This window comes from Chinchilla lanigera, unplaced genomic scaffold (genome assembly GCF_000276665.1).
Source record: "Chinchilla lanigera isolate Chin_1 unplaced genomic scaffold, ChiLan1.0 scaffold00001, whole genome shotgun sequence".
Lineage (NCBI taxonomy): Eukaryota > Metazoa > Chordata > Mammalia > Rodentia > Chinchillidae > Chinchilla > Chinchilla lanigera.
Genome location: NW_004955402.1, coordinates 10,868,219 through 10,940,307, shown reverse-complemented (window position 1 = coordinate 10,940,307; position 72,089 = coordinate 10,868,219). Strand labels below are relative to the sequence as shown.

General features: G+C 43.8%; 2 long non-coding RNA genes across 2 annotated transcripts; both read right to left on the bottom strand.

The window, feature by feature from the left end:
• Positions 1–9,330: 9,330 nt before the first annotated feature.
• On the bottom strand, positions 9,331–12,977 carry LOC102029682. Its single transcript, XR_259049.2, has 3 exons — positions 12,830–12,977; positions 10,907–11,005; positions 9,331–10,203 (listed from the first exon to the last, which is right to left on the bottom strand). It is a non-coding gene; the product is annotated as an uncharacterized LOC102029682 (long non-coding RNA).
• A 35,398-nt stretch (positions 12,978–48,375) lies between these two features.
• Positions 48,376–56,496, bottom strand: LOC106146421. Its single transcript, XR_001230845.1, has 3 exons — positions 56,419–56,496; positions 50,519–50,637; positions 48,376–49,779 (listed from the first exon to the last, which is right to left on the bottom strand). It is a non-coding gene; the product is annotated as an uncharacterized LOC106146421 (long non-coding RNA).
• Positions 56,497–72,089: the final 15,593 nt, after the last annotated feature.

Genomic DNA, 72,089 nt, shown 5'->3' with positions numbered 1-72,089 from the left:
AAGTGGTCAAGTAGCTGGTTAAAGTTCAAATCCAGTTCTGCTTTAGAATACCTGACACATGGCAACATTTTAATAAATATTAACATTCATTGTTTGCCACGCTATTCACTTCAAAAAGATAGTAGCTCTTAATTAAATGTATGCAGATCCATGTAGACATTTCACATAAAACAGGAGAGAAATATATTGGTTTATTATAGAAACAGTGGAAGTTCCAATTCCATAAACACTGTTTGAACTCAACACAAAGTTAATCTATGCTTCTAAGCTATAGATTGCTATAGAAGAATACAAAAAAATAGAGTTCTGGTTGTCAAGTACACATTGATTATAGGCAGAAATAGAGGCACTTTGTGCAAATCTGTTCTATAAAGCTAATGTTTTAATGCGTTTTCACTTACTCTACAACCAGATGAGCTTTTCCACACAGCGTCTTAAAATTCTTTGCCCCAGTTAGTCTAAGATAGCCTTTAATCATAGCCAGAGATTAAAGTTTGTGTTCACAGTCGTTTTAAACCAAGATATTATTCTCTGGTTTTTCAATCATATTTTTATTTCTTTTGTGCATCTCATCAAAGCATTTCAATTAGAACAAGTCATTGGGAGAGCAGAAGCCAAAATAAATACTTGAGTCTAAATAACTTCAGGGATGGGACTGCAGTTTCAGTCAGGCCCAAGTTACAGGGACTTCTAATGATTCTGCGAGGTTCTGGTGTGTACAGTATTAGCTTCTATGCTGATTTTATTCTTCCTGACTTGTTTCTGATTTCTGATGTCATCCGTGATTTTCAAGCCTAGTCAATCTTGTCAAACATTTTCTGCTGGATGTCTCAGAGGTTGTAGCGATTAGGTGGTGTCCTTTTCCTTGGAGCTCGTGAACTCATGTCTGTTGGCCCAAGGCTGTGCCCAGAGGCCTGGCCATGTCTCTCATGTTGGCTGTGTGAGAACCAGAGGTGCCTCAGTTCCACTGCTTCCAAACTGCTTCTGGACTGGACCAGAAGAGGACGCTGCTAAATGGGAACAAAGCTGGGCTACAGTGTCACTTGCTCATGATTTTCTGGGCTGGTCAAGAGACACTATGGAGTCACAGATTTTAGAGGGAGACAGAGTTGATAGCAATCCCAACTTCCATCAGTAAGTCATGTGACTTTGAGTCCTTTGCTTAATCAATGTGGGCCTCAGTCTCCACAGTTATTAAGAGGAGATCACACCTGCCAGGCCAGTTCGTTGTAATGAGGAAAGGAAATATCACTGACAAAACACGTCGGGTGGCCTGTGGTGCATGGTAGGTGCCAAAGAAATAAAAACCATAAACAGAAGTCTGATGACTTCACATACTATATGCTTTCTTGGTGGTTGGGATTTCATTTTCTACAAGACAAAGGCCGCCTGCGGAGGAGGAATACCACAGCAACTCAATGTGCCTTGGGGACTTAACCTCGCACAAGACCCACAAGTCCCTGTGGAGGGCATTTGCCATGTGTTTCAGACTTGGTGCCTCATCCACCAAGCATGTTCCCTCCGGAAAAGCAGGAGACCGCCCAAGGTTTGGATAAGTTCAGGGAAGCATCTGAACTTCTTGGGAGCTGTCCCATCAAAACTGGAATTGTCTGGGTTTTGACCACTGGGGCCAATATTCTCTTCTGTCTGGGCTTTTTAAAAAGATCAGAACATGGGATTAGTATTCCCAGTTCTCTGTGTCATTAGAAGCTCTCCAGCATGAAAATTCCACAAACTTCAAGCAGAATTTTGTGCGTCCAAGAGACGAGTAACATGAGAAAATGAATGAGGAGATTGGCACTCACTGGGGGAAGTCACGGACTCCAAGGAGGAAAGTACAAGCTACCTTCATCAGAGGGGTTTTATAATATGTGAGTCTTCCCAGCGCTCCGTTCTGAATCCCCGCTTCATGACATAAACCAGAGTCAGAAAGACCTGGGCTTCAATTCTACTCCTAGCATTTATCACATTGGGTGACTGACATCAACCTCCAGAAGCCTCAACTTCCTCACCAGTCACATGGAAATGTTAGTAAGCACCATGTAGGACTGTTTGTTTGTTCATTCATTCATTGGACATTATCTTAAACCACTCGATCTGGCACACAGCAAATATTCCAAAATTTCTGTGGAATCCTCAAAATTTGTGTACCTAGATTTTAAGAATCTCACATTTACACCCCATTTTTTTACATTTTGCTCGGGAATGCCCCCCCACACTCACAAAGTTTCCTCCAGTGCTGAAGGTGAGCAGACTGTTACTGTTTTGCTTTCACAGAGTCTCTGACCCTGCGGGATTTGAATACTTTTCCCTAAATAGTATCTGTCTCGTAACCTTAAACAAGTGTGTTTTTTTGTTTTGTTTTCTTTTTTGAGTTGCATCCTTTTATTTCTCTCCCATTTTGAATTTTTAGTCCCCTTTTTCTTTCTGAGCCTTGGTACTCTGCTGACTTATCCAGGATTGAATCTTGTACTACTCTGAAAACAACTATGATTTGAGTAAATACCACACATTGTTTTCATTAATATGTCATCTTAAATTTAAAATCTCAAATCCAAATCAAAAGTTGGATCTCTTAACACTGTTCATTCTTTAGGAAATCTGAAGGCTATGAGTAATTTTTCTCATGGACACACACCACACATGCGCGCGCGCACACACACACACATACACTGCAGATTTTTAAGGGTTCTCACCGTTTTTTAACCACTCCATCATCATGTATGCAGCATATTTCCGTTGGTAGCATTGCTCCTCAAGAGCAGCAATTCTGGGTGGATGGGACGTGTATAGTTTGAGAAAGGCCCACTTCCCACCATGTAGTAGTAAGAATCAAGTTTATAGCTGCACCAAGAGAATGAGATTTCTTCTGTGTGCTCTGATAGCTTTCCCAAGAAAAGCTTGGCAAGGATTATCCTACTTTGCTGGGAACAAACCCCTTAAATTCTTTGGGCACTAAAAGATCTACCTTAGCCTGGTTTGTATTGCTATAACAAAATACCCAAGGCTGTGCAATGTACAAAGAAGGAGGGTTTATTTAGCTCACACTCTGGAGGCTGAAAAGCAGCCCCATCTTTCAGCCTGTAGTCAGGGCCTCTGTCTGCCGTATAACGTAGCAAATGGTGTCATGACAGGAGTGTGCATGGGAGAGGAGGGACAAGTAAGAGTGCAGGGAGGAGCCAGTTTTTCTCTTTTTTAACAACTTGGTCTCACAGGAGCAAATGCACTCTGGTGAGACCTGACCAACTCCTGAGACCCAGCATTAATCCATGCTGGATTAATCCAAGGCTGGAGCCCCTGTGACTGAATCACTTACTACTGGTCCCAACCTCTTATGTTTTCTGCCACTTCAATGCTACCACACTGGGAACCAACGCCCTGGTACACAAACCTCTGGGGAACAAACCATGTTCAAACCATCATGAGGTCCCCCTGGGAGTCCTTCTTGAGTGCTGCCCACACAGCCACCCTCTGAGCCCCCTGCCCTTGCCTCCCTGCAGCCATCACAAGCTCAGCATAGTGACCCATTGCTGGGTAACCAGTGTCTCCTTGTGGGTCCAGGAAGCCTTCTTCCCACCCCATCCTTGCACAGCAAGGGAGAAAAGTCTGCTGGACAAAAGTTTGGGTTTTCCTTATGAAAACATGATGACCTGCTAGGAGATTTTAGAGCAGGCCCAGATAAAAACAAACAAACAAATAAGAGAAAGCAAAGCAAACAAGACATTTTCCTTCATATTCCTAATATCAACAGTTCAAATGTCCCAACATCATGATAAGTCAAGGATGCTTGCAGTGGAAAACAAAATAAAGCAAAGCTGCTCGGGAACAATTCTGAGAATGCCTCGCTTCTGAGGCTTGCGTGCACTGTAACCTACGGAATGCATGAAATGAGTACGCCATCGTGGCCCCTACCCTTCCCTCTTTCCTTCTCCCGCGAGAGAATAAAACTGACATTGGAGGGGGAGGGGAGATTGAGCCCACTTGCCTGAAAAGAGTGTAAAGCAGCAAGAGAAAAGCGGGGGAAGAGATTAACTGACATAGCATGCCGGGGCCTAAGCTGACACCACTGTCCTGCCGGCTCTGTGTGTGGGAGGCGGAGCCTCCAAGCTGCAGAGCTGTGTTGGGTGGCCGCAGCTTTGCAAAGCCTGCCTTGGTCAGTGATGCGTCCTGCCAATAGACTTGATGAAGCTAATTATGCTCATTTGTCTTCCAGTTAGAGGAAAGGGGAGATTTCCGCCAAGAAGATGGTTCTGGACCGTGTAGACCTGCTCTCCGCTGTGCTGAGCACTTCGTTTCTGGAAGCTGTTTCCTTGCAGGCCAGAGTTATAGGCACAATTGCCCACAAGAGACACAGATGAATATAACACAATCACATACTGTCGAGTTATGAACTGTGGCTGGTACCATGCCATTTTCTGTGAGCAAACGTCATTACCAGAACGGCAAAAGGCCGGTCCCATCAAAATGTTGAATTTCTTTTTTAGCCTTCACACGTAGGAATAGTTGCCACTGACCTAGTTTCTTATGACAGCTAGATCCATTTTCGTGGCCTAGGTTTGGAGCGATGGCTGAAATTCCAAAGCAGAAATTCATGGCCAGGCCTTAGAGTGTCTGCAGGAACTTGGAAGAAGTTCAAGGATATTTAAATTTCTACCAGCAAACAGTCTTTTTTGTCCAGAGGAAAAAGAAATCACCCCCTGTCACAGAGTAGGAGAGGTAATAGGCAGAGTAGGAATAGATCCAAGAGGGGGATTTTAATAAGTTTGGTAGCATAGATTCTTTGGGTGGGGGGCAAAATACGATTAATTTGGTGATAGTGTTAATCTGAAATTTGACTACTGTTCAGTGAAATTGTGTATACTTAAAGAAGAGGTAATTTGTGACAGGTGACAGGGTTCAGAAGGCTTGTCCCCAGTGGCAGGAGTCAATTTGAAACAGGTGGATGGCCACAGTTACTCGCCTTATGGTAAAATAATGTTCTGTTACGTGTGCTGTTAGTATATCATATTTCACTAAGAGCCGGCTGTGTCTTACAGACTTCATCTAACTAATTCTTATGGCATCCCTGAAAAGCAGGCCACGCATGGAAAACTGCTTCACTCCTCCAGGCCTGGCAAAGTTCATGAATTCTTAATAGGAAAATACAAATGTAAATATAAAATAAATTTTAAAAAATTTTATACTGCAGAGGCAGGGAGAATTTTAAGAGACACTAGCAGAAGCTGGGAAGGGATGAGGTAATTAACAATGATGTGAAATTCAAACCTGCAGAAAAGGGATTTGGGGAGAAACTAACAAAGGCCCTTACTGTGGAAAAGCAGAAACCATAGGTGCTTTAATGGTGAGAGAGAGAGACAGACAGAGAGACAAACAGCAAGAGCAATGACTGCGTGACAGTTCTTATACAATTAGGTATTGTTCACACAGAAAGGTTACTGCCTTGTTAGATTGGCTGAATGTTCATCTAATTCCTGTTTTTAATGGAAACATCTTACTAATTACTCATCACAACAACCACTACCTCATAAACGGGTGCTTATGCAGTACCAGAACGGTCTACTAACAGTCACGTGGTCTTTTCAAAGTCTTTGATGCCTACTTTCTCTCATTCTTGTCTACCTACGAGGTCCTCAGTGCCAAGTGATTTTCAGAAGTCACAGAGTGGGGAAAGCTCGGGAAGTCAGGCAGGCCCAGCGCTGTCTATTGGGAAAACTCTGCTCACGCCCACTGTGTTAGCTGCGGCCTCTCGAGGCAGACAGGGAAACTGGTTGCATTTATAGGGGCTAAGAATGAAAATCCTTAAACCTAGTCTACACTCTAAACCCCTGAATTAAGCACAGGCATTGCTGGGAGCAAAGGGAGGAGACAAAGAAGGGCATTAAAAGAATCCATGTGCAATCTAATACCTGGTGTGACTCGTTTTCCTCTTCCATACTCCTGGAAGGGTATGGCATGCAGTGTTCTAATGGGGCATACGTCACTGGCGCCCAGTGCACTCCCTCTCTGGGTATTGTTTTACCATGGTTTTCTTGTGATTGCTCTTGTCCATACATAGGCAGTCCTTGTCTGACCAAGAGCATGGTGCTGATATTTGTCTCAGTCAGTCATTGGGCTTCCTCTCCTGAGATACAGTCCAAGCTGCCCAAGGCATTGACTTGGAAGGCAACTGGAGTGTGACCACTCAGCGTGACATCCACAGGTCCCCTTTCTACTAATGTCCTGTTCGGGTGTTTCCCATTGGAAAGAGCTCTCCTCCTGTGAGCTGTTCCACCAGGAGCTGGCGGGACTGTCCCCAACCTTAGTGGAAGCTCAAACTTCCAGCATCCATCCCGGCAGGCTTTAATTTCAGGCATGAATTCTCATGCTAACACTTCATAGCAGCAAGATTTGGGGGAAGTCAAATTAAACATTAATGAGCAACTTTCTAAGTTTTGATTTATCTAGTCTATGAAGAAACACACAGCTGACTAACAAGCAACCTGGCCAGAAAGCTTCATGTGCTTGCAGCAGCCTACTTCTAGGGCAAAGAGATAAATAAGTCCACCTCAGCTTGGGGGTTTCTTTTGTAACCTGTTAGAAAGCTCCTTTCCCTCCTCTACCTGTTCACCTGATCCACATGCTTCCTCTCCTTACCATCGCAGCATTTTAGGCTAATGGAAACGCTTTCACAGAGGATACTGTAATCTTCCCGTGAGCCTGCGAAGAAGGTAGGTTTCTATCTTATTCTTACTTTACAGAGATGGAAATTAGTACTTCGAGAATTTTTTTAAGTGACTTGCCTCAAATCTCCAGCTCCTAAGTAGAGCCAATTCTGAAACCCACGGATTCTGGCTCAAATCCTCCGTCCTTGTCCCATGGCCCACAGCACTGAGGTCACCGATGACCCCATCGATAATCCAAATGATGACTCCAAGTCTGGACAAGATCTTCAAAGAGTGATTCTGTTTGATCCTTCCATTGCATTGGCAAAGTGGGTTGGAAATCTGTAGGGTCGCCCCCCCAACCCCGTCATAAATAAAACAGCACTGGTCACAGAATGTCCCATTTCCTAAACACTGCCAGTTAAGTCTACGCCCTGCTCGTTCATATGGCTGTAGAGAAATTTGCCATTTGGAGGAAGGAATAGAAGAGCTGTCGCAGAAACTTAAAACAGCCTACAGCAGGAAACGAGCAAAGCCATCGTATATTATAATCCTGTTTCTGTCTCCAAGGAGCAAACTCAAAAACAGACGCCTGTGGCTTTAAGAGAAACAGTCATATTGGGAGACGTTACAGGTGCAGAGGAAAAGCGTGATTTCCACCCTCGGTTCAGGGTGTTCCCACGGGCGTGGGTCTGCTTCCAATGGCAGTGGCCTTGGCTTTGGAGTATGTGATATCTGGTATTATTATTGGGTAGAAATAATGCAGGCAGGAAAGCAGGGGCCCCTTCTAGGGAATCTTCGTGCCCTATAAAGCAACCATCACCTCATTGGGGTAGCAGGCACAGGGAGGAGGTGGCTCAGGGCCATTGCAAAGGCCCTGCTCTGCCCATTTCCTTCCTCAGTCCCCCTTTTCTTCCTCTCTGGCAAGTCTATTTGTTCCTAGATATTTTTTCTCTTCTTCCCGCATCTGAAGCAAGGGCTGGGCCAGGGGGCACTGGGTTAAGCCAGCCCTAACTTTTTCTAAGCCAGGCATCATCACTGTGAACTCTCCTTTTGTCCACCAGAGGCAAGAGGGAGATTTCTAGAGGGCACCTCACTGGTCCAGTGAATTCTAGCGGGGTGAACTGGCTCCCATGGTGAAAGCACAAGCTGAGTCAGCTCTTCTAGGGAGCCTCGTTGCTGCGGTATTTCGCTTGCATTCTCGATCTTGCCCAATCTTACCGAGACATCTGGCTGATTACCCAGAACCAGGGGCACAGGGAGCTCTCCTTGCATTGCCATTTTCAGTGTGGCCCGGTCTGTGCGCTGGTTTTCTTTGGTCATGCTTATTACTACCACGTTCTCTTCAAAATCAGCCATCGTCCCTTAAGTGCCAGTTCCATTTCCTCTGTCCATTTTTCACCTTCCTTGACATCATGTGGTGAGGATCCCGTTGGGAGGCCCCTGTCTGGGTTACCCTCCTTCCTCCTGGGGGCATTCTTTAACCTGCACAGCGCTTCCTCTTTCTTCTCTCCTTTGACCTTGGGTGTGACCCCAAATCTTACTCCTGGTCCTCTTGTCACCTCTCTCCTGACATCATCCTTTGGTAAACACCAACCCCTGCTTACATATCATGACTCCGCGAATGACACTTGAAACTGTGCCTCAAACCCTGCATTTTCTCATGGCAAGAAGACACGAGCCCATAGAGTACCATACAAAGATGTGAGAGCTGGACAGAGATACTAGATTCACAATTTAATGAACTGGCGGAGCCCTATAAACACGCCTGAGGTCATCTGATTTCACTGCGGTGGAGAGCTTACCAGTTTGCAGGAATCCACCTTCCCTTTCTTCTCTTCCACCTCTTCGTGTTTCCACTAGTCAACCTGAGCTGCTGTAAGCTCTCTTTCCTCCTGACCCTGCATCCAAAATTACTTGCCCTGCTTCCCAAACCCCATCTCCCCGTGATTTTGTCTATCAAACGCTACCCTTACTACAGCATACGTGAAATACTGGTTCTCCATCTCCCTAAAATGAAAGGAAACTGTGATCATCAAAGAGACGCTGGGATGGATGAGAGAGTGGGCCTCCAATGGCCCAGCACCCTAGGTGCGCAGTGGGACCTGCTCACGGACTTCAGGGGACAAAAACAACAGGCTTACGCTTTCTATCTACTGCCCACCTCTCCTTGCCAACATGTGGTAAAACCCAACATGGCAAAAACTTAGTGTTCTGTAGGAAGAAATTCAATGAAAACTTTAAACCATTTTTTCAAAAAAAGAGTCCTACTCCAAAACAAGTTCAAAGTATCCACTGGTAATTTGAGAGGCATAATAGCCAGTTTGACCCTGTTAAAATTCCTTGGACAATGACTTCTTTTAGACTTTATAGAAAATTTTTGGTTTAAAGGACAACTGTTTTTATTACCAAAATGAATAATCCATTCTTATAGCATTGACTCTATCTGCCTCCCAACATAAGTTGGGAATATTCTCAGAATTCCCCAAATTCTCTTTCATTGTGGTTAAATTTCAGTTAAAACTTAATGACAAATACAACTATGCCCCAAAATTTTTTATGCTTTTATGTTTTTTCCCTGTTATCAAGGTATCCTGAAGGAGAAAAAAAAAATGGAAACCTGGGAACTTGTGTTGGCAAATAACATGGCATGCAGTCTAATAATCAGCCCATAAATGAATATCTCCTTTTAATTTATTATTAATCATCAGGGGTGCTGGAAAAAGATGCTAGTGGCACAAGACATTCTATTTTCAGGCCTCCTAAAACTAAACGTTTGCTTCGTCTACCAGGCTGCTTTTACAGGTTGCAAGGAAAATCCATATTTATTGGGAATTTGCGTTCAGATCATCCCCAACTTATGAAGGTTAGACTTACTTTTTTTTACATAGATGATACACATGCAGAAGAAATCATTTTTAAATTCCAGCCTCTGCTCTTTTCCTGGCCTGGGTGTAAGCAGTATGTGACTCCTTCGTGGTGTGAGCCGCACAAACCGGAGGAAAAGCATCAGGTCCTCTGCCGTGTGTGGTCCAGGGGAACTTGCATGTGTGGAAGGTTTGTGACCTTAGATACAGTTTCCATTTCCAGTTCCAGGCTCTTGGTGGGTATATGGAGCCATAGCCCTGCTGTTAGTTAAGGAGCTTCTGTACTTGCATCTAATGTGTACACAGTGGTTTATAAAATTCAAGTTGCAATGGTGCAGGGTCTGGCTAGGACACAGCAGCCGTCCGTCACACATCCCTCCATGCAGAGGTGGGCACAGTGGGTGCTGGGACTCCCAGGCCATGATTCTGGGCTCCATGATGCCAAGCTTCCTCGTGATCCCTGGCCATAATCGTAGCTGGCAGACCTGTGAGAGCTCAGATTTGTTCTTGTTACAGAGTGCAATAATCCCACCATTATGTGACGTGATAACACATTTGCATGTAAATAATGGATGCTTATGACAATTTGATAAGGCATTAGCAAACCATCCCAAGGCTCATTCTTGTCTTGCAGGTATAAAATGTCCTTATTAAAAGTTATGGGAAGTATCTGGTCACTGGTATATCATTGGTACCTGCAAAATAGCAACACTGTGTTATTAACCCTGAAGGTTTTTATTCATTCCTCTGAAGCTCTGAAGATAGGTTTGTGTGAGGCTTTCTTTGGGGGGGTAGCAGAGTACTGGGGATTGAACATAGGGCCTTTGCACTAAGCTACACTCCTAGCCTTTTTTATATTTTTTATTTTGATATAGGGTCTCATTATGTCCTTAAATTGGCTTGAACTTTCAAACCTCCGACCTCAGCCACCCAGAGTACCAGAATTACAGACGTGTGCCACCACACCGGCTTGTATGAGGCCATATGCCACTGAAAATTGACCAGCCCATCTTCCTTTGACTTCAACTTGTCACTGTCTCTACCAATGACCTATCCCAGTCTTTCTGATTCTGGGAAACCCTGGTGGTGTCATGGTGAGAAACCACAGCTCGAACCTACTCCCGTAAAGCTACTTTCTTTGCTAAAGAGCAGGGGCCCTGTTGGCCTTGTTCCCCTCTCGTTCCCTAGGCCCAGACCCAGGCCAGGCCCGGCACATAGTAGGCACTCAGCATCAGCACACACCCTTCTGGCTCCTGCCCCGGCCATGTCTTTTCAGTCCTTAGATTTCCTCTGTTCCCTTAGATTCCACACTACTTGCCCATCCTCTCCCAGGTCATGTAAGGCGCTCCGCTGGGGACAGGGACTTGGCCAGCACCGGGTCTCCCTCCCACACAGTACCTCCTGGGAGTCGCCGGGAGGCCTTCTCCATTCGTCCTCAGAAAACACATCCTTTGCACGCAGGAAACAGTCACACCGCTTAGGTGGTCTCAGAATTTTCTGGAATGAAGAAGTTCTGCAAATGACCATGTCACTTCACAGAGTTCAGTAAACGTCCTGCGAGTGCTAACAACTATTTGTTACTGTCTTCAAATGCATGACATTGGAAGCTATGTTCACTGTTTTATTTTAAAGTGATGGCTTTCTAGGAGAAGTTTAACTGACTTTTCTATTTCTTATCTGTGCCCAACCACAAACAAAAGGAAACCAGCAGTCCCTTTATGAAGCTTTGGGTTGCCAGCACCGCCGTTGAGTCCTTTTGATTATGCAGGGCACGCCCACTGTTAATTATCCTGGTTGGTAGCCAGGCGGGAGGAAGGGGTGATAAGGAAGACTGACTGAAGCTTGGGAAATCCCCATTCCGGGACAGACAGGAAGTCACGGCCTGGCCTTTGACTGACCTTGAGTTTCTTCTCACCTTCCTGGGCCCCTCCTTTGACTCCCTTCCCCCACTTTCAGTCACTCTCAAACTCTCCTGAGGGGTCAGTGCCAGGAGGAGAGCCTCGGGAGAAGTGGGCAGCCGTTTTCCCCACAGTCGTGTGGGAATCATAGGATGTGAAGGGAGAAATGATATAGAGTTATATTATTTCACCCCATTAATCCATTTTTTCAAGTAACAAAAGTCTAGCCCAGAGTGGTTAAGGGATGAGTCAGGACTAGAATGGAATCCTGAAGGACCAGGAGTCCTCCAGACATCGCCCACACATGGGTCCCAGCGCGGCTCCGGCTTCTGCTGTGAGCCTGGCATCGGGTGGGGCATGATGGGAAGAGGTGAAGGGTGCTTCCGCATGCTTTGACTTGAGCTTCCTGACTTCTAACACAAGTTGTAAAAGTTCATCACCACTGGCCATGCCAAAAATGCAAATGAAAACAACACTGAGATGCCATTTTACCCCAGACAGAAGGGTGGTCATCATCAAGAAATCAAATAATAACAAATGCTGGTGAGGCTGTGGGGAAAAGGAACCTTCTGCACTGTTGGTGGGAGTGTAGACTAGTACAGCCATGATGGAAATCAGTGTGGAGATTCCTCAAAGAACTAAAAGTAGAAATTCTATATAACCCAGCTATTCCCCTGTTAGGTATCTTCTGAAAGAGAGAAACACACCATATTACAGTGATACATGCATACCCAGTTTATAGTAGCACAATTCATAAGAGCTAAATCTTGGGAGCCTATATGTCCATATACAGGTGAATGGATAAAGAAAATGTGGTATTTATACACAATGGAGTACTATTCTGCCATAAAGAAGGATACCTTTGAGTCATTTGTAGGAAAAATGGATCCACTTTGAAAACATAATGTTAAGTAAAATAAATCAGACACACAAGCTTAAATATCCTATGGTCTTTAACATATGAGAAATCCAAAGTATAAAGTAAAGAGCAGGGCCAGGGCTATAGCTCAGCAGCAGAGTCTGCCTGGCAAGCACAAGGTCCTGAGTTCGATTCCCAATACCAAAGAAATAAAATAAAATAAAAATAAAGAGCAAAATAAAAGATAAACAAAAGGAAACACGGAGATAGACCTTTTGCAAATGAGAAAGAGACCAGGAGACGGAGGAAAGGGCATCTGGAGGAATGGGACATAAAAAGAAGGAAGATGTGTTATGTACATGGACCAAACACCTGCCATGGAAGTAATCATTATGTATCACAAATACCTACTGTACTAATAAAAAAGAAAGCAGAAATAGGCAAAAAGGTGATACTTAGCTTAAATATTAATGTAGCTTTCTAGTCATACCAGAATTCCCCTTGACTTTAGCTCAGTGATGACCAAACCTCATCTGAGGTAATTTTTCTGAAGGATTTAATTACCTAATTAGCTTGGCTTTTTAGACTAGCCTTAGAGGTTCCCACTGACTCCGTGTTCTGATAAAGCTCCAACACTGTCAGATCACAGCAAAGATACGTGAAGTCAGGCTGCTTAAGGGTGCTACACTGAGAGGCACCCATAAATAAGTAGTTGAGGAGCCTAGAGGCCAGAACACGAAGGACAAAGAACGTTCCACAGTCTGGAACGTCGAGCACTGGCCTGGCGCTGCTGGGAGAAATGGAATCTCATCCAGGAAACCACGAAGATGGGACATTCTGGTGACAGTTCAGAATCTCGGCCACCTGCTGTGCCTAACTGATGTGTCAGAAGGGAACCATGTTTCTTCCCAGGGTCTCCAGGTTCCTTCAAAATTAGTTCTCTTTCTTGATTAGTAAATGCATTTCTACCAAGCACACCAGTTAGCAATCCCAGCCTTACTGGTCTTACTAACATTACTCTGAGCCATAGAGTCTCTTTAAATTGACATTCCTTATGAGTAATGTCTCAAGTAAATATCATGTGTGGCTGTATTTGGAGAGGACCTTAGTTAAAATGTCAGCTCTGTGTCCTTGACAGTAACACCATAAGTTTTCATAGTCTTGTTGTAAAATGAAAATAATAAGGTCTATTCTATAAAGCTTGTGCTTGCGTCTTAACTGACACATAGTAATCGTACATATCTGTGATGTATAATGCGATATTTTGATACACGTATGCAATTTGTGATGATCACTGAGGGTAATGGGCCTCAAATATCATTTCTTCATATTGAAAACATTCAACATCCTTTCTTCTATTTTTTTTAATTTATTTAAAAGAGTAAAAGAAGGATAACATAGTAATAGGGGGATTTACTGAATTACAGACAAAGTGGTAGGACATTATCAATGGCTGTTATTTTACCTATTGGTATCTTCAAGATAGTTTCTCAGGAAAACAAATAGACAAATAATAATGAGTTACAGACAACATGGTAGGAAATTATCAATGGTTGTTGTACTATATTTTGGTTTCTTCAAAGTGGTTTCTAGGGAAAACAAATAGAGCTATACATGAGTGATCAATTAAATAATCATTGACTATTCTCAGTGGTTGTTGTTGAAAACGCATAGTAATAAACATATACCCATTTATGAAATAGCATAGAAACAATAAAAACATTACAGAGTTATGGACAGATTGGTAGGAAATTATCATTGGCTGCTGTTAAACATGTTCGTATCTTCAAAGTGGTTTCTCAGGAAAACAAAGATATGCAAGAAAGATCTAACAAGTAGTTACAACCCAAGGGTTGTGAAAAATAGCAGATTACCTCCTCATCAGTGACTCTTTTCACTGAGGTGTAATGGCTGGAAGGAAGTCCAGGATTGAAAAGAAGGACCAAGAGACTAGCACCAGTGTCCAGCAACAGGCTGTTTACTTTTTCCTCTATAGTCATGATTACCAGGGGGTTCCTCCTTGAAGATAACAGTCTGGCCAGAGGGAGAAGGCAGAGTATGCCCTGGGCACCTTCATTCCTGTTGGATCAGCTGGTAAGAGGGGTCTGAGCTCTGGGGCCTCCACTTCAGAGGGCAGTCCAACCTCTAGTGGTCACCTTTATAGTCAGGGCATGGCCCAGGGGGCTTCTTAGGGCAGTCCCTCTTGAGGTGGTCTGGCTTTTGACAGTGGTAGCAGATGAATGTAGTCAATGAGTTCTTCTTGGGACCCCAAGAGTCAGACTTAGGGTCTGTTTCTCTTAGTGCTGCAACAAAGGCCAGTGTTTTTCCTCTGTCTCTTTGTTTTCTCTCCTTGGCGTCCTCCTCCTCATGGCTATAAAAAACTAAGGAAGCAATTCTTACTAACATCTCAAGTGAGCTATCTGGGGCAAAAGCCATTTTTTGTATCTTTTTTCTACTATTTGGGGCTGACTGAGTAATAAACTTATCTTTAAGAATAGTTTGTTCCTCTACTGACCTGGGATCCAGGGAAGTATGCTTTATCAATGCCTCTTGGCTAAGAAAGCAGAGGGGTATTCTCTCCAGCCTCCCACCACATTGGGATCCCACAACTACTTAGTGTCCTCTCCTCAACCATCAACACAGGCAGCAGGAACATGTGGATGAAGTCCTCAACCCACAAATCAGTCTCAGCACCATCAGGTGCAAAGTGTCCCAGGCAGGTAACCTAGACACATACCTTCTCCATGAAGGTGGTTCTTCAAAATCTGAATATTGGACACCTATTTAATCCATGAAGTCTCCAGAGCTCCACTCACTCCTCCATCACAGCCTGCACAGTTAGGAGAAGAATGGCCTCCAGGGGGTCTCCCCAGGTATTTTGCGCAAGGTTCTCCTGGTTTCCAGCTCCTGAACGGCTCCCACCTCCCCAGTCAGCTCGACCTCTGAGTCATTGGGCGTCAGTACTTTCGTGTTCACTGAGTCCTTGTTCATCAGCTGCTCCTCTGCTGACTCTGGGCATCTCTGGCTCTCAAGGGCAGGGCCAAGAGTGACCCATTGTGTGGCATGTTTTCCCAGAGGTTTCCCCATGTCGGGATGGTTCATGCATGTCTCTGGGCGGGTCTGTTGTGTCAATGCTTCTCTATGGCATGGCGTTTCTTGGGCAGCGGCCGGCCCGATGGCCGGCACATGTCTCCACTCCACTTCCTGGGTGCCTGCTGCCTGCCTTTCCAGGCACCTGCATGGCCGGGTGCCCTATCTTCTATTTTGAAATATATAATAAGCTACTGTTAACTACCCGCCACCGCAGAGTAGAATGCTAGAACTTAGTCCTACCAGTTGGTTATTATCATATCCCACTTTTGCTCTCTGTAACACCACAGACAGTATGTTCACTGTACAGAACAACTTCATCAGGCAGTGCGTGTCTTAAAACACATGGAAACATCTCCAGCAGATGCAGTGGCAATTAAACTTCTAAGTCATTTCCAAGTTTAAAACACAATTAGTCAACTACGATATTTGCACCTCACCTATATTTTTAACTATAGTTTATAACCATAAAAATTAAAATTTTTTCCTTTGAAAAATACCAACCTATGAAGGAGTTTTAAAAACTGGATCAGCTCCATAAGGCTTTAAGGTTATCAAATGAAGCAATGTACATATTTTTAGGTGACTAAGTGGAAATTCATGCATAAAATTTCAAATAATCTTGACCTTGTGACTTCTAAATTCTTGGAGCAATATTTTATGTTGTCCCTTTTCATTAAACTTTACAATTAAAAGTTAAAACATTAAAGTTTTATTATAATCATTATCAGAATTTTTCCCATGCATACCTGGAACACTATAACATCTCAGGACTGTGCTTAGATCCTACATGCATAGATCAAGTAAAACGTTGCAAAGGAATCACTTTTTCTTGACACATTTCCAGGAGGAACAGCTATGAAGAAAAAATTGTAACAAATGCTAAAAGAGAATGCATCTTCAGACTTTTCTGTACAGGAGTCTGAAATCCTTGAGTAATGGTCAAAAAAAGGGAGAACATCCAGACATGTTGTGGTTTAAAGATTCTATAAGAATGTCATAAATTTGTCATTTCTGTAGCACTTAAGTTTCATCTCCAACAGGATCAAGCAGATCTGTTACAAAGAGCCATGCAGCAATGCACAGATCTTGGAGCATGTGTGCTTAATGGAGACCATGATGGCCCCTTCATGGGTGGACTGGGGTGCTACCCAGTAAATCAATGGGGTTCACAGAGGAAGTACAGACCCCTTCTGGTTTCAACCTGTGGAGGTCAGGGTCTCCCCTGCAGTCCTGCAGAAAACCTGATACACCAAGGCATTTTCCACAGCTTGCTTCAATGTGGCTGCCGGCTTCCCCCGGAAGTCTCCACCAGCTGGGTCACAGGGCTCTGGCACAGCTGAGGAGCGTGGACATAGGGCTACACTGGGCCTGCTGATAGCCTGGCTTTTCTTGAGAAAGAAGGAAGGATACTCATCAACTTGCTGAGAAATCCCTTGCCAGAGTTGAAAAACAATGAGAGCTCTTTCTGCAGAACAGAGTATGTATCAGTTACAGAGTACATCATGACTGCATCTCAGTCCTCCAAATCAGCTGGTCAATTTTCAACTTCCTACTCTTAAAATGGACAAAAAAGGAACGGGAATGCGAGAGGAAGGCTGGCTCTAAAACTGCCAAAAAGGGTAAAGAAACTCCAAAATCACAGTGTAGTGTCCTTTGAAAACAGTAAGCATGTAACACTGTGTTAAGTGGCCTTCTGTACACCCATCGGCTAGGCTGTCTCACTGAAAATTCTGCTTGCAATAGGAGAAACTCAAGTATTGAGAGACAGACACGTCCAAGGTCCCATGATCTTGGGTGCACTGTACAAGGTGCTGGCCTGACATTTCCCATTATCTTTGCAATATGTAACTGGATTCTATAGGCTCCAGTAACTTGGGAGGTAAATGGGGTCACAGATAAGACACAGGACTTCCAATTAATGTACATTTGGGGTCAATGAAAGTAACTTAAATACAAGAATGGCCTGTGCTATATTTGGAGCATACTTATGCTAAAACTTGATTCAGTGTTTCTCTGAAATCCAAATCCAACTGGGTGGCATGCATTTTTTATCAGCTAAATTTGCCAATGCTCCCAGGTCCTGTGATCACTTATTGGTGACAAATCTTGGGTTTTTTCTTCCAGCCCATGGCAGGACATTGAGTATCACCTATATCCCATAAACACAGCATTCTCAGCTATTATGTAGCATCCTCCAATTTCCTCTTCCCTGCTTTGGCTTCTGCCTCTCTGTGGAGGCCATGACCTGGTGAATCTTCGGATACCTGGGAGGCCCCATGCATGTCCTTCTACAGTGCATCTCGACCAGCATCATTTTCCTCAGAAGCTGCTCAAGTTGCAGTGTGCCATTGGCAAACAGTGGTGGCTTTGGATTATCAAGGGCCCCTTTAGGTAGCAAGAGTTTTGGTGTTAGCGAGGAGAAAGATCTTTACCAAGGTGCTCTCTTGGTAGAACCAGTTTTGGGGAGCTAGCTGTCTCTTTTACCCTCTGCCCTTAAGCCCCCGGCAGGGACTTCTTTTCTCTACTTCCTGCCTCTTTTCCTTCTTTAAGTTAATTGTTTTAGGTGAATTGTTACAGCTATGGAAAGGTGACTAACACATGTATGTTTAAAGGGACGGAAAAAAACACATGAAAAAAGGGCAGATTCTCAAAGATCTGTGAGAAAAATGTATACATCAACTGTAGCAACGTATGCCTAATGTGAGTTTTAGAAGGAGAAAGAAAAAGAAAGAATATTTGAAAAGCAATGGCTGAAAGCTTACTAAATTGATGAAATGTATCTATCCACACATGGCTCAACAAGCTCCAAGTGAGATAAACTCAAAGATATCCATATCTATATACATCAAAATCAAATTGCTAAAAACTGAAGATGAGGGAAGAATCCTGAGAGCAGCAAGAGGAAAATAACTCAAGCACAAGAGCTTCTCACCAAGATGAACAGTTTATTTGTCATCAGAAACCACAGAGGTCAGAGGGAAGAAGGACGGAACGTTAAAGGTGCTGAGGACAGGCGGGTGGAATACACTGCTGCTCAAAAATTCCATACCTACCACAAATATCTTTCAAAAACCAGGGAAATGGTAGGGCAATCCACTTAAGCAAACTAGAATCTGTTACTACAAACATGCTCTGTGAGGAATACTAAAAAAGTCCTTAAGACTGAAATGAGCAGTACCAGATGCTAATCTGAATTGACACGAAGTAATGAAGAACATTAGTAAAGAAAATGAAAGAGTGAAGATAGCTACATGGTAACTATAAAATATGGTACAAATGTATTTTGAGAAAACTCTTTGCTGTCAGCAAATTAGACATTCCACAGGAAACAGACAAATTTCTAGAAAGATATCAACTACCCAAAGTGACTCGGAAAACATAAGATCTGAATGACCTAGAACACATAGAGAGATTGAATCAGCAGTTTCCAGACCCCTAACAAAGAAAGCCTCTCACTTCACTCCGGTGGTTCTTTCCTATTCTTGGAAGCGTCTTTGCAGAGCTGCACAGGCCAGATCCCAGCGGGAGAATGAGGGCACCCTCTGCACTTCCGAGTCTCTCTCTCTCTCCCTCTCCCTCGCTCCCTCTTGTCCTCTGCCCTCTCTCGTTCTCTCTAGCCACCTTCTCTGGTCCTCCACATGCTAATTCCAGCCTCTGGAACTCCTAACTATTCCTAGCTCCAGGAGCGCTCTGCACCCCGTGGGGGCCCCTCTCCCTGCACTGGGACGTAGGCACCCATGGGCCCCCCTGTTCATTGCCTTTCCTCAGAGACTGTTCTCCTGTGCTGTCCAAAATGTAAAACTGTTATTTCATTTGTTTTGTCCAGTTTTGTAGTTATTAAGATGGGAGGAAAGATTCGGTTCCTATTAGCCTGTAATGCTGGAAATGGAAGTATTTAGTAATATTATTTTATTATAAAATGAGAAAATACAGAATAAGATTTGCAGATTACTTAAGCATAAAAAAATAGAGCAAAATCCCAATTAATCATTTACAAAACACATGAAAGTTTGGTATATTTCCTCTCTGTCTCTCTCTTCTTCCTTTTTTTCTTTCTTCTTTTCTCTTTCTTTCTTCTTTCTTTTTTCTTCCTTTCTTCCTATACCAGGCATGGAACTGAAGACCTTCACACTGAGCTACATCCCCAGCCATTTACATTTTTTATTTTGAGATAAAGTCTTACTAAGTCACCAAGTTGCCCAGGTTGGGGTCACACTTGTGATCTTCCTGCCTCTGCTCCCCGCAGTGCTGGAATTACAGACAGCATATTTCTTTTAGGTACTGTTCCTATAATTAGCTTACTTTAGCTTTAAAAAAAAAGGATACATGAGTATGATATTTGAAGTAACTTTTCCTATAGTATTATTTTATAATTTCTGTCCTATTCTCTTCCTTAGTGTCCTTTAAAAGCCTGGACAATATCCTAACATATAGACATTTATACCACATTATGTACTAACCTCCTTCTGCAGATAGGCATTTAATCAATTCCCAATTTCTGCTATGATGAATAATGAATATTTTTAATACAAATATTTATTTAAATTTGAATGACCTACTTAGGTGGCATTGGAATTACTGGACATAAGTATTTTAAGGTATTCAAGTCATTTTGCCAAGCTTGTTTCTAAATGGCTGAATCAATTTCAAATCATTGATTTCTGGTTTTTTGTGATAGAGTCTCACTATCTAGCTCGGGCCAGCCTTGAACTTGCAACCATCCTCCTGCCTCAGCCTTCCAAGTGCTGGAATCACAAGTATGCAGCACCACACCTAGCTTCAGTTTAAAATCTTTTACTAGCCGTTTCCACATACATTTATAAAGTTCTCTGTCACTCATTGTGCCAGATTCTGAGTACGTACCATGAACAACACACTAACTGTAAGTTCTAGGAGCTGGTTGCTGACTCACAGTGGAGACAAATGTGTGAAGAGATCAGTACCGTGAAGCATTATGGGAGTTGTAGACCTGTGAACAAGATGCAGGGCGCTCGCTCATTGGGCAGCATGGAGGCTGACGCGCAGCGGTCGTTAATCAGCAGTTGTTGGAAGAAACAGGGCAAACAGTTAAAGGAAAGGCTCTTCAATCCACTTAATGACTTGTTCAAGGAAAGTTCCTTAGAAGAACCTGTGATGAGTACATCATTTATTCCTTCGTACATTTATTTAACAAGCGTGTTTTGGCAGTTTTCCAGGATTGATGCTAAGTGCTAAGAACACAGTTGCTACTGTTCCTGCAGAATTTGCTGCCTAGCAAGGAAGACAGATAATAAACAAGTCATTAAAATAATGGAGGACAGAGGACAGCACAAGAGCACACAGTAGAGTGAGTCACTTAGTGTAGAGGTCAGTGGGGACTTCCCACGGCGAGTGACAGCAGAGGCAGGACTTGAAAGATAAATAAAAGTTCGTTTAAAAGAAGGGGAAAGTGAAAAATGATTCCAGGCAGAGGCATTCATCTATATGCAAACGACGCTTGTCTGAGGTCTGAGGTCCCTTAAAGATGGTTTATCTGCTTAGGTCCGTCCACACAGTCCCCACTCCTCCGCGGTGTGGTTCAGGATGTTTGGCTTGCAAACCTTCTCCTTTATGAGAAACAGAAAGGTAAACCTCCCTGCAAGTCCAGCCCACATCCACGGAGAAGGAGTCCTCATCCACAGGGTTCTGATATGCTGCTTCCCAAGCGACCCCATCTGAGGAGCAGTGCTGCGTGCTTTCTACGGTCCAGGAAACTGAGCCTTCAACTGTGATACGCAGACCTCGAGGCAGACCCAAGTGGGGGCCAGGCTCTGCCCCTTTCTGCTGAAGGCCCTGGGGAAACCTTTCACAGCCGTAGGCTACCAGCCTGCATTTGACAAGTGGCATTCCAGCTCCGCCCAAGATGACTTACAGAGGAGTTGAGAGGACAGATGTGAAGTCTCTACCACAGAGGAGCGGTTTGCAGTTCTGAGTTCTTTCCCTTGTCCTGAAGTTTTCGTACCCAAGGCCCAAGAGCTGGGGCTGGGGATTTAGCTCAGCAGCACAGGGCCTGCCTGGTAAGTGCAAGGTCGTAAGTTCAAATCCCGGAACTGGAAGAAAAACAAAACAAAACAAACAAGGCCCGAAAGCATCAACTTGATGGACTGAGACTGTGTGACTTTTCTGGGCCCTCACTATCTGGTAGTTGTAGGGGGGTCATCTTGTTTTGTTTTGTCTTTGTCCTTGAGCTTGAACCCCAGGCCTTTCCACTACGCTACATTTTCAGCTCTTTTTATTTTTTATTTTGAGACAGGGTCTCAGTAAATCACTAAGTTTCCTGGGTTGGGCTTGAACTTGCAAGCCTCCTGCCTCAGCCTCTCAGAGTGCTGGAATTACTGGTCTGCACCAACACACCTCCCTTGTTACACCTTTTTGATGACGTGATCAATCCATTGTTCAACAAAATGCATTGAGCATCTACTATGTGCTAGGTGATGTCACTAGCCTGTCCCTAGCCAGTTCCAGCCCACCTGGGAACCGACTACTTCCAATGTCATGGACTCAGAAGTCAGGGCACTAAATGTGCTGTACACAAAGAAATAATAAGCATCCCTGAATGAGGCCCACAAGGCCTGCCCCGTCATGGAGATAGTCTGGCTTTGTGATCATCCTCCCAGAGCACTGTGCCCAGGCTGCTGGTGCCCGCTTACCGTCTCACTTACCACAGCACCCGGTGGACGCACAAGGCTCTGCTCCAGGCCCCGACGTGGGACCATGCAGAGAGGGCTCCAGAACACAGCAGAGGACACTGGCTCACCCGGGCCCATTGTCCGAGAGGAAAGCCCTGCAAGCACGGGGCATTGGGAACTGGCTTATCAGCCAGGGAGCTGTGGAATCCACATTCGCCCAGGCTGGCTTCCACACCGGAGCCACTCATCACAACCAGGGTGACGGCTCCCCCAGTGCCCGGCCGTCCCCTGTGAGTCATGCTGGCTTCCGCCTTTGTGGGGAGATTGTAGCTCACATCTCTACGACATGACATCATCTCCTGAAGGCCAGGGCTGATACTGCGTTTTTGCTGGCTTCGTCCTCGGGGCAGGACGTGGTGTTCTTGATATAGAACATCTGTCTTGGGAGGCACCGTTGGGAAAGAATGAAGGATTTTTCTAGGAGCCGGACTGGCTCACTGAGCAGAGGCCAGGAGGCATTTGGGGAAGTAGTGGGAAGATGCGATACATAAACAAGATGTGAGTGCATCCCTCAGGAGTGGCCGCTGTCTGTGGAATGAGCCACGGGCCTCCTTTCTCCTTGGGCACGGGAGGAAGATGGGCTCTAGAAGACCTTCGAGGTTACTTGCTTGACTCCAAGCGTAGACAGATAGATGCAGATGGAAACGTGCAATCGCACTCTTTTATTGCACTGTACGTGGATATTGTGTTCTTTACAAGCTGAAGCTTTGTGTCCACCCTGCATGGAGCAGGCCCGCTGGTAGCATTTTCCCAAGAGCATGTATGATTCTGTGTCTCTGCGTCACATTTTGATAATTCTCACAATGTTTCAAATTTTGGGTTATGGCATCTTTTATGGTGATCCGTGATCGGGGATCTTGGATGTTAGGGTTGTGATTGTTTTGGGGCATCACAAAGTGTGCCAGGAGAAATGACAGACATGGGAGGAAGCACAGGGGAAGGGGACATGGAGAGAAGTGGGGTGTGTTGTGTACAAGCGCCAGCTCGCCATGATGAATGCTGTCACTATGCACTATGAACATGGACTGATAAAAATAAAAATTTGAATGAAAGCAGTAAGGCGATGAACTTAATTGCTAAGTGCACATGTTCTGACTGCTCCGTCGACCGCTGCGTCCCCACCCCTCCGCCTCTCCTGAGCTCCCTCCTCCCTGAGAGACAAGAACATACAACTGTCTCTAAGTGCACAGATGAACCACACATCTCTCACTTCAAAGCAAAAGCTAGAAATGGCTACACTGCGTGAGGAAGGCCTGTTGGAAGCCAAGACAGCTCCAAAACTGGACCTTTTGTACCAGCTGGCCAAGTTGTGAATTCAAAAACAGAGTTCTGAAGGACATGAAAAGTGTTACTCTGGGAAACACATAGACGGTAAGAGGGACCAAGAATCTTACCGGTGATGTGAGGAGTTTTCGTGGTCTGGATAGAAAACCAAACCAGACAAAATCTTCCCTTAACAAAGGCCAATCCAAAGGGAGGCTCTCCTTCTCAGTTCTGTGAAGGCCAAGAGCAATGAGGAAGCCGCAGGAGGAAAACCTGAGGCTAGGTTCATGAGGTCTGAAGAAAGAAGCCGTCTCCAAACCAAAACTCCAAGGAGAAGCAGCAAGCGCTGGTACAGAAGCTGCAGCAAGTTATCCAGAAGACCCAGCTAAGAGCAAAGGGAAAGGCAGCCACACTGAACAACAGCTTCCACTGCGGGTGAAGCCGCCATGCCTTGGAAGAAGATGCCATTCAGGACTTTCACAGCTGGACAGCATCCAACATCTGGCTTCAAAGGAGAGGCTGGCTCTTGTTAGGGCAGCTGGTGACTTGAAGTTGGGGCCAGTGCTCCTCTACCATTGTGATAATTCTTGGACTAAATCTCCTCTGCTGGTGCTCTATAAGTGGCAGGGGTGGGCTAGATGATAGCACGACTGTTTATAACATGGTTTACTGCAATGTTACTGTTGCTACCTATTGCTCAGGAAAAAGATACCTTTCAGAAGATTATTACTGCTCACTGACAATGCACTTAGCTGCCCAAGCGCTCCGGCGCAGACGTACCGTGAGATTGATGCTGTTTTCATGTCTGTGCACACAATATCCATTCTATAGCCTGAGGATTGAGGAGTAATTTCAACTTTTAAGTCTTATTATCTAAGAAATACGTTTTGTAAGGTGGTAGTTGATATCAATAATGCACCCTCTGATAGATCACTTTAAGGACATTTATGATTCATGGGAGGAGGTCATAATATTAATCGTAACAGGAGTTCGGCAGAAGTTGATTCCAGTCCTCATGGGTGACTTTGAGGAGCTCAAGACTTCAGTGGAAGAGGCACTACGAGAGGGTGGAGATAACAAGAGGGCTGGAATTAGAAGTGGAGCCTGAAGACGGGCTCGATCCCTGCAACCTCGTGATCCAACGGGAGCTGCTTTCAGGGAAGAGCAAGTAAAGTGGTTTCTTGAAATGAAACTGACTCCTGCAGGAGATATTGAGAACATTGCTGAAACAACAACGAAGGATTCAGAATACTAGAGAACAGTTGATAATGCAGCTGTAGGACTGGAGAGGATTGCCTCCAATTTTGAAAGAAGTTTCGTTGTGGGAAAAATGCTACCAAGAAGAATTACATGCAAGAGAAATCTTTTATGAAGAAGAAGCAGCAATGTAGCAAACTTCACTGCTGTCCATCCACCACCCTGACAGTCACAGCCTCACCTTGAGGCAAGACGTCCCACCAGCAAAAGGACGTGACTTGCTAAAGGCTCAGATGACTGTTGGTGCACTTTGGCAATAAAGTGTTTTTAAAATTAAGATAGGGCTAGGGATGTAGCTCAGTGGCACAGTGCCTGCCTGGCAAGCACAAGGTCCTGAGTTCAGTTCCTGGTACCAAATAAATAAATAAATAAAACAAAGATATATGTGCCGGGTGTTATGGCACATGCCTGTATTCCCAGAACTTGGGAGGCTGAAGCAGGAAGATTGCCATAAATTTGAGGTCAGCTTGGGCTACATAATGAGTTCAAGACAAGCTTGAACTACCATAGCAAGACCTTATCTCAAAAAACAAAAAGTTAAGGTATATATGTTGTTTTTTAAACACATTGCTGTTGCATGCTTACAGACTATAGTGTAGTGTAAATACAACATTTATGTGTTGAAAAAAACAAAAATTAATGCAGCTCACTTCACTGTGATATTTATCCTATTTCAGTGGTCCAGAACTGAACCTGAACAATGTCTAAGGTATGCCTACAAGTGTACTGACATCTTCTACCCATCTGTCCACCTCTCACCTTGCTCTAGGTAATAGATGAGTAACCCTGGATATCTTTTTCCTTTGCAGGTTGCTGTTTGTGCAGAACCCTCCTTGTATAGACACTTCGTCCCACCAAACATCCCTTGTCCTGAAATCAGTTTATCTGCAATGTATTTTCCTCAAACGCAAATAGCAGCACAAAGAGCAAAAGCATTCTTTTGTTTTTCTCTATTTCTATGGAGATGGAGAGGTTATATAATCAACTTCTACTCTCTAAAAGAAAAAGAGTCCTGTTCCACCTCACCTGACTGATAAGTGTAATAGCACCTTGTAGGACATAAGGCAGAGGACAAGAGTTAGAACTCTAAGAGGAAATGGCTGCTAGAGAACTTAGGCTTTATTAGGAATTCTGTCTTAACCGCATGAGCTTTGAAAGATCAATAGCTGTTGGTGATCGCCCTCTGGAAAGAAAAATAAAGGGACAATATGAGGAAACAGCATAGGTCTTTCATGTCGCCCTGGACCTCCCGAGATAAGAGATAGAAGTGCAGGTAGATTTCCTCCCTGAAGTGCCTTTGATCGTTCTATTTTGGTGTCAATGTATGATGACAGCTAGGGAACGATTCTTTACAAGGTCAGCTGCAAGGCAGATATGGCTATTTTAGGACTCTGAAAAAACACATCTGCTGCCTCTAGTACATGAAAGTGTGAGTGTGTGTAAGTGAGTGTGTGTAAGTGAGTGAGTGTGTGTGTGTGTGTGATGTGTGTGGAGAGAAAGAGAGAGAGGGAGGGAGCAGGAGCGGTGGGAGAGAATGCTACTCTAGTTGTCTCAAGATGACCAGATCACACCTAATCAGTCATAAGAACTGGTTCAAAGCAATATCCTTTCTTCTTGCCTGAGTCCTTCTGCAGCTCCTCTCCCCAGTCCCCACATGAGTTATAATTACCCCTCTGTGCCCCTACTTCCTATAGCTGCACACCTTTCACCCCACCTAGAAGGAACCACCCCTACCCCATCCCCAACTGTGGCCAGGGATTGTGTCCAAGTCTCTTCGTAACCAAGCATCTAACCCTGCTCCTGGTACATAAGACAGAATGCAAACTGAATAAATTAATTTGTCAACATGCAAATTAGTTTTTTTATTTCTATTCATATGCAAATAAAATACTTTGTATTTAGGGATGTAGGGGTATGCATGTGAGAGACATTTGGCATTGAAAATCAATTCAAGAAGATATTATAATTCTGAGAGCCTGGCAAAAATGTTGTTTGATTTTGGTTTTATAGTCCAGGTGATTTGAATATGTTGCCATCTGAGTCAAAGTTATCAATTTTTCCTTTTATGGTTAGTGATTTTTGTGTTTCAAAATATCTGCTTGAACAAAACTTATAAGGATTTTCTCCCTTTTTTCCCCATAGACATTTAATAGTTTATGCTGGGGGTAGTGGTGCAATCCTGTAATCCCGGCACTCATGAGGCTGAGGCAGGAGGATTGCTGAGGGTTCAAGGCCAGCCTGAACTACACAGTGAGACTCTGTTTCAGAACAAAAACAAAAAAAGGGAGAGGGAAAAAAGAAAAGAAAAGAAGAAGTTTAATAATTTGTCATGTACATTTGGGCTTATGATCCATTTCAAAGTAAGTTTGTATTTGACATGAGGTAGGGACCTAGAATCATTTATATACTGTGATTTAAAATAGTCAGATGGACCCATTTGAAGCACACAGTTCAACGTAAATTCTGTGCATTTGAGTCGCCACCACAACCAAGATCTGCAGCATTGTCTGTTACTCCCAAAGTTTCTCATTTCCACTATAGTCAACCTCCCCAGCCCTGACTGCAGACAATGATTTGAGTTGGTTTTAATCTGGGTTTTCTTTAACTTTTCTAGATGCAATCAAGCACTGTGTAACTTGTGTCTAACTTCATCATTTGGTGTAACATTTACATTCATCCATAGTACTGCATCTATCAACAACTGTTTTCATTGAGCGCTAGTGTTCCACTGCACAGATACAACATGATTTGTTTACTCATGGACCTTTATGTTGGACCTGGGAGTTATTTCCAGTTTATGGCTATTATGAATTAGCTGCCATTAATGTTCGTGTATAAGTACTTGTATGAATGTGTTTTAATTTCTTTTGAATAAGTACTTTGTGTTAGGTTGCCAAGTCATATAAATGTGTGGTTAACATTAAAAGAAATAATCAAACTGTTTTCCAAAGTAGTTATGACATTTATGTGCTGACTAGCAATTTGTAAAAACTCTAGTTCCTCCTTGTCAACACTTGAAACTGTCTGATTATTTGTTTGTTTTTGAAGTGTTGAGGACTGAACCCAAGCCCTCACACATACTAAACAAAAGTTCTACCACTGGGTTACACCTCAACCTTTGTTTTTAATTTTAGCTATTCTAGTGGTTGTACAGTGGTATGTTATCATGGTGTACCTCTAATTATTAATGCTATTGGGTATCATTGTTGCTCTTTGGATTTTTATATAACTTATTTTGCAAAGTATTTGATACTTTTGCTCCTTGCAAAAATAGGATTGTGAGTCTTCTTATTAAATTATTATTTTTATATATTCTGGATATGTATCTTTGCCAGATACATGCACTGAAAATGTTTTTCCTTAGCATATGGCTTACCTTTTCATTTTCTTTATAGCATCTTCTGAAGAGAAAATGTTTTATTTTTTAAATCGAGTGTATCTTTTTTTGACAGTTTGTGATTTTGTATCCTAAGAAATCTTTGCCTAATTCAGAGTTGCTGTTTTCCTGTAGAAGCTTCCTAATTTTAGCTTTATGTTTAGATTTATAAGCCATTTTAGGTCATTTGGTATATTATATGAAGTGGAAAGTGGAGTATTTTTCCCATTATTTGATATTGAGTTGTCAAAAACTCTCTATATTCATTGAATTTTCTAGGTGGGTTTTTTCAAAAGTCAGTTGAGCATTTTTCCATAAATTTATTTGCTGTTTGTATCTCTTCATCTGAGAAGCATCTATTTGTTTCAGATGCCCATTTTTGGGTGGGTGTTTAAATTTGAGAGGTCTGATTTTTTAGTTCTTTATATATCCTAGATATTAGTTCTTTGTCTAAGGAGTGGCTAGTAAAAAAATTTTTCCCACTCCTGTGGGTTGTCTCTTCACTCTGTTGGTGGTTTCTTTCACTGTGCAAAGCTTTTTAACAATATGAGATCCCAGTTGTTGATTCTTTGTGATATCTTCCTCTGCAGTCAGAGTTTCATTCATAAAGATTTTGCCTATACCTAATTCTTTAAGAGTTCTATCTATTCTATCTTCCAGAAGATTTGCTGTTTCTGTTTTAATATTTATATCTTTGAACCATTTTGATTTTAGTTTAGTAGATGGTGAGAGATACAGGCCTAGATTTAATTTTTAGCATGTGAAAAGCCAGTTTCCCCAGCACCATTTATTAAAGAGGCTATCTTTTTTCCAGTGAAGGTGTTTAGCCCCTTTGTCAAAGATAAGGTAGCATGTGTTTGGAGTTGTTTCTGCATCTCCTATTCTGTTCCATTGATCCTAAAACCTGTATTTTTTGCCAATACCATGCTGTTTTTATCATGGTAGCTTTGTAGTATAACTTCGAATCAGCAATTGTGATGCCCTCTGCCTTGCCCTTGTTGCCCAGAATTACTTTTGCTATTCTAGATCTCTTCTGGTTCCACATGGATTTTAGTATTGCTTTTAGTAGTTCTCCGAAGTATGCTATTGGTACTTTGATCAGAATTGCATTAAATCTGTATAACATTTTTGAAAGTATGGACATTTTCACTGTTTTGGTTCTGCCTATGCAAGAACAAAGAATATCTTTCCATTTTCTGATATCCTCTTCAATTTCCTTTTTCAGAGTACCATAGTTTTCAATCTAAAGGTCTCTCACTTCCTCTTTAGATTGATTCCTAAGTATTTCTCCTTTTTATGCTATTGTAGAAAGAGTTGTTTCCCTCATTTCTCTCTCAGTGAGTTTGTTATTTGTGTACAGGAATGCTATTGATTTTTGAGGGTTGACTTTGGATCCTGTATGTGGAGGACCATGAAAACAGCTCCCTCTGAAAGACCATTTGCCTCCATTTTGATTCACCTTTGCCCTACTTCCATGTACTGACATGCACAGAGCTGGCTAGGAAATTACTCCACCCCTTTGACTGGCTTTAAGCAATGCAAATGGGTCCAGCCAAGTTACCGAGTCATGGGTGTGTAGCCTTTGAAGCAAAGCCAACAGGTCTATGGTGTCCCACCTATAGCTCCCTACTACTAAGTGTAAGCTAGGCTGAGAGACTCCATGCTGTATGCCAGGACTGAGCTTTGAGAAAGAGGCAGTGAGGTCCCAGGGCAATAAAAGCTAGACATTGGAGCTGAAGCAGCTAACCCAAAACACAAGATACCTCTTCAAACTTTATGCAGATTCCTCCAAACTTAGAGGCTGCCTGTTACCAGAATCCAGGTACTCTTTCTGCAGACCTCTCTCTGGATACTGCAGAGGTGCCGTTGTGCCTCCTACCTAGCCCAGCTCATAGCACTCACTTCCCACCATTCTCACAGTCATTCAACACCGAGTCACTCTCTTCTTCACAAATAAGACTCAAGTGGGGCCCTGGGTTGTGGCCTTTGTTCCAGTTCACCTTTATTTGGACCAGTCTTAGGACCCCCTTAGCTCCCCACAACTGCAGATGTATCTTTGTCTCTTTATTCTTGCCATGGGTTGTACTGGAAGTGGTAGATTAGAATTTACTTGAGATAATTCCTCAATGAGGTCCAGACGGGCTCTTATACTACTACCCTACCAAATTTGGTTACTAAATTTAGGAGTCTTTCAGTGGAGTTTTTGGGATCTTCTGTGAAGAGTATCATGTCGTCAGCAAATAATGATAATTTAACTTCTTTTCCTATCCTTATTCCTTTTATTTCTTTCTCTTGCCTAATTACTCTGGCTAGTGTTTCCAGAACTATATTGCATAAGAGCGGTGACAGTGCACATCATTGTCTTGTTCCTGATTTTAGAGTGAAAGAATTAAGTTTTTGTCCATTTAGTATAATGTTGGCTGTTGCTTTGTCATAGATGGCTTTTATCAGATTGAGGTAAAGACAATTTATTCCATTTTTCTGCAGGGATTTTATCATGAAGGGGTATTGAACTTTGTCAAATGCTTTGTTTTTGCATCTATTGAGATGATCTTGTGGTTTTTTGTCCTTGGCTCTGTTAATATGGTATATTACATTTACTGATTTTCATGTGTTGAACCATCCCCTGCATCCCTTGAATAAGTCCTGCTTGGTCATAGTACCTAATCTTTTTGATGATTTGCTGTATTCTATTTCCCAATATTGTACTGAAGATTTTTGCTACTATGTTCATTAAAGAGATTGGTCTGCAGTTCTGCTTTTTGGTTGGGTCCTTCTCTGGTTTTGGTATCAGGGTAGTGCTTGCTTCCAAGAATAAGCTTGGAAGAGCATGAGTTGTGTCCAGGTTTTGGTTATTACAAATAAAGTTACTTAAACATCCACATACAGATTTTTGTGTGGATGTATGTCTTTATTTTTCTGGAATAAATGGTCAGGAGTGCAATTGCTGGGTTGCATGTTTTATTTTCCAAACATTTTCCCAGAGTGGCTATACCATTTTACATTGCCACTAGTAATGTAATGCTTGAATGATTCCCATTCTCTGCCTTTGCCCAGAATTGAATGTTTCACTATTTTTAAAATCTCAACTACTGTATCCAGGTAGGTAGATAGTGATATCTCATTGTGGTTTCAATGTCCTCTTCCCTAGTAGCTAATGATTTTGAACTTACTAATGATGTTGAATATATTTTCCTGTGCTTATTTGCTACCTGTGTGTCCTCTTCCCTAGTAGCTAATGATTTTGAACTTACTAATGATGTTGAATATATTTTCCTGTGCTTATTTGCTACCTGTGTGTCCTCTTTGGTGAAATATATCTTCATATCTTTTGTTCATTTTCTAATTGTACTGTCTGATGTGTAAATACTGTTTGATAATTATTTATATTTTCTGGATACTTGTACTTTGTCAGATATGTGGTTTGTAAATATTTTATGCCAGCCCATACCTTGTATTTTATCCCCTGAGAAAGATCTTTAGAGAACAAAAGTTTAATTTTGATGAGACCCAACTTAGCGATTTTTTTCTTGAGTAGATTATGTTTTTAATGTCAAGTTTAAAAATTCTTTGCCTAGACTTAGATCTCAAGGTTTTCTTCTATGTTATTTCCGAGGTCTACTGGTTTATATTTTGACTTATGTCTGTGATCTATTTTGCATTAATTTCTGTATAAGTTAGAGCTTTATTTATGTTGTTCATGGATATCATTATTTATTTATTAAAAAATCTTTCCTCTAATACATTATTTTTTCATTTTTGTCAAAAATCAGTTGGGCACATTTATGAGGGGGTATTTGGGGGTTCTGTTTCATTCCATTGATCTGTGCATCCATCCCTTCACCAATACCAGTCTTGATTGCTATAACTATATAATGTCTTGAAATAGGATAGACTAAATTCTCCCACTTTCTGCTCTTATTTATTTATTTTGTTTTTTTGAGACAGGGTCTTGCTATACAGTTTGGGCAGGGCTTGAACTCCCTGTGTAGGTCAGCCTGGCCTCGAATTCACAATGATCCTCCTCCCTCAACCTCCCACATGCTGGGCTTCCAGGCACGTGCCACCATGCCCGGCTATGCTTCCTTTTGAAAACTGGTTTAGCTCTTTTTAAATCTTTTGCCATTCCACACTAATTTTCAAGTGCTCTTGTCTATATTTATGAAAAGTTTCTGGTGTTTCGAGAGGAGGTGCATTAATCAGTTTTAGGAGAATTGGTATCTTTATCATGCTTACTCTCCTAACCCATAAACAAGGCCTTGCCACTTATTTCTTTTATCAGCATTGTGTACTTTTCAACATATAGGTCCTTTACATGTTTCTCCTGGGTTCACATCTAAGTATTTCATTTTAGGAACAATCATGAATTATGTTGTATTTTTAATTTTACTATCTGTATGGTCATGCTCACTGATAGCACATCACAATACAATTGATTATTGTGTATTTGTTATTATGTATCTTATAACTTTGAGCATACTTATTAGGTTTAAGAGGGTTTTTTGTCAATTTCTTAGGATGTTCTACTAGATGACCATGTCATTGCAAACAGGAAATATGTTGCTTATTTATTTTCATTATATATCACATAATTCTTCTTGCTTTATGGCACTGAGTACAACTTCCAAAATATATGTGGAATAATTACGGTGAGTGGATATCCTTGCCTTGCTCCTAATCCTAGGACACCAGTACTCGGTCTTTCACCATAAGTATAATGTTAACTATAATGTGTGTGTGTGTGTGTGTGTGTGTGTGTGTGTGTGTGTGGTGTGAGCTCTTCATCAGGTTAAAGAAAATGTTTCTATTTCTGCCTTGATAGTTTTTTGATAAATAAATGTTGAATTTTTTCGAGTGCTTTATCTACATGGATTGATATGATTATGCTATTTTCTTTAGCCTGTTAACGTATAATCAGTATAATCTAAACTTACTCTGATGGCTACTGACTTTCTAATGTTGAATCTCTCGTGCAGCTCTGGCACAAGCCCCACATAGTTATAACTTATAATTATATGATCATGTACATAACATTTTATATATTACTGAATGCTATTCACTGAAGATTTTTGTATCTGTATACAAAATATACATTGAATGAGGAGTATGGGTCTACAGTTTTATTTTTTCTCCTTGCTTCCTTTTTTTGGTGTGGTCTTTGGTTTTTTTTTTTAATATCCAGGGAAATAATAACTTCATAGAATGAATTGAAGAGTTTTTCCTCTACATCTATTTTTTAGAAAAAGATTGTGTAGAATACATATTCATTTTATTTTAAATATTTAGTGAAATTTTCCTGTGAAATCATCCCAATCTTGTGATACCTGTTAGGAAATTATAAATTATGAATTCAATTTTTAGTAGCTATAGATATATTCAAATTGTGCATTTCATACTGGGTGAGTGTGGTGGTTTGTGCTTTTTGGAAAGTAGCTCATTTTATCGAAGTTATCAAATTTGTGTATGTGGAATTGCTTGTATTATTTTTTTATTAGCCTTTTGCCATCTACAAAGTCTATAGAAATATGTTCTGTTTCACACTTGATATTGGTAATTCTTGAGACGGGAGCTTAGATTATTTATATGAGATCTTTCCTCTTTTCTAATGTATGTGTCTGGCTATAAAGTTCATTCATCATTGCTTTAACTATATCCCATAGATTTGATCGTATTGCATTTCTATTTTCCTTCAGTTTAATATATGTATTTGTGTTTTTTGATTTCCTCTTTAACATGTGTTATCTAAGAGTGTGTTGTTTAATTACCAAGTGTTGAAGGTTTCACTGAAAATGTTTCTGTTACTGATTTCCAGCTTGATTCTACTGTGGTCAGATAATACGCTCTTACTGATTTAAGCTCTTTTATATTTGTTGCATTTTGCTTTCTACCCCAAATGTGGTTTATCTTGATGTCATTATGTAGGGACTTGAAAAGATTGTGTATTCTGATACTGATTCTGTCAATTAGACCCTGTTAGTTGATGGTGTCTTTTAAAAATATCTCTGCTGACTTTTGGCCTAGTTATTCTGTTAATTGTTGAGAAAGGTATTGAAGTCTCCATCTGTAATTGTAGATTTTCCTATTTCTCCTTTATGGTCTATTGAGTTTTGTTTCATATCTTTCATGGTTTTACTGTTTGGTGAATACAGATATAAGATGTGTGCCTTCTTGGTAGATTGTTCCTTTTATCATTATATAATGACCCATTTTATCCCGGATAATTTTCTTTGTTCTGAAGTCTACTTTGTCTGGTACTAATACTAACATTATTTTCCTTTGTAATGTGTATGATATATCTTATCCCTTATTTTACTTTCAGCCTGTCTGTATCATTTTTAAGTGAGTTTCTTGTAGACAGCATAAAGGTGGTCATATTTTAAAATTCGTTACACAGCAATGAATGCCTACCTCATGCAATTGACATACCATTGTCTCTACTTTCCAACCCAGGTTGAAGCTACATGCTGCACAGCAAGTATATGACTGTGGAGCACATTCTCAGTGCAGCAACTTCACGACAGCACACCTATCAAGCCATCTGGATTCCTCCCTTGAAAACAGATACCTTTCCAGGGCTGTTCTGAGGACCACTTAAAACATCTTAGATGTAACCTATTCATCATAACACTGATGACTGTTCCAAGCAGAGACATACCCAGACTTTAAGGAGATTCTCATTGTTATACTTTGAGGTGTTGTAGTGAGGGGTAGAAAGGTGAATGTAGTCTCTCAGTCTAGGTCATTATTCTTGCTTTATGTATAGGTGTGTAGTCTAACTGCCTTTAGGGTGTCTTTATGTATATTATCCTGATAAAAAGTGTTCCGTGTGGATTTGCTCCCTTTCTTCTTAAGGTTCTCTTTGCTGTCTTCCTTCTAGCAGCCCCTGCATCTCCTTTCACTCCCAAAGTCCTTGTCTGCTTTTTATCCCTGGATGCTGTGCCTTCCCACAGCTCCTTCTTGTCTTGAAAATCTTCAGGCATTCAGCTTGCATTATGAGTCACAGCTGTTTTCCTCCCACCCCATTTTAGGATATAAAGACTTAACAGTCCTGAGGGTGGAAAAATATAAAATGACATGAGTCATTTTTATTCTGGATTAAAGCATATTGTTACTTTTCTGATCTTCCTTTCCAAATTTCCCTTCTCTGTTTCTCTTATATACGTGTGTGCATATGTATGCATCTATATATAGAATACACACACACACACACACACACACATAGATATTGCATGAATAGTGTTGGAAACTATTCCTTTAAATATTCCTGTCTTCTGCCTGAATTTTGATTCTGGTATTCAACTCTTTTCTATAGATTTAGCTTTGGGAAAGCCCATTACCATCGTAACCTTGACTCTTCCCCACTCCTATTTTGCTTCTTTTGTTGCATACAGTGGGAATAATAGCCATTCAGATTCACTTCACTGTGTGCTGTACTTTCTTTTATTGTGTGTTCTTTGGTGAGTTTTTTTAACCATGCTAGACTTGTGTTGGTATGTGACAGAAATGTGCACAGTGATCAAGTAACAATTCAGTTTCCCATATCCTGCAATAAGATTTAATTTTCAAGAAGGGAATGAGGCATGAGGTGTAGGAAATGATCAGATGGCTCCACTCAGATTCATTGCAAAAGAGAGGATAATTTTAAGAGCCCTGGTGAGAGACCTGAAAGACACCGCAGCTGGACACAGTGTGTGAATTTGTAGTCTAGGGTTTGAAATCATACCCTGCCCTGAAAATGTTCCCTTTTTCATTCCATTCACAGAAGTAAGCTGCAAATTACTGGACAAATTCTTAGAATTCCATCCATGTTGAAGCTGCTTCCTGAAATAAAATTATCCGGAGACCACAGAAGTAGGAGAGGTAGGGATAGCATCTGAGAGAGCTGGGAGAGACTCTTACTCAAAGCAACATCTAACTTCTTGGCTCTGTTGCCTTGGTCTCAGTCTCCTTCTCTGAATTTTGAACCACAGGATTTTAGACTTTTTCCTCCTCTGGACTTCTAGTCTCTCATGACTTGAACCCCCTGGCCATCCCCCAGATGTGGGCCCTCCTTGGAGTGAACTTGACAAAGTATATTGAACCCATCTCAATTTCTGTCACACCACTCACTGCCTCTATGAAGAAAGTGTCCTGAACTTATATCTGACACATCTCCCAGGAATATTGTAAGGCTAAAATGTGCTAAAGGGGCAGCTTAAGTGGTAGAGGTAGTTAGTGGGTGTTGAAGTTGTAGTTACTAGGAGGGAATAACCTATCTTGAAAGAAAGGCTTGGGCAGAGGTAGAAATTGCATTTCCTGGCTCACAATACAGGAGACTAAAGGTCCCAGGAAACCCAGCTCTAAAACCATCACAAACCTGTGTCTATAACTCCTTAGCAGTCATTCAAATGTTTTTGCTTATTCAGCAGCAAAGCACATTTACTGGGGATTAGGAGAAGTCATAAAACATTGCACTCTATTCAAAGTCTTCTTCAGATAAACTCTCTAAAGCTTTGAAGTATCCACTTGCTAAGGATTTGCATTACCTCTTATCCCCTTGGCAAAGTGCCTGTGTGTGTGTACATATGTATACACATGCTATTTATTTTTAGGGTCTTGGAAGAGCTGGATATTTACCCATACCACAGAGACACATAGGAAATATTTTTTATTTGGAAACCCATTAAATCAGGATATTCAGTCATTTCAGTTATGGTTTCATCATTTTTCAAAAGCGTGATGTGGTGGGAAGCACCGAGGTCTGGGATTCAGAGACCTGACCTCAAATGGTGGCTTTGTCACCAACTAGTATATCATCAGGGGCGAGCCACTCCCTGGTAAGGGGAAGAGAGCCTCTCCTGGGCACTAACTGGCTTGGCTTTTGCCTGAGGACTTGATCAAATGCAGTACTTCCCCAGATCCCAGTGGGACCTGGGGCCACCTTTGGAGAACAGCAGAGCATTCACAGAGGACACCTGGCTTCTTCTTCCAACATGATCCGTGGATCCTGAGCCAACCTTGCTTTTTTGCACTGTAGAGAATCGTGTGTGTGCGCGCGCGCATGTGTATTCTATGCCTTTTGGTCATGCCATTTTCTGACCATGGTCTATAATTATGAGTCAAAATAAACATTTTCTCCTTTAAGTTGTGGGTGCTGGGTATTGTGTTTCAGCAGCACAAAAGTGACTAAGACAACTTTAAAACATACAATTCAGTTAATAAAGCACTGTAGGAGTGGGCCTTGTTTGTCCACATAAAATGAGTAAGCATGTAGCAAGTCAAAGGATGAGATGCCCAGAGCTTCTGAATCCTAATTCAGATGTTGTTAAGACTATTGTTCATTTTAAAAACTTGCCCCATCATCAGTCTAGGGTGTTAAAAAAGAACTGTAACATGAGCCAGGCATGGTAATGATAGGAAGATTGCAAGTTCAAAACCAGCCCAGGAAAATTAGTAAGCCTTTGTCTCAAATAAATAAGTAAAGGTTGGGTAGGTGACACAGTGGTAAAACATTTGACTAGCATTCCCAAGGCCTGGTACTAAAATATCCCAAGACAGGCATTGAAAAACCTGCTTTTCTGTAGTTAGAGTATGACACTAAATAAGTATCTGCCTCTATGAGCCCCAGTTCATTCCCCTATGAGTAATCTTCCAAGCACCCAAAAGTCAGGGTTCTGTGGTGAACCTCAAAGGTCCAGGTGGGAGGCAGGTAGGGGGAGAGGCAGACAGAGAAGCTGATGGGGTTTTGGATTTCCTCAGCTAGGGATCTACTTTTGTCTTTTATATGTGTCCATAATGTGCACAAAATTTCACTGAAGAGAGGCATAGCAGAGGGAAATCTGCTCATGTCATGGCAGCCAGGAAGCAGAGAGAAAGAAGGGACAAGCTATGATGGAAGAGAAACCCTTCCAGGTCACAGTGACCTGCCTCTCTCAATCAGACCCTACCTCCTAACAGCAAGTCAGCCGTATTATCCCCATGAGTTAATCACCTTCTAAAAGCCTCACCTCTAAGTGCATTTTCAATCTAAACCAGAAGATTATGTCTCTGGCCCCCAAAACACTCATGGACACCTCTTTATGCAAAACTCATTTAGTCCATCTCTAAGAGTCACTGAAGTTTGAATGATTCAGTATTGCTGGAAAGTCCAAGTCCAGTCTCCTCTAAAACTCAAGGCAAAGTCTTAGTCATGAACCCCTGTGTGAAAGAAAATGAAAGTTCAATACAACCAACATATGATGACACAGGTTAAGCATCCCATTCCAAAAGGGAGCAATAGAGGAATAGACAGAAATTGGACCAGAGCAAGACTTAAACCTGACATAGCAAACATTAAATCCTATAGCTCCAGGCTCAGCACCCAGTGCAAGTTGTGGCCATGAGATGTGAACTCCAAGAGGCTTGGTTAGACCTGCCCTTATACCATTGCTGGTTTCATAGCCTCTCACTTAGGCTGGCTTTGCTCGCTGCTTATGACTTTTCTCAGCAGAAGTTCCACGTTCCTTGCCTTTCCACTTCCCAGAGTCTCCACTGCACTTTTGGCTTCACTCCTATAGCTTCAAGCACTGCCCTCTCAGGGGCACATTGCCCAGCCTTGTCTCTCGGATTTTCTTTTGAAATCTGAATGGAAGACTCCCTGACTCTACAACTCTTGTGTTCTGCATGCCCAGAAAACCAGCACTACATAGGTGACACGAAGGTCTACCACCAGCCCCAACACTTTCCAGGCTCCCTTTAACCATGGCTACAGAGACCTCTGGGAGCCTGAGTACTGTGAGTGGAATCCCAGGAACCAATTCCTTAGGTGGCCTTCCTAGAGTACAATGCCCTGGAGCTTTCTTCTCAAATGATAGTTTTACACATTTGCACCTGTGATGGGTAGGGTCTTGTGAATTCCTGAAATGCCCTAAGACGTCTTTTCTGTTGTTCTCTTGCAAAGTACTTGACTTTTTAAAAATACTATTCTTGCAGAGCATGGTGGCTCATGCCAGTAATCCCAGCATTCAGGAGGCTGAGGCAGGAGGATCATTGAGAGTTCAAGGGCAGCCTGGGCTACAAAGTGAGCTCAAGTCCAGCCTGAACTGCATAGCAAGACCCTGTCTCAAAAAGACAAAAACAATAAAAATAAAAATAAAAAAATAAAAATGCTATTCCTTTTAACAACCATACTGTCCTCTGTTCCAACTTTACAGGCATTTCAGATGTTTTCTTTCTGGCAAAACTGAAAAATTTTTAAATGGGTTTTGTGTTTCTGTTCTTCAGTATACACCTTGCTAGAAGCAGTAAGTAGTAACAATGCTACAACCGGAATATTGGGCTTCCTTAAACTGTCCTCGTCCAGATTAATTAGTACACTGATTTCAGTCTCCCCACAGTGTCAGGACATGAACAAAATGCAAGCAAGCTTTCTATCAGAGTATGCCACACATGGTCGCAAGGCCAATTGCCCATGAGTACTTGTTCCACACTGAAACCTCCTGAGCCTTGTCTTTGCTGCATGCATTAGTATCAACATTCTGGCCTTCTGAGCTCTGTCCAGGATCTTCTATCAAATTTGGCTTATAGCATTCTAGGGCTCCTACAACCAGATGGTCAGATAGTCGCAGCACCAACCCCACTTCTCTGGCACCAAAATCTGTCTTAGTCACTTTCTCGTCACTGACACACACTACCCAGTGCCCACAACTTAAAGGACAAGAGGTTTATTTGGACCCGTGATTATAGTTGGGTTGCTCCAATGCAGAAAACAGCACAGCAGAGGAAAATCTGTTCATGTCGTGGTGGCCAGGAAGCAAAGAGTGAAGTGAGGGCCCGGGAAGGGAGATAAATGCTTCTGGGTTATGTTCTCAGTGACTGGTCTCTTCCAACCAGACCCTTCTGCATAACAGCAAGTCAGCTACTTCCACCCCCCCATGATGCAGTCACCTTCCAAATTCTCCATCTGTGAGCGCATGAGGTCTCTGGGAGACGTACTCAGTCTGAACTGTAACAAAAATGTTGGTTAAAAGTTCATTTCATCTCCTGCTTATGAGGAGGGCTATTCTGAGAAAGTGAAGAGATAACAGATGTTGGTGAGGGTATGAAGAAAAGGGAACTATTGTACACTATTGGTGATAGTTACATTGGTGCAGCATTATGAAGAACAGTGTGAAGAACCCTAAAGGAATTTAAAATGTAATTACCACATGACCCAGAAACCCATCTTCTGGTCATGCACCCAAAGGAAATGAAATCACCGCCATGTGCAGCCATCTGTACTTCCCTGTTCACTGCCACATTCTTCATAAGAGCCAAGAGGTGGAAATAGCACAAGTGTCCATTTGTGGACAAATGAATAAAGACACTGTGAAAGACGTAATATAATCCAGCCTTAGAAAAGGAGGAGGTCCTCTCATTTGCCACAACGTGATAAACCTGGAGAACATTATGCTAACTGAAGTAATCCAGACACAGAAAGAAAAGTATTGCATGATATCACTGATCTGTGTGATATAAACAAGAAACAAAGTCAACTTTACAGAGATAGAAAATAAAACAGGTTATAGGGGCAGGAGCAGGTGTGTGAAGAGAAAATGGGAAGATACAGGTCAGAGGTCATGAAGTAGCAGACAGATAGGATGAACACACCTGGAGGTAAATTGCACAAATCCTAATGGACAATATAAGCGTTATAGTAAAATTGTGCTGCATTTGACATTCTTGCCAAATGAGAAATCCTAGCTGCTTCTGCTATAAAAAAAAAAAAAAGAATTAACTATGTGAGATGGTGGTAGGTTAACATGCTTCATTATAATGTTTTAGCATCTATACATCATGCTATATATCTTAAATATACACAGTAAGATTTTTAAAAGATAGATGAATGCTGTTGTGATCCTTTAAAACAATAAAAAGTTCATTTCATATATAATTTTTCAAAAGAAATGGTTCAGCAGGAGGCAAAATGAAACCTCTTCACTTATTCCTTTCAGCAAATGTTCAGAGAAGCTCTATGCCAGCAGCAGACTAAGCTCACAGGAGCATTCAGAGCATGAGGATTCCTTGTTGTGACCCTGGGACACTGAGCATTTCTGGAAAAACCTGTATCCGTAATCATGGTTGTCTAGTTCCAGGGTCCAATGCTAGACTGCAAAAGATTTCCCCTTTTAGACTTCAGCTCAACAATAATTCAACAATGTGACAACTCAGTAGGAAATGAACCTTGAACAAGAGTGATAGGTATCTGGCTTGGCCAGAGCTGCCCAGGAAACTCCGCAGCGGAGTAAGTAATTATATCCCATGGCCTTCCTCATGCACAAACACTTACATTATGCAACCTAAGCAGATTTTATACAAAGCCCTGTTCCCACTTTTCCTCTCAGTGGTTTTTGGCAGTTGTTATCAGTTCCTAATAGTTTGTTCTGGTTCCAAAGAAACCTCCCCTGTCCACTCTTTGGACACACCAGAGCAGCGAGGGCTAGAGATGCAACTGGCCACAGAGCTCACCAGATGCAACGCTGTCCTTTCATGGCAATGGATTTAGAGGTTGAGAGAGGGGAAGTGAATCACCCACAGTCACAGAGCAAGTGAGGAGCACAGCCTGGGCGTGAGCAGGGCCACCGCCCTGGTATCAACAGCTTTTCCATGACTCTTGCCACTTCTTTTAATTTTGTTCTATTCTGGTGCTGGGGTTAAATGCGGGGCTTCCCAGATGCTAAGCACCTGCTGTACCACTGAACTACACTGCTTTTAGATTAGCCACAGAGTGATGAGATGAAGCACTTTCTATATTGCTGACTGGTGTGGAATTCACAGTCAGGTAACAGATTTATGGAGCTCCTACAACACACAAGGGAAACCCTTCAGTGGGTTGATAGTCTGGAGGGGAAGACAGGTATTAAACAAATAATCCTAAATGATTAGGTACATAACTGCAAGTGTGCAAACAGCTCGATGAAGAATCGGCTGCTCTGGGAGTGTTATCTCTAGGGCTGATACACGCTGTTTGTCAGTCCTGTGACTGAGCAGTTAAAATATGTTGATTCTCCCCTTGCTTATCTCTCAAAGATGTTTACATAATGTATGGGTTACTTAAGCCATCTGATTCTGCTCCTCTTTCTTCGGCCTGATGATTCTACTTCCAGGAAAGCAGGTACCACAAAAGAACTGAAGCTCCTACAAACACTCTTGTCCTCTCTCAATTGCCTTGACCCCTGGAGGACAGAAGTGGACACTTCAGGCATCTGTGAGTCTGTGTATCTGTGCTTTCCCTAGGACCGGGGGTTTGGGATATTGAAACTGATATCACAGTTGAGTTCTTAAATTCCTTACCTTCATATTGAAACTAAAGCAGGGACTTCAAAATTGAACACAGTTTTAAATATTAATCTCTCTCCCTCTCCAACCTTCTCATCAACCCCCACCAAGCGTTCAGAGAACCATTCCTGAGACTGCTGCTCATGCCAGTGCAGTCTCTGTGGAGGGAGAAACCCACCATAAATCTTTCTGGAAAAGGAGCTATCAGGTCCAAATCCTCTTACACGGTTTCAAAAATGTGTAAAGAAGGAACGGTTAGAGGCAGCTTCTACACACAAGATTTCCCATTGAAGAACGAACCACCAGACAGTTTCTGACATCAAGAAAGTTTGAATTTGGGACCAGGGTCCCACTTGGAGGGGTTCAGAACTTGATTCCTCTGGGTCTTTCCCCAGCTCATTTTACAGCCAAGGACTTTCCTCTCTCTCCTCCCTGTTTTCTGCCTTGTTCATGAGGTTTTCATGACCCTCTTTCTTTTCCTTTCCACTGTCCCCAAAGTGATTCAGATTGTTCTCTTCCTCTGATGACTCCCTCCTGGGGTCTCCTGGCTTTCCCTAAGCCCTGTGTCTCCATGGGTGGCCCCAGCGCTTCTCCTTCCACTGGCCAGTTTGCTCCTCCCTTCCTCCCTCAACCTGGTCCTGAGAGCTCAACCAATCTGGTACCGTGCAGTAGAAGGAAAAGTGCAGAGCTTCTTCTCTCAGCATTTCCCACCCCTGGCCAGTAAGCACCTCGGGGAGAGGGCGCTGGCTGGCCTAGCAGAAATCAGCGTGTCCAAAGCAAGCTGGCCTTGAGTCAGAATGCAGCCTGGGTCAGTGTTCTTTCTCTATTGAGAAATTGGGCCAAGTTTGGCCAAAGGCCCATTCAAAGTCCAGCCTATTCCTCATCCCTGTCTGCTTTCCCCAGAGAGCCCAGGAGGCCAGACAAACTGTTCCCACACCAGCTCACATCAGGGTGGCTTGACATTTTTCCTCTGCAGCGAAAACTACTAGAGTTGAACTTTCCTTTAATCACATCTAATCTAGATTCAGGACTGGAGAATAACTTCCTTTTGCAGAAACCTTCACAGGAGTGTTTTCAACAGAACAGGTTTATGTTACATTTCAAAACATGGTTCAGTATACAAATGATTCTAAGTTCTTCCCCAAACTGTGCTCATCAAGAAAGGTGCACTACACAAGCAAGTCCTCCTCCAGTTCGGGGTAAGACGGTGCCAGCCTTACTTGATCATCTTGCTCTTGTCCTGATCTTCTATCTCACACTGTCTCCATCTCTTTCTGCATCTTTTCCTGTTCTTCCCACATATCTAAGGTGTGGCTATGAAATTTAACCAACACACTGGGATATAGGGAGATAGGCATTCAATACATATTATTAAAATGACCTGCTTTAAATTACACATTCAATTAAGTATCGTCCTATAAAGTAGTCATACTTAAATTTATTGCAGTGATGCTGCTGTTACTTAAAGCCTTATTTTAGAATTTATCTCTGAGTTACTTTTGAATTACATCCAGATCCGCTTTATGAGCCAGACCAAAAATTACAAAGAGACCTTAAAAATCATCTGGAACATATGAAGGCAGTGAGCCCACAGAGTCTGTGTATTTGAGGGCTTTTTTTCTTCAACATTAAGAAATTGTTACTTTATTCTTTTGTAAAATAAGCCAAAAATGGCAGCTCTTTTTGTCCAGGTGATTCAAAGACTTTATTAAGCCTGTGGACCTTACAATATAGGAGCTATTGCTTCTTAAATATATATTTATGCGGCTATGCCCAAGCAAGTCACATATCTCAGAGGAAAATACGCAGTAGCAATATCAGAATGCCCAGCGCACAGAGGAAGTCAGTGAAGCTTTAGAATTACGTGACAACACAGTTACACGGCAGTGGTGGAACTCAGACCCGGAGTTCTCTGCTTACAAAGTCCGTGCACTGGTCCCAATTCTAGCCTCACTAAACAAAGTCAAAAGCTGCTTGTTTTCTTTTTTTTTTTTTTTTTTGGTTTTGGTTTTTCTCCGGTACCGGGAACTGAACTCACGACCTTGCGCTTTCCAGGCAGGCGCTTTGCCGCTGAGCTAAATCCCCAGCCCCTTAAAAGCTGCTTGTTTTCAGGGTGTTAGGAATCATCGGATGTTGTCATTCTCATGGAAATGAAAAGAACTTTCAGCTTTAAGCAAAGCACTGCCCACGAATCACCCCCACACACACTTGGTGTACATGAGGTTGTAGAATAGTGGCATTGGATGGGAAAGTAAGGAGAGTTTAGGCCACATTTTCATTATTTTTTAAAGTAAAGAAACAGGCCTAGCTCAAGAGGTCTCAGACCTTGTCCTCAACAGTGAGTGGTGAGGCCGGGACTAATGTCTTCCGTTCTGTGACTGAGAGTTCTCGGTCCTGCCAGGTCCAGGGCTCTCACAGCCACGCCCTCTTGCTCCAGGGAGACCACTTTGGGACAACACCCAACCCAGGCACATCTTAAGCCATCTCAATAAATCATTCTCATGCACTGACAAAAGTCTCTGCAAGGTAACACACTCAAACATTGCCTAACTTCCGAAGCTGGTAACTCTCATTCTGGAAAACCCTAAGTGAAGACCTTTAAGAAGGAAATCACATGAAAGAAATCAGAAAGAGAAGGGCAGAAGGATCTGAAAACCCCACCTCTCTGATGGGGTTTTTAGTGAATTACAGCTCAGCACAGGGAGCAATTTATGACATACACAAGTCGAAGCAGTTAGCTAAGGACAGATCCAGAAGGCGGCTCTGAAAGTCACCGTTTCAGACACACAGTTCAATGTTTTTTACAATGCTACCATCTTGCCTCTCACCCCTATCTATCAGAGTGAAAAGGGTCTTTACCTGCCTCAACTGCAGTGCTTCTCGGCTGCTCTGAAACATCAAGCCCGTTCTGCAAGAACAAGAGAGTACCACTGTATCAGAGCTTCTCTAAGTCGCTGCCTCTTTCCGGTGCAAGCGAAGCAAAGCCAGCCTTGCATGGCCATGCAGAAGAAAGCCACATAGGGACTAGAGACAGGGACAGGCATTATTCACTGTCACAACTTGCATTGCTAGAAGAGAATTTGGATGGCTCAGAGACTGGATTTCAGCCACTAATGGTTGCCATGGAATTTCTCTTTGCAAACTTGCATCAATAATCTGCCAGTTGATATGCACACAGCTGGCTCTGTGTGCAGCCGGAGCAAGCCACCATGGGAAACTTAAGAGAGGAAAACAAACCTTGCTGCCTTCGGGGCATAGAAGGACTTGTTCACGTTGTGTCGTCTCCTCTTCCAGTGGATGGACAGTTCCTAATGGCTGGGCCATGTCTGAGTTGCCCATGTGCCCGTCAGTTAGCACAGCATGTACAGATGATTTTATTAAATGCTGGTGGAATGAACAAGTACATGCTCTCACCTGGGAGATAAAACAAGTCCTATGGCAACAGAAGGTGCTTGACATCTCAGCTCTCAAGATAATGCTGATAACAAGCGTCACTAAAGGACAGGCAAAAGAAGTAGCAATGAGCCTTCTTCAAAGTGTAGGAACTCAAGTGCGCCCTGAGAGACGGCTGCAGTTTGCTGAGTAGGAGAACTTAAGCTGACTGCACTCCAAGAAGAGCAAAGTAATGGGAGTGCGTGAATGTAAATGGAAGCTTGTGGCATGGTGGGCAAAGCTTGACCGTCTCCATCTGGCTGTCCCAGGAAGTTTCTCTCAAATCAGCACGCCCCAAAATGAGCATTTCATATTACCTACCAACCTACTCCCCACCCCAGCTGGTAACCCTAGGGGCTAAGCCAGAAACCTACAGGTCAACTCTCTTTTCATCGCAGCTAATGTGACGTTAAGTTGACCTGTAGCTGCCTTATAAATGTTTCTCGGTTCTATTTCCTTGTCTCCATGTGAACACACATGCTCCACCACAAGCTGGTGTGGCCTGTCACACTGTCACAGCTTCTGACTGGTCACCTGCCTCCAGACTGGCCCTGCTCAGACCACCTACACGGCAGTTTGCTCAGTGAGGTCTTTCTTCATTCTGTAAGTGTCATATAAAAATTACAATGCCATGTAAGAAAAAGTATTGTAGAAATACATGCACAAATATATTCTTTTGTATATAACCATAGATAGAAACATGCATGCATTTATGTATGTGTGTATGTACAGGTGAATGACTATGGTCTGCATTTGTTCATGATCTGAATTGCTTCAATTACGTACACATATTATATTTAATTTAACACATGTATTATACTTAGTATAACATGTACCTAAACACACATACGTATATACATATTCACACATGGTTACATGTATAACAGCAGGCTCCCCTCATTCGTGGTGTTGCTTTCCATCTTTCAGCTGCTTATAGTCAACTTCAGTCTGAAAATACTAAATGGAAAATTCCAGAAATAGACCACGTATGAGCTTTCAGTTGCACGGCATTTGGAATAGTATGTTGAGGTCTCATGCATCCTGCTCCGTCTGACCTGGGGTGTGAATCATCCCTCTGGCCAGTGTATCCATCCTGTATCACCACCTGCAGTCACTCAGTAGCCTTCGCAGTTATCAGATTGTCTACAGTGGTATCCCAGTGCTCATGGCCCTACTTTTAGTAATAATATAAGGAAGGAACCAGGGCAAGAAATGCAGAAGGCCGGATGCATTCTGCTGTTACGCGGCAGCTCTGCAGGGTGCAAGAGGAAAGTCACAGTAGATACAGGATTTGGTGCTATCTGTGGTTTTAGGCATCCACCAGGGAGGTCTTAGAATAGATGGGCGCTCCTGTACATACACACACACGTAAACATACAAGCATACACACGCACACACATACAGGGGTGTGTCTATACCAAAAACTCAGGGGAAAGAAGAAAATAAGGCTAGAATAAGACAAGTCCAGATTTTTAAAAATCTAAGACACAAGCCAAGTGCTGTAAAGTTCTACATGGTAGCTAAAATTAACCTGTAATTTCAGTTCTAGTTTTTTAGTACAGTATTCAAGGAAAAGAAGAAAATAAATTGAGTTACCTAATTTGCATTGCCAATAACATTTTAAAAAATTATGCTCTCTATTAGGGGGAAGCACACCATTTTTTAGCAATAAGATGTGAGAAGAATGCTTCTCTTGAGACCTCTTAAAGGAAGTCTTGTCTGATGTAATGGATGAGACTTAATAACATTCTTCAAGCAAATATGACAACAAATGTGGCATGAAAAATGTTCTCTCTTAATATAAGCTTAACACATTACAAAATATAATTGCAAAGTGGATTTAAGCTTAGACCAATTCTGCTAAGTCTCTACTGGTCTCTTTTGACCCAGGGTAGTGGGCTCTGTATTATTTGCTTGATCATATGAATATCATGCACTTTAGGGAAAACTTTTAAAATGTTTTATATGTAATTGACTTCCTGCTAAAGGTTTTTGTGCTGAAGGTTTGAATCTTAAGTGCTCCATAGAGGTCCAAGTGTTACAGTCTTAGAACCCAGGTTGATGCTATCGGGAAGTGATGGAAACTTTAAATGGCTGGATCTGGCAGGAGGTCCTGAGTCACTGGGGGTGTGCCCTCAAGGAGACTGTAGGATGTCAGTCTCCTCCTGTCTCTTTTGTGGCTCTGCCATGGAGTAAGTAGCTTTGCTTCACCTTACGCTTCTCCAACAGGCCCCCAACTCTGAGGCCAATCAACCATGGTCTGAAACCTCTAAAGCCATGAGGCAAAATAAACCTTTCCTCTGTATAAGTTCATTATCTTGGGTATTTATTATAGTAAAGGAAAGCTGACTAACACATCAGGCTTATCCTAAAAGAAAATGAAAATAATTACTCTATTCCATCTAAGGTATTTTAAAATATTCACGGAGAAAAAGGATATATATACCAAAATGTGGGACTCTGGGTGGTGTGTGCAGACAACTTTTTCTTTATTGCTGTTTTTAGTTTGGTTTTTATTTATTTATTTATTTATTTTTTTTGTACATTTCAACAGAATTGCTTTGGTTTGAGTTGAGAGTGGCCTGGGCTGGGGAGACCAGGGAGGGAGACCAGGCAGGAAGCTTCTTACTGGCTCCATTTGCACAGAAATGGAAAATGGTCATGGTATGTATTTTTTAAACTTTTATTTGTAATAAAACTTTAAATCAAAGCTGTTTTAAAATAATATGTGCCTCAACATCTCACGTATTTTAAAATATGGATATGCAAAAGACTGAAAGAATGTGTTTCAACATGTTCTTAGTAATGACCTCTGCATAGAGTTTATGCCTAGTTTTTTCTTATTGACTATGCCTTTGTACACTTTCCAAGTTTTCTATAATGCCCATGTATTAGTTTTAGATTTTAAAAAGTTAAAAAAAAAAGCTTTCCTGGAAGAGAGTTGTGGAGCTGTTCTAACAGGAAAAATGGTTTACTCCATACTCACTGTGTTACTCTTGAAAAGTAATCCATTCAGTGACCCCTGTCACCTATAGCCAGGTCCCTGAGTGTGAGACAGGAGGCCCCTTAGGCCCCCTGACTAGTTCTGCAGCTCCTCACTTGTGGGTTAGGCTCCTGGTGTCTCCTCAGTGTGTCAAGCCTTGGTCTGTGCTGTGCTCCTGGGCTGTCCGCCTCCTCTTCTGAAAGCACACCTCCCCTAGCTAATGCAGTCACTGTGCAACCTAGTGTCCCCTTCCCTGGAGGCCCCATGGACCACTCCTCTCTGCACACTCACCTCTAGCCAGTGACCCCCACCACACTGAATTTAATTTCTGCTTCCTTTCGGTATTCCCCTAAGTGAGTCATGTGTGCCATTCACTCACAAAAACCCTGGGCCCTGTCAAATACCACAGAGGTTGTTCAAATCTTCCCACACAGTGGATGGAAAGAGGATCAAAGGCAGCCTTTCTCTCTCCCAAGCTCTTCCCGAGAGGGCCGTTGCTGTGTCCTGAGGAGACAGATAATATCTGACTGATAGTAAAGTCTGTCTTGGTGAGACATGGTAGTCGTGTGAGGGGTCTTCTGATCCTGAGCTGTCCTCCTGTGCTCTTCCGTGCTGTATGCAAACTTGCTGTCCAGCTCTCCTTGGACCAGTGAGGCACCTATTGTCCAGAAGATGTGTGTCCTCGGGCTCCTGATGGTATCACTTATAACCTTCAACTCTCGTGCATTTCCACCACATTGGGGTTAGGTGAGCGATTCTCTGCAACACTATAAGCAATCAAGTTTGCATTTGTCCTGGGCTCTGAATATGACATTCACAGATTAGCCCTCACCTTGTAGCGTCCCTCCAAATGGATCACATTCTAGCTGTAGCTAAGACTTTCTCTGGTGCTAAAGACCACTTTGTGTTCACCAGAACCTGTTCCCTCTGCTTCCCCAGCTCACAGCTGGACTGCATCACCCAGCCTTCCCGGCAGTTAGCTGTCCCCACGTGACTGGGTTCTGGCCAGTGATGTGAGAGTGAAGCGGGTGAGGAGGACGTCCAGGCCTGGCCCATGATAAGCTCCCATGGCTGACTTGCCTTTCTCTCTTCCTCCATCTCCCAGGGGGCGCCTGAGGTCCGGGGTAACCTGGGAAATTGAACACAGGAAAGCCTTCCTCCAGCCAGGTCTCTGAATGTCTGTGTGGAGCAAAGCGCTCTTACTCCCATAGCTGGTTTATGCATGGACAAGAAATAAAGTTCTCTGTGGGAAGCCTCGGAGATGTTAGCTCCATCAAGAGCATTTGCAGTTATCTTAGCAACCGCGCACTGCGGCGCCCCTGCAGGCCTCTCCTAAAGTAAGCATGCCCCCCCCCTCCGCTAGTTGCAAACGCAGCTTCTCCTGTCTGCCTCCCCCACTGTCCCACCACCTCCTCACACATGGGATGTTTGCTCACCTCTCCCCAAGGCCATAGCAGAAGCCCACAGAAAGGATGCTCTGGAGATACTTCGGTGAGTAAATAAATACGCAAATCTGGGTGTTCTAGAAGTGATTTTTTAGCCCCTTAAAACTTGAGCATGGCAGAGGTGGCTGTCCTGAACTTTATCCTCCAGCAAGCTCCTTGGAGTAGAAGGATCTTGGATACTGACACTGAGAGTATAACGGTTTGGATCTTAAACACCTCCCCAAGCCCTGTGTTCAAGACTCTGTCTCTAGCCTATGGCATTACTGGAAGGTGGTGGAACCTTTAAGAGGCGGGGCCTCACAGGAACCAGCTGGGTCATTGGCTGTGCCCCGCAAGGGATGTCGGGATTCTGGCCTCATTTCTATCCCCACCCATTCCCAGCTGCCACCAGGTGAGTAGCTTTGTCTACCACGTGCTCCCTACCATGAAGTTCTTCCCCCTCACCGAAGGTCCACACTGATGGGCCGAGTATAAGCCAGAATAAACCTTTCCTCCTTGAAGTTGATTCATCACAGGTGTTTTTCACAGTCGCAGGAAACTGACTAAGGTGGGGGAAAAGAGAGGGTTAGTCAAGAGAAAACAGGCTTTGGAGTAAAAAAGACCTCAGATTGAATCACAGCCCCGCCCTCTGTTAGACATGGGACGCTGGGATACATTGGCAGGGGACTCTTCTAGCCTCCATTCCCTCATCTGAGCTAAAAGGATGATGACTGAATCCATTCCGTAGCTGCACCTCAGGCAGCTCGGACAACGTCTGCCACATAATAGAAGTCAAAGTCAGCAGCTGTCATAGGAGTTTGAACCTTACAGACTGCTGTTGCTTGAGCAGGAGGCCCCAGAATACTCTGCAGCTTTGGCTTGGGCTGGCCTACCCTTCACCAGGCTGTAACTAAAGTAGTGGTCTCAACCGGGTGTGATGCCACACCCCCGGGACGTGATGGTGTTGGGAGAGCATCATGGCTCAAGGGATGCTACGTCACCTGCAGATGGAGACCAGGGTGCTGCTACACATCCTGCAGTGCACGGGACATCCCCTCCCCCCCGTGTGTGACAGTGTGCACACACACCCAGCACACACACGCACACACACACAACACAGAATATTCTTCCCATTCAAAGCATCAGCAGTGCACAGATGGAAAACCCCTGGGATGTGTTCTCCCCAGAGCTCCGGACAGGAAGACCGCAGGAACCTCTGACCGGGACCAGAAGAATTCCCTGGCTGCAACCCAGCGGGGGGGAAACACTGCCTTGAACAAGTCCAGTTCTGGTCAGCCTCTAGGAAACCCAGTCTGGGCACCACCTGAGGGAGAAGGGGTGGGCAATGTGGCATGTCCAGAGGAGAGGTGGAGGTAAAGGTCACCATGGGTCATCAAATTAGCCATGGTAGCAGGGTGGGTACGTTTTACTGGGGAAAATCACTTCTCAGACCAAATCATGGAAACTGGGAGAAGAAAGGCTTTGTCAGAAGTGGTGATCAGGTTTTGCTGTCATGGGCTTCTACCTCAGCTTTGAGCAAAGATAAGTGGGAAAGTGCCCTCCACTTTTCCCTTTGCAAGAATGGAAACATCTGCTTAAAGAGCTAGTACTTTGTGCTGGACATAGTGACCTTCAGGGATGGTTTCTACTGAGAAAGAGTCTTGGGAGAAGAGGGTTTTCTCCATTGGAAGAATCTTAACGCCAGAGAATCACCACAGGATTCTGGACCTGGCTTAGGACAGCTGCTCAGAGATTTCTGAAACCTCAGTCCACAAAGGTGCAAAGAACTTTGGGGGCTCCTGTTAGTGAGTGCGAAATCTCGGTAGAGATAAGTATGGAGTAACTTTGGTAGAGACAAGCGTGGAATAGTTCAGTGGCTTCTTACGCTCATGGCCTAGAAATGCATTAACCACTTATCATTGTCAAGCAAGTTAGTGCTGGGAATGCAGAAACGAAAACAAGTGGAGGAATGTACTGGGCGGTACAGTTCAGGCTGGTGGTGAGGGGTGGGAGCGAGCTCAGGGTGCCACTGACACCACAGGACGGGCACCTTACACAGACTGCAGGGCGGGCAGTGGGAGGAGAGGCGTGGAGCCATCTCGGGAGCTGTGGGGAGCTGGACTGTCTTCCTGTCCTCTTATTCTATTGTTTTACCCGCTAGACCTCTCAGATTGGTTCCCTTCACCAGGAAAATTTGTGCTCACTTCTTGCTTCTCTCAAAAGAGTTCCTTATTGGAAGGAAGGCAGGGCCTTTTCTGGTTAGAGGGGTTAGCTGGGCATCCATGCAGGGCAAGGCTGGCAGTGCCCAGGGCCACACATCCCTGAAATAGCCATCAGCGAAGGGGAACTCAGTGGATCCGTGTCCTAGCTCCCTGGCTCTTCGGGAGGGCGCTGTGTCCTATACTGTATCCGAGATGCCCCCAGCTGCCCATAGCAGCGGCCTGCTCCTCAGTGCCGCCTGCATTGGCTTTCCCACTCCCTGGCTGGTGCCTCCCAGGATCCGCTCCCGTTTCTACTGCTTCCACACAAATGCCAGTCTCAGGGTCTGCTTTTGGAAAACCTAGGTGGAGACAAAGCGATCACGGAACACGCACTTGCCTCACTCCTCACCTTTAAGCAGTGCACGCACTTTGGCGAGATGGTTCTCACATTGTCACAACAGACAGATGTTTATTCTTCAAGAAAACCCATGCCACTGCAAATAGCCTGAAGGGTTAGGGATGTATCCTGAAGCACAAGGTCATCGGACACGCTCCTGCGCGGGGTGACAGAGGTTCCTCGGGGGATGGGTACTGACAAGCAGGGTAAGGGCCTGTTCCTATTCATCTGGTAGTTTTTTTTCGTGGGGAGGTTGAGGCAGGTCTCCCTATGTCATTCATGCTGGCCTTGAACTCACAGCAATCCTCCTGCCTCAGCCTTCCAAGTGCTGGGATTACAGGCGTGTGCCACCACCCCCAGCTTGATCTGCTGAATGTGATCTGGGCAAAAGGTATCCCAGAGCACCAAAAGGTGCCCACATGCTGGGTATCTGGACAGGTGCTTCTGAGTCAAGCCTCACAGCCTGTGATTCACATGTGACACACAAGGACAGGGAAAATGAACACTTCCTTATGTCTCCACTTGCAATCCAAGAGTCACCAAAGGCTGGATGGAGACTCTGGGATCTCTCTGCATATGCATGTGTACACTTGGTGAGGGGCGCCTTGATGACCGGACACTTTAATTAAGCCATTATGTAAATGAGTTTGAATTCTCAGAGCCTCCTGGAGATGCAGTGGATGGAGTAGTGGGTGATAGAAAGAGACAGTCCACGATTAAAATGTCACATGGGATCAGTGCCAAAGCAGAGGTCCCACCCGGGAGACTTATGAATTGACTGCACCCTCCTCATCTCCACCCCGTCAGTCACTGCTGATGGGCAGAGGGAAACCATTTTCTGCCATCTGGTTTTTGCAAAAGTCAGGCAGTAAGCTCCTGGGGACACGGATCTTATCTTGCACAGTTAAGAATGAGCACATGGCTGTATACACTCAACAAGCCCTCTTAGTACTGAATGCAATCATAAAAATAGCCCATTCGCGGGTATTTGATAACATTGGCTCGAACTTTAGTCATCGCGTCTGAAGGGCACTGGGTTCTCCGGGCTGGTGCCTGGCGTCTTCCAAAGAAGCCCATCAGCTGATAAGGCGGCAGGGCTATTGTGAAAACCGCACAGTAGTTCCCAGGATCCTAGAAAAACAGCAGTGAAATCACAACCTTTTTCCCCCCTTGGTGTTTGATCTTGGCTCTGAGTTCTTTTCAAATGAGAACTGGACCAGATATAGAGCACGAACCCTTCTTCTGAGCCTGTGCATACTGGGAGAAGGGTGTGGGAGGGAGGGAGGGAAGGAACCCTTCCCGATAGGCAGTCAGGCCAGGCCTTGCTGTGATTTTCAGGGTTTACAGACAGGCCGTTTTGACTCCCAGGAAGAGCACACAGATCACAGGTGAATGCCTCGTTATTTGGGAATCCAGAGCAGAATTCTCTCCAGGACAAGCTACAAAGTCCCTAGAACCCAGCAGGAGGAAGCTCATGGGGCAGAGGTGGGTTTGCTCAGGACACACGGATGCCACGCGGTTGTGGGCATGCACGTTGGCAGAATGTTGCAGTGGTCCGGGCCTCAACCTAGCACCAAGAGTCCCTGGGGAAGAGCCCCCCTCTGAGTAAGTCCTTTCCATGCTCTGAGGACAGTGGGGGACACCTGCCACACAGCTTTTCTGTGATGGTGGCAATGACCGAGGCTGCCAGAACCCACGCTCTGTGCTGGGTCAGCGCAAGGCCAGCGAGGGACCGTCCCGGAGGGAAGCACAGTCCGCAGGACGAGCCTTGCTCGGTTCCTAGAGACTGTAAGTGCTGGAACGCCCAGTGCCAGAGCTGTCTGCGTCCAACCTCAGCGAAATCATCCTTCCCAATTCCCAGAGCACAGTGTTCCTAGGAAAGAGCAGAATCTTGGGAGGAAATCATGTCATCCATGAGGGGAAAGCCAGTTCCTTTGTACTATTTTTCAAGGCTGCCTTCAGAGCCAATAATCTGTCATTCCTTGAATAAACAGGCACCTTATCATATCACAAACATTTATTTAACCCTTTTCTCCTGCACTTTTACCAGCAGGGAGAAAGTGGTTAGCAGGGCAGCCAGAACCCTGTGGCAGAAATGCCAAATTCCCAAACATTACACCCAATCTGTAAAGTGTCAGCCGGCCCTTCTCCTGTCCCTCCAAGACACGCCGAGCCGGTCACCCAGGCCATGGCACCACCGTGCTGCCCACCCAGCCTCTCCTCCCACCCGCCTGTTAATACCCCTCCTCCTTTGCAGACAGGCCCTTAATTCCATCCAAATGCAGTCTGGACTAATGCGTTGGGTTCTTCAGCGGTTGATGAGGGAAATGGAAGAGGTGGGGGTGGCGAGCCGGTGTTTACATTTCTGCTCTTAGGGACAATCCACTTGACAGACATAGCTGGTGAGCCCGGCATTTTTTAGTGTGCACGTGTGTGCACCCGCATGCGTGTTTGTGTGATGTTTTTCAAAAGCGTATTCCGTGACTCTGACATCACCAGAAAATGAAGCGAGTGAAGTATGGAAATTCCTCCAAGCTCCCACAACCTTCGTTTCTCTCTCTGTGGGTGAATTTTGTTTTTCTTTTCTGGTGTTGCTCCCACACAATGGGGCCCGATCTTATTCAGGACAAAGAAACATATAAATAGAACACGCGTGTGGTGGAGACAAAGAGAGTCTGAACAGGCGCCTGGGGGCCGCTGGGAGACCCAGGGGTCTTGGCCTGAAGGCTTCGACGTCTGCAGGTCCCCAAGGGTACAAGTCAGAAATTTCAAAACCATTGTCATCCTTGGGGACACACTAAGAAACCCTGGGGTGGGGACCATTGGAGAAGGAGAATGTGAAACATCTGTGGGGGGAGGCAGTAGAAGGTGTGTTGGAGACAGGACGCCCGTAGGTCTAGGAGGTCGGGTGGTGCGGTCTCCTTCTACCCCACTGCCAGCGGCCAGCGCCAAGGCACACAGCAGTGTCTCACAGTCCCTGCCACCTCATGGCTCCACTCTGCTGCTAAACCTCTCTCCCGGGGTGTTTTCCTCCTCCGCCCAAGCCCTCCCTTCTCACAAGCGCACACTGCCGGGCTCGCCAAAAAGACTTTTATCAGAGCAAGTTTGAACACACTAATGTGTGTAGTCCCTGAGTGGTTATTTTTGTTTCCAAGTCTGGACATAGACTCACTTGTTCAATTTCCTGCTGGGTTGTATCAAGGGGCTTTAACATGTAAATCTCTGATAAGGACATGAGCTAATTTATGTCCGCTGCCCTCTGAATCGCTGTCAGGATGGCCTTATTTTCTTCTCTTGCTTCCCTTATGCTTTATTCTTTCTCAGTCATCATCGTCGTCACCGTGACTGGCCCTGTACGTTCAGCGTACATTTAAAATATGTTCTTAGGCTAAAACTGCCTATTTCAAGCAAAACCAACAAAACCCCGCCCTGTCCCTGAAGTTTGTATGTGCTTAACAATCAAAGAACATTAAATTTTCTAAATGGAAACATTTAAAAACAAATAATCTACCACTTTATTGATAGACCTTAGCCAGCTTCACTCTATTCAGCTGATGGAGTTTTGATATCTCACGTTGAAATCCTATCTGCCCTTGAGCAGCTTTCAAAACCTGCTCTGGCTGAAACTCCCGTGTAAGTCAACCCTTATGGGTTTTCCTAGGCAGTAGCTTGACCAAAGAAACACATATTTTCAGATAATTGTTAATTCTCTGCCTGATGACACAGGTGGGGGTGGATGGACTTACCATGAACCTGGAATCAAATATCTGGTTCCGTTCTCACAGCCGAGGGTAAACACAGCCTAGGCTGAGTCCAGAACTGCCCACGGGTCTGTGAGCTCAGACCCTGTTTCTGGAAAGGCCTTTAGTGAGTCAAAGCCAAAGCCTGCCTTGCCATTGGCTGGGACAGAAATAGAGCCCATCTATTCTGGGACTTGCATAGCAAGCCAGGTAGGCCTTTGACAGCTCACTCGTTCCTCGGGGTTCCAGCCGCAAGGCCCCGGATGTGACTGACATTCCTGCCTCGCCCCAGCTGAGAGCCTCCACCAACCCTTTGCCATTCCTACAACTGCCCTTGACCTTTCAGAAGAAGAGATTTTTTTTAAAGCAACAAGGCAATGTAAGTCTGAGTGCAAACTGCCTTTGAAAATGACCATTTTTTTAATCCACTGTGATTCCTTTAAAATCCCTCTCCTTCCCCCCACAGTGAACTTTAAATCCTTCCATCCATGGGGCCCAAAGGCAAAGGGTCTGGACTCTCTTTCCCAGCCAGCCCGCTTGCCAGTCTGGCTTTTCTCCTCTTTGTTTGGACGCTCTTCTTTATGGCTCCTTGCCAATGGACAGATGTAAGCGATTGCCTGATTATTAAGGGAAAAAACCCAAACACACATAGACGCACGCTGTCTAGTATTAATGACTGCAGAACTGTCTACAGAAGGTAAGTCGGGGCCCTGGGCAGACCACAAGCTCTCAGCCCTAGTCAGATTAAAAGCAAATTTAGGCAGACACAGGAGCCCGAGGAGGGAGCATCTCTGGCTCTTGGGGCTCCCACCTCACGCAGGGCAGTCAGGGGTGAGCTTTATCCATCTAAGTTCACCATCTTTGGGGCAAGACCCTCTAATTTCATGTGCCCTAGCCGTGCTGGTGACCTCGTGTTTGGTCCCAGCCGTCCTGAGTCATATTAATAGCTTGTTGAAGTGGAAAGAGCACCGGGCAAGGCGTCAGATGGGTCTCCCTCCCATCTCTGCTTCCTGGTTGCACGACCCAGGGCAAATTTCTGTTCCCTGCTCAGTTTCCTTGCCTGCAAACCGAGAGGGCTGAGCTAGAGACATTCTTTCCATTTTTCCTTAAGCAAATATTTATGTAGCTCCTATTCTGTGCGAGACATTAAGGATGGAACTAAAACCAGGACAAACAAGGTCCCTGCCCCATGGAGTAGATGGAACAGCAGGACAATGATAAAGAAAGTAACAGAAAACAGGCCAAGCGTCCTTGTACCTCCCACAGCCTTTGCACACATGCACAGTAGCGGGATGGGCTTCGGGTTCACAGGGAAGCAAAGCCTCCAGCTAAAGACGCAGGGCTGTAACAAGGGATGCAGAGGCCTTCATGACCCTGGCATCTCCATCCACGGACACCTTCGGGGTCTCTCCTGAGGGCCAGGTGTCTGCAGGCGTCCTTCCACTTGCTGCTTTCACCGAGGAATTTGCAGAGACAACAGCCAAGTGTGACACAACACCCGCCTGGAGCTCCACCCTTCAGTGGAACTGTTATTTTTAGGTTTCTCCTCCCTTTGCGTGGCCTTCTGTGTGGCTCCCTCTATGACTCACGGCTGAGGACAGCGCCGTGGACACGTGACCCCTCCAGCGGGCCTCGCTTCTTTGGACACAGCCTCTCTCCTTTCCATCTCCCTGCACAGCCTGAGGACTCTCTGTGAGGAGAGCTCTGGGCCTGCCCAGCATCCCACAAACACACGCTGCTCACCTTGACAGCCGCCCCGGAAGCTGGGGTGAAGAGCCCCGGAGTCAGCAAGTTCCCCAGCCACAGAGCTGAGCGCATCATGCCCTTCTGCTATACTCCTTGCGCACAGCAGGTGACTCAGCGCCAGAGCTTTGGACGCCGTGGAATGCTTTTCTTCAATTTGAGGCCATGTTACCCAGGCACCAGGCATGGAGGCCACACCCAGAAAAATCACACCTTGCGTAGGTGTTAAGATGTAGAGCTCTGGGCTGGGGATTTAGCTCAGCGGCACAGCACCTGCCTGGCAAGCACAAGGTCATGAGTTCGATTCCTGGTACCAGAAGAAAAAAAAAAAGACCAAAAAAGATGTAGAGCTCTCCGTGAGACCTGGAGCTTTCAAAGGGTGCAAAATGAAACTGAGTCTTCTAGAAAGCGCTGAGCATGAATCATCTATGTCTATTACCATTTGGGGGCTTTGTTTCCCCTTTGGTCATAGAAGAAAATACTTCCAAGTCTGTATTTAAGTCCATATGACAAAAAGGACAAAAGCACTGCCTCGTGGCTGCGGGTCAGGGCACGTGCACAGAGAGGAGCAAGGTGGTGGTTCCTGCTCAGATTAGGCAGGAAACTCTTCCCGCCTAAATCCACCGAGCAGTATGCTCTGCACAGTCTTCCCTCACCCCTTTGAACATTGGCTTGTTTTGTGATTTCCGCTGTCTCCGGCTCTTTCCTATCACAGGCCATCACCGCCTGCTGCTCCTTCCGTCGGAAATCTGCTTCTCTCTTTCACTTGGCTAATTCACTCCTTCAAATCTTCACATAAAGATCTCTTCTCTAGGACTCTGGGGAGCAGCCCCCAGGCCTTTAGAGGCCGGTGGATTTCCCTGGTCCTGAATGGCGTCCTGTGTGTTTTCTTTGTAGCACTATCGCAACTGTCTTAAGTGACTATTTATTAAATTAACTTGCCGAATACCTGTGTTCACCAGAGTTTAAGCTTCTTAGAGACGAGCCTCAGCCATCTGCTACTACTCTTTCCACAGCCTTGGGAATAAGAGTACAGTAGTTCTTCAGAACCTGTGTTGAAAAAAAAACCTGAGTTGATTTGGTCAGTGTCTTTGCTCTGCAAATTTACATACTAGAAGGACATAGATGAAATATTTGTATGTGCACTTTTCCTTTATATCTTGATTCATTTTTGGACTTCCTATTTTGTTATACAGATCTGTTTATCCACAAAGACCATGAGATCCTCACTGATTGTCCTTCACAATGTATTTTGACATCTTGTGGGGTTCATCTTATTCATTAACCATCACTCCCCATGCCAACACCCCATCTGACTATTTTTAAGATTTTCTCTTTTTCTACATATTCTGTCATTTCTTTATGATGCGTCTTGATGCGAAGTTCTTCTTCCTCCTTCCTTTCTTTTCTTTTTTTGAGACAAGGTCTCACTATGTGTTCCAGGCTGCCTTGAATTCACTATGTAATCCAGGCTGGCCTCACACTTGCAGCAATCCTTCTTTCTCAGCCTCCCAAGTATTATAGGTATGCATCACCAGGCCCAGCTGAATTATTTTATCACTATATAATGTTTCTATTCCTTGTGGGAAGTTGGTACATGTACAAAACACATCTTAATTCCTTTTTCATCCCCTTTCCCTTCCCTTCCTTTCCCCTCTGCCAGTCCTTGAGCCCCCTCTTCCTTTTTCATTTTGGTACATGTTTGCAGTACTTAGCGCTTACCTTCCTTGTGTGAAGTTGGTACATGTACATAACGCATCCCAATTCCATTTTTTTCGGCCCTAACCCTTCCCTCCCTCCCCCCCTCTCTTCTCATTGACCGAGATGAATATTCACTATGCCACCAATGAATGAGTGTGTGTAATATAGTAAAACTATGTATATGAAATGATATAGTGAAACATGATGCATATGAAATGAATATTCAGAGTATCTAATAATATTCACCATTATTCTTTCACCAGCGCCCATTATTTTCTCTTCTTACCTTCCTATGCATTATACTTTTGAAGAAGGGAAACCTTCTTTATCTGCTCCCCTGTGCTATTTCTTTGCCTGTCCGTACACAGTTCTGTATAATTGACTTCTATCTTCAGTTCTCTAATTCTCTCTTCTACTGTCCTAATCTGCGGCCACACCCATCCATTGATTCTCCATTTCTATGAGTGTATTTTTCATTTCTAGAAATTCTACTTAATCTTTCTCAAACCCGCCATGTTCCTTTTTATTGTTTCCTATTTCCTATACATATTTGCAAGCCTGTTTTTCATTTATTGAGATAGAATTGGCATAGTTATTTGTACACCATGTCTGGTCATTTGCTAACAGCAGCTGTCTGACTCTGATCTGCTATCTGTTTTCCCGGGCACTAAGCACAGTGCCTTGCTTTTAAGTGCTTAGCAATCTTTACACTGCTTGCTGCCCTTAAGAAATCATTTGTACAAAATTCCTCAGGCCTCAGAGATTATTCGAGTTTGGTTCCGCCGGGTGCTTGGGGACACTACAGTTCAGGGCCTTTTTCAACTAAATTTATAGCATGAAGTGTCTTGGCCCGCTCTCCTGACATGTATTTGGGCTGCAGATGTGCAAATGGGCAAGTGCTGCTGCCCAGTGGCTCAGTGTCCCCTTTCAGGGACAGCTGTTTTTTCTTTAGCCTTGCTTTGTTTAGTGTCAAGTTACGCACATGATCTCCCTGGGCGGGAGATGGGCTTTACCTCTGGTTTGCTCTATTCCTGGGAGTATGATCCTTGGGAAGAGTTCCAGGTTAAGAGGGTCGAAGTCTCCTGTGAGCCCCCCTCCTATCTTGGGCAGTCCTGGCTTTTCACTTCTGGCTTCTTTATCCTGAGCCTATTAAAACCACAACCAGGTCAATTTAAACCAATCAACAAATGTGGTCAGGTCAAGAGCTAATCACTTAGTAATTCCTTGTTATCTTATTAGCTTTTCAGTATCTTTAAGAAGGATTTTACTTACTATTTCACCCAAATTCCAGTGGAAGGGTTAATATCAGCAATGGAGCCCACTATTGCCAGAAGTGAAATAATGTCTGTTGATTTTTCTTGTAAGTTTTACTAACAACTACGTTAGCCTTTTTAAATCCCTTATTTTTATTGACTACACATTTTATGTATAGATTTCTTTAAAGTAAGTTTTGTTTGTTTGTTTTTAAATCTTTCTATTTTAAAAGGTGCCATGCCTTTCCATTTCATTAAATCTCTTTTCTTCCTCTATAGCATTTTAAAGTTGTTTTCTACATGGTTTATATTTTTATTAAGTTTCCACTTTCAAATTTATAGCTTGGTGCTTTATGTCTTTTTGTTATCTGAACATAAATATGAAAGCTTTAAATTTCTGCTCTAAATCTATCCCATAGGTTCTGATACATAATGCCCTTCATTTATATTTTAAAGATATTATTCAAATCTATTTCCAATGATAGAGTTGCACAGGAAATAGTATTTAGCATTTCCAGATGCAAAGTTATTTTCTTCTAGTTTTACTAATAATTTTTAAATGAATTGCTTCATGATTAGGGAAATATTCCTATATTTATTCTAATTTTTAGGATTTAGTGAATCTTTTTGTGGCCTTGTACATAATCACTTCTTGTGCATATTCCAAGGGTATTTGCAAAGTATATCCTCTGTCTTTAAGTTACAGAATTCAATATATATCTATTAATTTTATTAATTACATTATTTTGTGTTTACTTGTACTAAAATGCACTATAAAAGGGAACTAAAGTCTTATACATGAAACTTGCAACTTTCTGCTTCTGTGTATTCATAGTGTTTGTCTTCTGCTTCTTAACTTGATGATAATTTGGTTGGGTATAAAACTCTTTGGTCATGCACTGTAGACATTATTCAAATCTCTTCTACCTCCTCTGAGTATTGCTGTCATAAATCAGCTGCTATCACCAGCTGATTTTTTTCAAGGTGAATTGACTTTGTTAGCAAACAGTTTGTAAATATCTTTAAAGTCCAATAATTTTTTCTAAGGTATATCTCAGTATTGATCCTTCTGTGTTAATTTTTCTTCCAACAGAGTAGCCTCTTTCAGTCTGAATAGTCCAACCTTTAATATATGGAAATTTTAAACTATAACATTTAATTTATTTAAAAGATAAAATTTAATATATATAAATTTAATTTACTAAAATAGTATTCCTTTTTCACACTTTCAGGTGTTTTTTTTTTTTTTTTTTTTTTCCAGTACTGGGAATTGAACTCACGACCTCACACTTGCCAGGCAGACGCTGTGCCACTGAGCTAAATCCCCAGCCCCCAGGTGTTTTTTTTTTCCAGGTATATTTTAATCTACTGTCTGTCCTTCATATCTACCATCTTCCTACTCATCTTGTAGAAAGCTTTGTTCATTTCCATTTAATTTCATTAATTTCTCTCATTTCCATTTGGAAGTATTGAACTTGATTTCAGCAGAACCTGTCTCTCACTACTATTTTATTGTGTTCTTTTTTCCAGGTTGCCATCCTTGCTAAGTTTGGCCAGATTCTATTTCACTTCTGTTCTCCTATTTCCTGAGTTATTACACAGGAGCTCCTGTTTTTAAAAAGTGATTGATTTATTAAGATGCTTCTTTATTTTTAAACTGATGATAGTATATAAGGTCACCGATATCATCTGTTTTGTGCAATAATTTTCTAGTGAACATTTTCCCACTCTAATTTGTTTCTTTTTCTTGTTTTATTCATGCTTTTTTTCATATATATAGAACTGTGTTTGTTCCTTTTTTATTACCACTATCTTTAAGCAAGGTGTGTACTTACTGAATCTGCTGTCTGCAAAACATTTCAAGGAGCACAGCTAGATCTGTTCTCGAAGATAGCAAGGATTCTTTCTAAACACAACTTTAGGTACAGGATAATTTTCTTTTGCTTCTCCTACAGAGAGTGATAGCTGCAATATTGCACTCAAGGAACTCTCTCTCATCCCTGCCTCTCCACCATACCAAATAAAGACCTTTTGTTACTGTGTGCTATAGTTTGGGTCCAGAATGCCCCCACGGGTCTCTGTACTAAAGGCTTGGTCCCCAGCTTGGAGCTGTTGGGAGGTGACAGAGCCTTTCCGAGGTGGGGCTTAGTGAGAGGCTTTACCACAAGCTCCCGCAATGTTGTGCTACCTTGCCACAGACTCAAAGCATAGGGTTAGTGGGTCATAGAGCAGAATCTCTAAAACTGTCAGCCAAAATTAACCTTTCCTCATGTAAATTGATTATCCTGGGTGTTTGTGACAGCGATCCAAGAGTGGCTAACACACTGAGCATCAAGTCAGTGAGTCACTGCTTTCCTCAGAGTCACTATGAAGAGTAATGCTCCACAATAAAAGACTACAGCTGAGCCGCAACACCTCCGTCACCGCTGCCATCTTTGAATCCTAATTTCAACCTTCTCTTTCAAACCAGTTTTCAACTGGGAAGGGGAAACTAAAGACTGCAGAAATTTTCAGAATGGGATAACTACAAAAATTACCTGACTGTTGTCATTTGGGGAAAAAAATCATATCATGTTTTGATTAAGAAAAGAAGAGAGACCGTACTGGAAAATAAGTTACTCCTCCCCTAAAGCAGGTTCCCTGGGAACAAGAGCAGCAGCGTAGGTCAGATAGAGCTTCTGGTGACCTCAGCAAGACAGTCAGAGCCAAAGAGCACAACTGAGGAGCCATAAAGTTCATGAAGCTTTATGATGTCTATGGCTATGTGTTGAAGTGTTTGTGATGATACTTATTAATTTCATATTTATATGTGCGTGTATCTTCTCTCTATGATTCATTAGAAATTCAGAGGATATCTCTTCAGATGAAAGCTCCCTGTGCTTGTTTTCTGACACATGGAAGAGGTTCCTGTAGGGACAGTGGAACATAACTAGTAACCACTGGGTGCTTCCAGCTTGCTGAGTGCAAGGTGCAGTATGCACTTTTAATAACAACTCTGTACTTCATAAATGATTATCCCACACTTTGCGGATGTTGTACGGAAGACTCAGAGAGGATAACAAACTTACCAGAGTCACCGAGTTGGCAAGGACCAAAGCTGAGATTCAGACACAGATCCCCAAAGCCTCTGTTATGTCATCCTCCCAAGAAACTAGAGCTTAAGTGACACTTCCACAAGGACAGGAGGGCGGGAAGAATCCTCAATGCCAGCAGTAAAGCAGGCCTAGGCCTAACAAAGGGCTCCAGGTCTCCAAGGGGGCCTGCCCAGGGGACAGGAGGTGCTGGTAGCCTGGACCTCCCTCCACCACATAGTTTTCTGTGGCCACCAGACAGATGCTTGAAATACTACTGCGTCAATCCTCATGACCCTCTTGGAATTCTTCCACTGCCCCTGAGGCTCCGCAGTCCCAGTATGGGGAATTCTACTTTAGAGGGATACTGTAAATATTAAGGAACCAGTGCTTATAAATCTTTTGGCAAACATGTAGTTGTATAGAAATGTGAAATAATCATCTGTTCCCATTTAATGTCATTTATAGTCTTTGGACAATGCAGAGACATTTTGTCTCTTGTTTAGGGCTTAACTATTCAGAATTTTAAAAGAAGTCACCAAGGCCTTCTTACAAAAGGCATAACGAAAGTCCTCTTCATCTTCATGCCATCTACCCCAGAGGACTGTTTTGTTTTGTTTTGTTTATTTTGTTTTGTTTTCTTTTTTTTTTTTTTTTTGTTTTAGCTTTGAGTATCATTACTCTGAGGGCATTTACAGGTCATTACAAACTAAACGCTTTCCAGTCAGCTTTCACCTCAGAGGATAAGTCTGACACAGTTCTCCTCTACATGTTTCTATTTCCTTCTGCAACAACGTCTACTGCTCGCAGATTAGTGTCTGTGTCTCCAAAATCTAATTATCCACATTAACTGGGGACCTGCTAGCTGGATAAATGATTTCCACAGTGTTCCAGGAAACTTTAACCTTAATGACTTCATCATAATTAATAGTTCTAAATTAATCCAGAGAGCCTTTCACTAGAGTTGCCAAGAAGGAATAAAATTGAACCACTCTGAGAACCCCTACTTGGCCCTTGTCCCGCACATCTATGGAAGTTCCCAAGAACAGAGACACACGGAAAAGGCAGATGGCATCAAGAATGAAATGCAGTGTGGCCACTGGTCATCCCCAAGCTGAGTGGTCACCACCATTTCTCTGAGCTTGAGCTCTTCCTCCATATGCCTAGGAGTGGAGTTGCTTCTATTTCTTCTTTCTCCTCACTGGAATGCTAATGCATGCTGTCCACCACTTGGGAACACCACTCAAAAGTGACTGTCATCCTTCAAAAAGGCTTCGTGAGGGTCTTAGAGGGACTGGCCTGTTCCATAACTTCATGTTCTTCTCAATGACACAGTCCTCAAAGGCCTCCCCTATCAGGGCTCTGGCCCTATTACCAGCGGGGTTATAACCTCCAGCCCCCAAAAGAAAAGTTTCTGGAGCTCTGGGCTCTGAAATACCTCACCCCAGTATCACCTCTTTAGTAAAATAAGTTCATAGCTAGATGTTTTAAAGTAATTAAGTGTTCATTTTCACCCTTTAAATATTTATAGACCATTATCACTGCCCAAAGTGAAGCAACACAGTTGCTGTAACCCGGTTCCGCCCTCTGTAAGAATCCTCAGGAGCAGTGTTAATGCTGCTTCAGAAGATCTTTGGCAACACTGGACAGACTTCCTTGTTATGGGAAATAGAAAGTAGATTTTTCTCTGTCCTGCACCTGGAGTTTCCCCTTTTCCTCACAGGATTCACTGTGCAGCACATGTACAACAGGGGCACCATCAACTGGCGGCCATAAAGTCACATTTTGTTAAACAGGGTTTTTAAAGATTTTTTATTTTGTTAATATATGTTTGTAGTCCATAGTGATTATATTCATCACGGGGAGTTGGTCCACATACATATCTTCATTCTTTTTTCATCCCCTTCCCTCCTTTCCTCTGTCTCTCAGTCCTCTTCCCACTTACAAAAAGCCTAAACTCGAAGTTTAAATAAATACAAAAAGCATAATAAAAGATAGCTAATAAGAAACAGGGAGAATAAGCAAGCTGTTGTACTTGTGTATCAGCTTTTGCTGCTGTGACCAAAATGTCCAGTGTGCACAAGGAGAAATTTAACGTTGGTCATGGTTTCAGAGGGTTTAGTCAATGGCTGACTGGCTCCAAGGCAGAACATCTTGGTGGAAGTGCACGGTGGCACACAGCTGTTCTCACTATGGTGGTCAGGAAGCACAGCAGAGGAGAAGAGCACCAGGGAGTGGTCTGATCCTCAAAGGCATGCCCTACTGACCCATCCACCTGCATCCCACCTCTAACACCACATTCAGCTGTGGACATGGGGATTAATCCACTACTGAGGGTAGCACCCCCATGATCTGATCAGTTTTCCAGGAGTCTTTAAATCCAGTCAAATTGGTGATTAAGATTAATTGGCAAAATTTGTAAGATGCCTGTAAATGCAGTCATTCTCTCAACCTATTGATCTTGACAAAGCAAAGCAAGGCTCACATGCTATTGTGGACACCACCACACTGCCAATTAAGTCAAGAATAGAAAAAGGAGCTAGAAGTCCTTTTGCTGTGAGTAGGAAGCAGCAGAGCTGCTTAGCTGAGAGATTTGGGGACTGTGGGCTTACTATGAGTAAGAAAATAATAAAATCTCTAAATTAACAGTTATATTTCCCTTGTAGTTTTTGTTTGTGAACTCTCTGCCTACCCCTATGTCTTCAAGATTTCTACCTACTTTCTCTTCCAGTAGATTTAGTGTTTCTATTTTAATATTTAGATCTTTGATCCATTTTGACTTTAGTTTAGTGCATGGTGATAGACATGGGTCTAATTTTAGTCTTTGACATGTAGAGAGCCACAGCACTATTTGTTAAAGAGGTTGTCTTTCCTCCAATGAACATGTTTGGCCCCTTTGTCAAAGATAAAGTGGCTGAGTGCATTTGTAGTTGTGTCTGCATCTTCTAATCTGTTCCATTGATCCTCAGGTCTGGTGTTTTTTTGTTTTTTTGTTTTGTTTTTTTTTTGCCAGTACCATGCTGATTTTATCACAGTAGCTTTGTAGTATAATTTTAAATCAGGGATCATGATGTCTCCTGCCGGAAAGAAAGAAAGAAAGAAAGAAAGAAAGAAAGAAAGAAAGAAAGAAAGAAAGAAAGAAAGAAAGAAAGAAAGGGAAAAAGAAAACTGTTATAAGCCAGAGAGAGCCAAATGAAATGCTGCTTTTACTTAGGGTACCATGGTCTGAGCTGACATTGGCGATTTCTACACAAGATAGGCTACTCGGCATGACTAGGGGCTCCAGGTCATGTAAGCAGAGGGCACTGAGCCCCCACATGGAGAAATAGGTGGTCAGCTCTACAGGAACCATTGCTCCTCGCAAAACTCCAACATTGAGGTGCTGTGGCTGTCACCTCACTGTACAGAGGAGGAAACTGAATTTAGGGAAGCTAAGTAACTTGACAAGGGTCAGATAAGTTTGGAACTCACAGTCCAGCAAAGGGACTCCAGGGACCATACTCCTAAGCACTGTACCACCTGGCCCCTTGGCAACCCTGAGTGAGGGCCTGACAGCACGCTGGGGTGAGCTTGTCTAGGCATTCTCTGTGCCTGCCCTAGGCCCAGGGTTAGTGAGGGTGTACTTCCTGCTTCATCATGGCTGGAGGAAGAATTATGAATATTCCAGGCAGACCCCAGCCAAGGCAAGCGAGAAGTACTGAGGGAGGGACTGTGGAGCACGCAGCGTGGGTTTGTGGCACAGGCACCCCTAGCCTGGTGCTCGGAGTCCCAGACACCCTGCAGGGATGGTCCTGCCTTCCTGTGCGCACCTCTGACCTCCTTCCCAACCTCAGTCCTGCACAGTCCCAAGGCTGACATCCCCTCTCACCACCCTACATCTCACACCTGCCAAAATCCTGACCCCGTCACAGAAATCCCACCCCACACCTGAAAACCCAGACTTCCAGCTGTCGTTTGGCCTGCGCTTCTCCTCATTCTGTGAATGCTGCAGGGACTTGCTGTTTACTTATTGTTCCCTCATGTTCAAAATCCTGGCTTCAAATTGAGAGAGAAGATATCTTCTCTTCAGACAGGGCTGAAATTGAACCAAAATAGAAACAACAACAAAAATGTTGAAGAAAAACAACCCCCCCAATCTCATTATTTTTGGTTAAAATTCCATGAACTTCAGTGTTGATCTAATTTCTAGAAATTTCTCTTGAAACTCATATATTTTCTGAACCTCACATTTTTGTCACTTTCCATTTCTATCTGTCCCAACTGGGTTTTTGCAACGCAGACAGGAGCATTATTGTGTAACAATGCTAACAGCTAATGATGTCGTCTCCTCCTCACCCTTTTTCTGAGCAGAGTGAGGCCCTATAGAACTGGGGGGAACTCTCTCGAGGCTGCACCTCCTTGAGCTGTAAGATCAGGGCTTCTTGCCAGAGCTGTGCTGCCGGAGGAGGGGGTGGAGCTGAGATTTGCCACAACCTCCAGGCCTTGGCCTTGGACCAACATGATTCAGAATTTTCTAGATTTCAGAGAAGTAACGTGCACATACTGGGCCCTGGCAGCCGGGCATGGTCACAGTTGCACGTCACAGGTGGGGATGTTCCTGGGTGGATTCCACAATGGCCTGGGGACCCAGGGCTCAGCTTGCCGAGGGTGTCCACACCCATGGGAGCCCTCCACTTTTGCCAGCACTGCGTCCCCATCTAAGGATAGAAGCAGCTTGTTAGACAGTTCCTCGGGAGCCAGGCCACCTCCCTTGCCCTCGGTTAGCACTGGCTCTGAGGACTCTCAGGTGGACAGGGGCCCCTGCTCTTTGCTTCAGGCCCCTCTAAAGATATTTTTAAAATAGTAGAGTGCCCCAGACATTCTTGAGACGGTCATTTCCTTCCCTTCTGCTTTCTTAATGGGCTCCTTTCTTTCCCCTCGCAATGTGGCTGGGAGACACTGGGAAAGGCCTGTTTACTGCCCTTGGCCGACTCTACCTTCCACCCCCCGCCTTATCTCCCCGCTGCCAGGGCCCTGACCTTTGCGCCTTCCCTCCCGCAGTTGTGGGGACAGCCTTCCACCCCGAGGATCCGCGTGCTGGCTGCACAGCCTGTGAGGCCATGTGTGTGCGCGTGCGCCTGGGCAGGGCCCTGGGGAAATCACACCTTGTGGAAAAGGTTCAAACCCTGTGCGAAACCGCTGATCCACTGAAATGTTCTTCTGCGCTTGCTTTTCTGCTGGGCGCAGGGCTGGGACGCACGCCCTTCGCAGGCAGCTCTAGGGGACCGTGGGCCACGCAGCAGCTTCAGCGGACAGAGAAGGCTCTGCAGCCCCGGCTGTGCTCTCCCTCAAGTGTCTCGGTTTTCACCTCAGCCCTGGGGACACACCTGCCAAGAGGAGCCCCTCAGAGGCCCCACCCCTCGGTTGCCATGCCACCAAGGCTTACAAATGCTGGTGTTCACGTGGTCCCCACTATCACTCTCACCTTCATTTCGTGGGCAGTTGAAGGCCATTCATTTCAGGCCAAGCGGGAGCATCCCTCATCCCTTCATTGGCCCCACTTTCAGCTTGGGAAGGAGGAGTCTGTAAGCTACATACCAGGGGTGGGGTGGGGGGACCCTACGGAACCCACGAGTGCACTCAGAGAGCCAGCAGTCCCGCTTTGCCGGGAACCCACAGTCCTTCCCACAAAACCTCTCCGTCTGGTAAACCAGGACAGTTGGTCACTGTAAGCCTTTGGCATTTGTGAGCTTTGTCACTTTATTTATCAAAAGAGTCCATTTACTGTCCTTGAAGTTTTCACTGTGAGTGAAAAATTCACAAGCACAAGAGCTGCACATAGGCAATATGTTTAAGCTATGGAGACCTGAAAATTCATAAAATAAGCATTTTCAGCTAGCCTTGTTGCTTTCTTATACTCAATTCTGACATCGCACTTCATTAAATTATTCCAAACTAAAGGAGTCATCTGTGGTTGGCCGATCAGAAGGAGAAAATGCACTTTCAAATTGTCTGAGAAATCACAACAATGTTAATAAAATAGTTCCACGCAGTTCTAACTAACTTTTGGAAATAGCTTACAATCCATCAGACTTAATCCTCTGTGTTTGAAAAATCTGAGCCTTCTGGAAAACATTATAAGGGGCATTTGTTGTAGAGTGCACCAAAGGAATAGAAGTGCTAGGCAAACTGAAACATCAAATGATGTTATTAATCCAAATATCCTAACCACAGTGGCTGTTTCTTTTGGAAGAGAGAGGATAAATCCAAGCCTTCAGTTGGCCTGAAATACACAGGTACTTAGGAAAAGTGATTATTGCTCCCTCTGGTTCAATCTATAACAAAATGTTTATTGCACGCTTAATATATGCTTGTCACAGGTGTTGGCTATTAAAGTAAATTATATTGAATGAGACAGAAATGGCCACAATCCTCATAGAGCTGTAGCCTAGGGAAAAAGAGAAAATTACATAAATAAATATGAGTGGAATTATTATTGTGATAAATGCTTTGAAACAGAAGACAGGGTGTTCTGGGATTCTGGATAGGATAGCAAATCTAACCTAAGGAAAGGATAGTTGGGCAAAAATCTGCAGGATAAGCTAACCAGGCTCAGACTTTAGGAAACAGCATTCTCAGTGGGATTAGGGGAAGGGTCCTAGCATGAGCAAAGGCCCTGAGGTGGGCAGAGTTCAGCATTTTTAAGCTGCTGAAAGATGGCTATTGGGCCACCCGCTTGATAGACACAGGACTAGTATTTCCATTCCTATAACTTTGCAAACTCTACACATGATCAGAACCTCTTTAGTAGCTCCCTAGAGACCACACTTGCCCCAAGACCTTCAGTCATGCAGGGACATCACAGCATTGCAGTTCCCGAAGAAGAAAGACTTTGGCAACATCAGCTTCCTCAGGCTGGGACTGGGGCTCAGCATGTGGACAAGGCTCGCTGCGGTGCACACAGCCAGTTAGGGCAGAGTGGGATTGCAAGTGGGGTCACCTGATCCTAAGTCCAAAGGCCTTCGAGCAGCATGCCCCCTCCCCCCATCCTAGGGCTAATTTTTCTTCTGAAATCTTCCACTCCCAGAACCCTTTGGGGTTTGCCGGCCAATGGTGCTCTTTCTTGTCTACCCCCTCGGACTCCTGGAGCCTGTCCCTTCCCTACAGGAGACGATGCACTCACAGTGTCAGCAGCGTCCAGTCCCTGCAGGGGGTTGTGAGAGTCCTCACTGGGAGTCTCAAGGAGTGTCTTGCATAATCACTGTCCTTCGTCTCCCTCCTCACTACGGTATGAAGACCACGGTTCCTTATGTTAGCGTCACCACAATGGGCGTTTCAGGGTGAGCCGGTTTGCTTTGAACATACCTCACTGCTTCACCGTCCTACGGGGCTCTACTTCTCCTGAGGGCCCAGTTTTAGTGCTCACCTTCGCCCTGCTGCCATGAGTGACCCAGCCAGCAGTTACCACGCACTAGGTTAGGGTAGACTCTTGCCATTCACCGTTACAGGATAGGCGGCAGGAAAATCCCACAATTTCTCAGACGTACGTCCCTGGAAAGACTTTGAGTATCAGATTTTTTAAAAAAGGAACACAAGGAAAGAACAAAAATAACCCTGCCTTTATCCTGGTGTATTCCTGCAAGGAAACTCCGGCACGTGTCCCTCTGAGAGCGGCCGGTGGGGCCTGCTGCAGTCTCTTTCTCGGGGATGCGCGTCACTTTGCGGCATCCCTAAACCCCTCAAGAGAACAATCCATACCAGAGGGCAAAATTTGCAAAATGTTCCACCAATTCATCAAATGACATCTAGGGCTTTGAGAACTGCCCAAGGCAAGAAGGCCATCTCTACTTAGGAAATCAGGGAGCACCCCAGTGTTTTGTCAAGTAATGAAAAGCCAGGCAGGTGCAAGATTTAGTTTTGTCTTGTTTTG